The 60,948-nt window shown below is 40.4% G+C and overlaps 2 non-coding genes across 2 annotated transcripts; one reads left to right on the top strand and one right to left on the bottom strand.

Moving 5' to 3' along the window:
• Positions 1 to 32,469: 32,469 nt before the first annotated feature.
• Positions 32,470 to 32,576, bottom strand: LOC112087339. Its single transcript, XR_002900025.1, has one exon. It is a non-coding gene; the product is annotated as a small nucleolar RNA R71 (small nucleolar RNA).
• A 12,673-nt stretch (positions 32,577 to 45,249) lies between these two features.
• Positions 45,250 to 45,356, top strand: LOC112087420. Its single transcript, XR_002900102.1, has one exon. It is a non-coding gene; the product is annotated as a small nucleolar RNA R71 (small nucleolar RNA).
• Positions 45,357 to 60,948: the final 15,592 nt, after the last annotated feature.

The following is a 60,948-nucleotide window of genomic DNA, read 5'->3' on the forward strand; positions in this document are numbered from 1 at the left end:
ATGGTCATCATCTCCAATGTGATCACCTTAATGACGATTTAAAAGATCTTCTTGCTTGGAATTCGGATTGGCCATTTTGAGCGTCCTTCGTCTGAGTTTCCGAAGTTCTCTTTCGTGTTTGTCCATCTCGTCTAGGGGCGGTACAATGTTGGCAGGATTTCTCCTATCTTTCATGCACCTGAGAGCAAAGAAAGCAAAGATGAAAAGAAAAGTTAGAAAATCTCCCGCAGAACTCGAAAGTCTTGTGGTCTAGAACTGAAACTAGATTAAAAAATCAAATAATCAGCGATAAATCCCCGGCAACGGTGCCAAAAACTTGATGTGTGTACATAGGGCAATACAAGTTTTACCCTAGATAAGCTGCAAGTGCACAACAAACGCAGTAGTACTTAGGAATTGAATCCACAGGGATTTGTGTGTTGAGGACTTCTAACTGAAGCTAAAAACAATCGTTGACCCCTAATCGAATAAAAATGGGTTTTGGTTTGTCACTAAATCTAGCTAAGCAGAGAATTAAAAATTTTGAAATAAAAATCGGTTGAAAACAATATTACAAACGGCGCTGGGATTAGGGTTCATCTTTAGGGTTCATGTTCTAAAACACAGGAAATTTAGGTAAGGATATTCTATGACTCTGAAACTAGGATAGACAGTTATAAGATTAGCCAACTCTCGTCACCCTTATCATCTAATCACTTATACATGGCAATTAACTCTCGCTCTCATGCCAGAATAAGATCATGTATTTTAGATCGGAATTCATCTCGGCTTATGTATCTTCTGTCGGTAGATTTCGTCTCCTACGATGGTGATGTCCATAAGATATAGTTCAGACAACCCAGATACAACACTCTTGTGGCTCGGATTTAACCTAGGATCGGACTCTGGGTGATCAATACAGAGTTATCGCTTTGAGATTTAAGAACTAGAAAGTCGAAAAGTAAATAAACAAAAGTTGCAGAAATCTTCTCGTATTGAAGACACTGTATGGCGATGAAAATCTTATACAGATGCAAAAAAATAAAACCTAAAATTACAAATGAGTTCTCTCTCAAAGAAAAGAAAGAGGTTCCTATACAAGAGACCTAAAAATGAGTATTTTTAGTGTTTCTTCAAGTCTGGGCGTCTAGGGCTTGTAAAATGGGTGCAGAAAGTATCTTGGGCCTTAGTTGGGCTCATGAGGTTTGTACATAGGTCCATCAGGGGTGAAACAAGCTGAGCCGCGGTGGAAACAAGCTTGGCCGCGGGTGAAAGCTTTTGTCATTGAGTGGACTGTGTTGATTAGCCTTCAGTGCATTGATGATATCTGGAGATCTAACCGTGGATTGCTTTGGTTCCAAGTGTGTTGGAAAGCTGGTTGTGTCCTATAAAATGTTGGCAAAGTTCGGGATGATCAGATGGTGATAACGTCTTATTTGGTTGCCAAAATTCTGACGGCCTGAATTTATCCAAAAATGTATGTTTGCTCTAAAATGCACTCCAAAACTCTAAGTTTCCTGAAAATTCTTTCAAAACTCCAAAACATAGCAAACACTTATAAAACCTTTAAAACTGAGTGAAAACACCAGCATAAGATATTGAAAGTGATCTATAAATATGGTCAAAATCAGGTGTTATCAGGCAAGAACTTGAATAGATGATATATTTGAAAGTGTTGGTGAGGTGCATCAAAATCGGCAATATGTCTATTGTGGGGCTGTCTTCTCGTAGGATTGGCAAGCTGTATGGGTCGATTGGCTTCTCTACCATTAGGTGGAACAATGTTTTCATCATTCCTTCTTTCTCATGGATCGTCCCGATGTCTTCTCCATTGATCATCTGCGGCTTGAGCAGCATTTCCAGGGATTTGATTTCCCTCTTCATCGAGTTGTGGCTGGCCATCTGCTTCATGAGCAGCCTCTCGGTCATCATCATGAATCGAATCATGGTCATCATCTCCAATGTGATCACCTTAATGACGGTTTAAAAGATCTTCTTGCTTGGAATTCGGATTGGCCATTTTGAGCGTCCTTCGTCTGAGTTTACGAAGTTCTCTTTCGTGTTTGTCCATCTCGTCTAGGGGCGGTACAATGTTGGCAGGATTTCTCCTATCTTTCATGCACCTGAGAGCAAAGAAAGCAAAGATGAAAAGAAAAGTTAGAAAATCTCCCGCAGAACTCGAAAGTCTTGTGGTCTAGAACTGAAACTAGATTAAAAAATCAAATAATCAGCAATAAATCCCCGGCAACGGTGCCAAAAACTTGATGTGTGTACATAGGGCAATACAAGTTTTACCCTAGATAAGCTGCAAGTGCACAACAAACGCAGTAGTACTTAGGAATTGAATCCACAGGGATTTGTGTGTTGAGGACTTCTAACTGAAGCTAAAAACAATCGTTGACCCCTAATCGAATAAAAATGGGTTTTGGTTTGTCACTAAATCTAGCTAAGCAGAGAATTAAAAATTTTGAAATAAAAATCGGTTGAAAACAATATTACAAACGGCGCTGGGATTAGGGTTCATCTTTAGGGTTCATGTTCTAAAACACAGGAAATTTAGGTAAGGATATTCTATGACTCAAGCTGCTGCGGAAGCTGGTCTTGTAAGTGGAAAAGATAACATCATTGATAGGAGTATCTATACATGGCAATTAACTCTCGCTCTCATGCCAGAATAAGATCATGTATTTTAGATCGGAATTCATCTCGGCTTATGTATCTTCTGTAGGTAGATTTCGTCTCCTACGATGGTGATGTCCATAAGATGTAGTTCAGACAACCCAGATACAACACTCTTGTGGCTCGGATTTAACCTAGGATCGGACTCTGGGTGATCAATACAGAGTTATCGCTTTGAGATTTAAGAACTAGAAAGTCGAAAAGTAAATAAACAAAAGTTGCAGAAATCTTCTCGTATTGAAGACACTGTATGGCGATGAAAATCTTATACAGATGCATAAAAATAAAACCTAAAATTACAAATGAGTTCTCTATCAAAGAAAAGAAAGAGGCTCCTTTACAAAAGACCTAAAAATGAGTATTTTTAGTGTTTCTTCAAGTCTGGGCGTCTAGGGCTTGTAAAATGGGTGCAGGAAGTATCTTGGGCCTTAGTTGGGCTCATGAGGTTTGTACATAGGTCCACCAGGGGTGAAACAAGCTGAGCCGCGGTGGGAACAAGCTTGGCCGCGGGTGAAAGCTTTTGTCATTGAGTGGACTGTGTTGATTAGCCTTCAGTGCATTGATGATATCTGGAGATCTAACCGTGGATTGCTTTGGTTCCAAGTGTGTTGGAAAGCTGGTTGTGTCCTATAAAATGTTGGCAAAGTTCGGGATGATCAGATGGTGATAACGTCTTATTTGGTTGCCAAAATTCTGACGGTCTGAATTTATCCAAAAATGTACGTTTGCTCTAAAATGCACTCCAAAACTCTAAGTTTCCTGAAAAGTCTTTCAAAACTCCAAAACATAGCAAACACTTATAAAACCTTTAAAACTGAGTGAAAACACCAGCATAAGATATTGAAAGTGATCTATAAATATGGTCAAAATCAGGTGTTATCAGGCAAGAACTTGAATAGATGATATATTTGAAAGTGTTGGTGAGGTGCATCAAAATCGGCAATATGTCTATTGTGGGGCTGTCTTCTCGTAGGATTGGCAAGCTGTATGGGTCGATTGGCTTCTCTACCATTAGGTGGAACAATGTTTTCATCATTCCTTCTTTCTCATGGATCGTCCCGATGTCTTCTCCATTGATCATCTGCGGCTTGAGCAGCATTTCCAGGGATTTGATTTCCCTCTTCATCGAGTTGTGGCTGGCCATCTGCTTCATGAGCAGCCTCTCGGTCATCATCATGAATCGAATCATGGTCATCATCTCCAATGTGATCACCTTAATGACGGTTTAAAAGATCTTCTTGCTTGGAATTCGGATTGGCCATTTTGAGCGTCCTTCGTCTGAGTTTCCGAAGTTCTCTTTCGTGTTTGTCCATCTCGTCTAGGGGCGGTACAATGTTGGCAGGATTTCTCCTATCTTTCATGCACCTGAGAGCAAAGAAAGCAAAGATGAAAAGAAAAGTTAGAAAATCTCCCGCAGAACTCGAAAGTCTTGTGGTCTAGAACTGAAACTAGATTAAAAAATCAAATAATCAGCGATAAATCCCCGGCAACGGTGCCAAAAACTTGATGTGTGTACATAGGGCAATACAAGTTTTACCCTAGATAAGCTGCAAGTGCACAACAAACGCAGTAGTACTTAGGAATTGATTCCACAGGGATTTGTGTGTTGAGGACTTCTAACTGAAGCTAAAAACAATCGTTGGCCCCTAATCGAATAAAAATGGGTTTTGGTTTGTCACTAAATCTAGCTAAGCAGAGAATTAAAAATTTTGAAATAAAAATCGGTTGAAAACAATATTACAAACGGCGCTGGGATTAGGGTTCATCTTTAGGGTTCATGTTCTAAAACACAGGAAATTTAGGTAAGGATATTCTATGACTCTGAAACTAGGATAGACAGTTATAAGATTAGCCAACTCTCGTCACCCTTATCATCTAATCACTTATACATGGCAATTAACTCTCGCTCTCATGCCAGAATAAGATCATGTATTTTAGATCGGAATTCATCTCGGCTTATGTATCTTCTGTAGGTAGATTTCGTCTCCTACGATGGTGATGTCCATAAGATATAGTTCAGACAATCCAGATACAACACTCTTGTGGCTCGAATTTAACTTAGGATCGGACTCTGGGTGATCAATACAGAGTTATCGCTTTGAGATTTAAGAACTAGAAAGTCGAAAAGTAAATAAACAAAAGTTGCAGAAATCTTCTCGTATTGAAGACACTGTATGGCGATGAAAATCTTATACAGATGCAAAAAAATAAAACCTAAAATTACAAATGAGTTCTTTATCAAAGAAAAGAAAGAGGCTCCTTTACAAAAGACTTAAAAATGAGTATTTTTAGTGTTTCTTCAAGTCTGGGCGTCTAGGGCTTGTAAAATGGGTGCAGGAAGTATCTTGGGCCTTAGTTGGGCTCATGAGGTTTGTACATAGGTCCACCAGGGGTGAAACAAGCTGAGCCGCGGTGGGAACAAGCTTGGCCGCGGGTGAAAGCTTTTGTCATTGAGTGGACTGTGTTGATTAGCCCTCAGTGCATTGATGATATCTGGAGATCTAACCGTGGATTGCTTTGGTTCCAAGTGTGTTGGAAAGCTGGTTGTGTCCTATAAAATGTTGGCAAAGTTCGGGATGATCAGATGGTGATAACGTCTTATTTGGTTGCCAAAATTCTGACGGTCTGAATTTATCCAAAACTGTACGTTTGCTCTAAAATGCACTCCAAAACTCTAAGTTTCCCGAAAAGTCTTTCAAAACTCCAAAACATAGCAAACACTTATAAAACCTTTAAAACTGAGTGAAAACACCAGCATAAGATATTGAAAGTGATCTATAAATATGGTCAAAATCAGGTGTTATCAGGCAAGAACTTGAATAGATGATATATTTGAAAGTGTTGGTGAGGTGCATCAAAATCGGCAATATGTCTATTGTGGGGCTGTCTTCTCGTAGGATTGGCAAGCTGTATGGGTCGATTGGCTTCTCTACCATTAGGTGGAACAATGTTTTCATCATTCCTTCTTTCTCATGGATCGTCCCGATGTCTTCTCCATTGATCATCTGCGGCTTGAGCAGCATTTCCAGGGATTTGATTTCCCTCTTCATCGAGTTGTGGCTGGCCATCTGCTTCATGAGCAGCCTCTCGGTCATCATCATGAATCGAATCATGGTCATCATCTCCAATGTGATCACCTTAATGACGGTTTAAAAGATCTTCTTGCTTGGAATTCGGATTGGCCATTTTGAGCGTCCTTCGTCTGAGTTTCCGAAGTTCTCTTTCGTGTTTGTCCATCTCGCCTAGGGGCGGTACAATGTTGGCAGGATTTCTCCTATCTTTCATGCACCTGAGAGCAAAGAAAGCAAAGATGAAAAGAAAAGTTAGAAAATCTCCCGCAGAACTCGAAAGTCTTGTGGTCTAGAACTGAAACTAGATTAAAAAATCAAATAATCAGCGATAAATCCCCGGCAACGGTGCCAAAAACTTGATGTGTGTACATAGGGCAATACAAGTTTTACCCTAGATAAGCTGCAAGTGCACAACAAACGCAGTAGTACTTAGGAATTGAATCCACAGGGATTTGTGTGTTGAGGACTTCTAACTGAAGCTAAAAACAATCGTTGACCCCTAATCGAATAAAAATGGGTTTTGGTTTGTCACTAAATCTAGCTAAGCAGAGAATTAAAAATTTTGAAATAAAAATCGGTTGAAAACAATATTACAAACGACGCTGGGATTAGGGTTCATCTTTAGGGTTCATGTTCTAAAACACAGGAAATTTAGGTAAGGATATTCTATGACTCTGAAACTAGGATAGACAGTTATAAGATTAGCCAACTCTCGTCACCCTTATCATCTAATCACTTATACATGGCAATTAACTCTCGCTCTCATGCCAGAATAAGATCATGTATTTTAGATCGGAATTCATCTCGGCTTATGTATCTTCTGTCGGTAGATTTCGTCTCCTACGATGGTGATGTCCATAAGATGTAGTTCAGACAACCCAGATACAACACTAGGATCCGACTCTGGGTAATCAATACAGAGTTATCGCTTTGAGATTTAAGAACTAGAAAGTCGAAAAGTAAATAAACAAAAGTTGCAGAAATCTTCTCGTATTGAAGACACTGTATGGCGATGAAAATCTTATACAGACTGTATGGCGATGAAAATCTTATACAGATGCATAAAAATAAAACCTAAAATTACAAATGAGTTCTCTCTCAAAGAAAAGAAAGAGGCTCCTATACAAGAGACCTAAAAATGAGTATTTTTAGTGTTTCTTCAAGTCTGGGCGTCTAGGGCTTGTAAAATGGGTGCAGGAAGTATCTTGGGCCTTAGTTGGGCTCATGAGGTTTGTACATAGGTCCATCAGGGGTGAAACAAGCTGAGCCGCGGTGGGAACAAGCTTGGCCGCGGGTGAAAGCTTTTGTCATTGAGTGGACTGTGTTGATTAGCCTTCAGTGCATTGATGATATCTGGAGATCTAACCGTGGATTGCTTTGGTTCCAAGTGTGTTGGAAAGCTGGTTGTCTCCTATACAATGTTGGCAAAGTTCGGGATGATCAGATGGTGATAACGTCTTATTTGGTTGCCAAAATTCTGACGGCCTGAATTTATCCAAAAATGTACGTTTGCTCTAAAATGCACTCCAAAACTCTAAGTTTCCTGAAAAATCTTTCAAAACTCCAAAACATAGCAAACACTTATAAAACCTTTAAAACTGAGTCCAGCATAAGATATTGAAAGTGATCTATAAATATGGTCAAAATCAGGTGTTATCAGGCAAGAACTTGAATAGATGATAGATGATATATTTGAAAGTGTTGGTGAGGTGCATCAAAATCGGCAATATGTCTATTGTGGGGCTGTCTTCTCGTAGGATTGGCAAGCTGTATGGGTCGATTGGCTTCTCTACCATTAGGTGGAACAATGTTTTCATCATTCCTTCTTTCTCATGGATCGTCCCGATGTCTTCTCCATTGATCATCTGCGGCTTGAGCAGCATTTCCAGGGATTTGATTTCCCTCTTCATCGAGTTGTGGCTGGCCATCTGCTTCATGAGCAGCCTCTCGGTCATCATCATGAATCGAATCATGGTCATCATCTCCAATGTGATCACCTTAATGACGGTTTAAAAGATCTTCTTGCTTGGAATTCGGATTGGCCATTTTGAGCGTCCTTCGTCTGAGTTTCCGAAGTTCTCTTTCGTGTTTGTCCATCTCGTCTAGGGGCGGTACAATGTTGGCAGGATTTCTCCTATCTTTCATGCACCTGAGAGCAAAGAAAGCAAAGATGAAAAGAAAAGTTAGAAAATCTCCCGCAGAACTCGAAAGTCTTGTGGTCTAGAACTGAAACTAGATTAAAAAATCAAATAATCAGCAATAAATCCCCGGCAACGGTGCCAAAAACTTGATGTGTGTACATAGGGCAATACAAGTTTTACCCTAGATTAGCTGCAAGTGCACAACAAACGCAGTAGTACTTAGGAATTGAATCCACAGGGATTTGTGTGTTGAGGACTTCTAACTGAAGCTAAAAACAATCGTTGACCCCTAATCGAATAAAAATAGGTTTTGGTTTGCCACTAAATCTAGCTAAGCAGAGAATTAAAAATTTTGAAATAAAATTCGGTTGAAAACAATATTACAAACGGCGCTGGGATTAGGGTTCATCTTTAGGGTTCATGTTCTAAAACACAGGAAATTTAGGTAAGGATTTTCTATGACTCTGAAACTAGGATAGACAGTTATAAGATTAGCCAACTCTCGTCACCTTAATCATCTAATCACTTATACATGGCAATTAACTCTCGCTCTCATGCCAGAATAAGATCATGTATTTTAGATCGGAATTCATCTTGGCTTATGTATCTTCTGTAGGTAGATTTCGTCTCCTACGATGGTGATGTCCATAAGATATAGTTCAGAAAACCCAGATACAACACTCTTGTGGCTCGGATTTAACCTAGGATCGGACTCTGGGTGATCAATACAGAGTTATCGCTTTGAGATTTAAGAACTAGAAAGTCGAAAAGTAAATAAACAAAAGTTGCAGAAATCTTCTCGTATTGAAGACACTGTATGGCGATGAAAATCTTATACAGATGCATAAAAATAAAACCTAAAACTACAAATGAGTTCTCTCTCAAAGAAAAGAAAGAGGCTCCTTTACAAAAGACCTAATCATGAGTATTTTTAGTGTTTCTTCAAGTCTGGGCGTCTAGGGCTTGTAAAATGGGTGCAGGAAGTATATTGGGCCTTAGTTGGGCTCATGAAGTTTGGACATAGGTCCACCAGGGGTGAAACAAGCTGAGCCGCGGTGGGAACAAGCTTGGCCGCGGGTGAAAGCTTTTGTCATTGAGTGGACTGTGTTGATTAGCCTTCAGTGCATTGATGATATCTGGAGATCTAACCGTGGATTGCTTTGGTTCCAAGTGTGTTGGAAAGCTGGTTGTCTCCTATACAATGTTGGCAAAGTTCGGGATGATCAGATGGTGATAACGTCTTATTTGGTTGCCAAAATTCTGACGGCCTGAATTTATCCAAAAATGTACGTTTGCTCTAAAATGCACTCCAAAACTCTAAGTTTCCTGAAAAATCTTTCAAAACTCCAAAACATAGCAAACACTTATAAAACCTTTAAAACTGAGTGAAAACACCAGCATAAGATATTGAAAGTGATCTATAAATATGGTCAAAATCAGGTGTTATCAGGCAAGAACTTGAATAGATGATATATTTGAAAGTGTTGGTGAGGTGCATCAAAATCGGCAATATGTCTATTGTGGGGCTGTCTTCTCGTAGGATTGGCAAGCTGTATGGGTCGATTGGCTTCTCTACCATTAGGTGGAACAATGTTTTCATCATTCCTTCTTTCTCATGGATCGTCCCGATGTCTTCTCCATTGATCATCTGCGGCTTGAGCAGCATTTCCAGGGATTTGATTTCCCTCTTCATCGAGTTGTGGCTGGCCATCTGCTTCATGAGCAGCCTCTCGGTCATCATCATGAATCGAATCATGGTCATCATCTCCAATGTGATCACCTTAATGACGGTTTAAAAGATCTTCTTGCTTGGAATTCGGATTGGCCATTTTGAGCGTCCTTCGTCTGAGTTTCCGAAGTTCTCTTTCGTGTTTGTCCATCTCGTCTAGGGGCGGTACAATGTTGGCAGGATTTCTCCTATCTTTCATGCACCTGAGAGCAAAGAAAGCAAAGATGAAAAGAAAAGTTAGAAAATCTCCCGCAGAACTCGAAAGTCTTGTGGTCTAGAACTGAAACTAGATTAAAAAATCAAATAATCAGCGATAAATCCCCGGCAACGGTGCCAAAAACTTGATGTGTGTACATAGGGCAATACAAGTTTAACCCTAGATAAGCTGCAAGTGCACAACAAACGCAGTAGTACTTAGGAATTGAATCCACAGGGATTTGTGTGTTGAGGATTTCTAACTGAATCTAAAAACAATCGTTGAACCCTAATCGAATAAAAATGGGTTTTGGTTTGTCACTAAATCTAGCTAAGCAGAGAATTAAAAATTTTGAAATAAAAATCGGTAGAAAACAATATTACAAACGGCGCTGGGATTAGGGTTCATCTTTAGGGTTCATGTTCTAAAACACAGGAAATTTAGGTAAAGATATTCTATGACTCTGAAACTAGGATAGACAGTTATAAGATTAGCCAACTCTCGTCACCCTTATCATCTAATCACTTATACATGGCAATTAACTCTCGCTCTCATGCCAGAATAAGATCATGTATTTTAGATCGGAATTCATCTCGGCTTATGTATCTTCTGTAGGTAGATATCGTCTCCTACGATGGTGATGTTCATAAGATATAGTTCAGACAACCCAGATACAACACTCTTGTGGCTCGGATTTAACCTAGGATCGGACTCTGGGTGATCAATACAGAGTTATCGCTTTGAGATTTAAGAACTAGAAAGTCGAAAAGTAAATAAACAAAAGTTGCAGAAATCTTCTCGTATTGAAGACACTGTATGGCGATGAAAATCTTATACAGATGAATAAAAATAAAATCTAAAATTACAAATGAGTTCTCTCTCAAAGAAAAGAAAGAGGCTCCTTTACAAAAGACCTAAAAATGAGTATTTTTAGTGTTTCTTCAAGTCTTGGCGTCTAGGGCTTGTACAATGGGTGCAGGAAGTATCTTGGGCCTTTGTTGGGCTCATGAGGTTTGTACATAGGTCCACCAGGGGTGAAACAAGCTGAGCCGCGGTGGGAACAAGCTTGGCCGCGGGTGAAAGCTTTTGTCATTGAGTGGACTGTGTTGATTAGCCTTCAGTGCATTGATGATATCTGGAGATCTAACCGTGGATTGCTTTGGTTCCAAGTGTGTTGGAAAGCTGGTTGTCTCCTATACAATGTTGGCAAAGTTCGGGATGATCAGATGGTGATAACGTCTTATTTGGTTGCCAAAATTCTGACGGCCTGAATTTATCCAAAAATGTACGTTTGCTCTAAAATGCACTCCAAAACTCTAAGTTTCCTGAAAAATCTTTCAAAACTCCAAAACATAGCAAACACTTATAAAACCTTTAAAACTGAGTGAAAACACCAGCATAAGATATTGAAAGTGATCTATAAATATGGTCAAAATCAGGTGTTATCAGGCAAGAACTTGAATAGATGATATATTTGAAAGTGTTGGTGAGGTGCATCAAAATCGGCAATATGTCTATTGTGGGGCTGTCTTCTCGTAGGATTGGCAAGCTGTATGGGTCGATTGGCTTCTCTACCATTAGGTGGAACAATGTTTTCATCATTCCTTCTTTCTCATGGATCGTCCCGATGTCTTCTCCATTGATCATCTGCGGCTTGAGCAGCATTTCCAGGGATTTGATTTCCCTCTTCATCGAGTTGTGGCTGGCCATCTGCTTCATGAGCAGCCTCTCGGTCATCATCATGAATCGAATCATGGTCATCATCTCCAATGTGATCACCTTAATGACGGTTTAAAAGATCTTCTTGCTTGGAATTCGGATTGGCCATTTTGAGCGTCCTTCGTCTGAGTTTCCGAAGTTCTCTTTCGTGTTTGTCCATCTCGTCTAGGGGCGGTACAATGTTGGCAGGATTTCTCCTATCTTTCATGCACCTGAGAGCAAAGAAAGCAAAGATGAAAAGAAAAGTTAGAAAATCTCCCGCAGAACTCGAAAGTCTTGTGGTCTAGAACTGAAACTAGATTAAAAAATCAAATAATCAGCGATAAATCCCCGGCAACGGTGCCAAAAACTTGATGTGTGTACATAGGGCAATACAAGTTTTACCCTAGATAAGCTGCAAGTGCACAACAAACGCAGTAGTACTTAGGAATTGAATCCACAGGGATTTGTGTGTTGAGGACTTCTAACTGAAGCTAAAAACAATCGTTGACCCCTAATCGAATAAAAATGGGTTTTGGTTTGTCACTAAATCTAGCTAAGCAGAGAATTAAAAATTTTGAAATAAAAATCGGTTGAAAACAATATTACAAACGGCGCTGGGATTAGGGTTCATCTTTAGGGTTCATGTTCTAAAACACAGGAAATTTAGGTAAGGATATTCTATGACTCTGAAACTAGGATAGACAGTTATAAGATTAGCCAACTCTCGTCACCCTTATCATCTAATCACTTATACATGGCAATTAACTCTCGCTCTCATGCCAGAATAAGATCATGTATTTTAGATCGGAATTCATCTCGGCTTATGTATCTTCTGTAGGTAGATTTCGTCTCCTACGATGGTGATGTTCATAAGATATAGTTCAGACAACCCAGATACAACACTCTTGTGGCTCGGATTTAACCTAGGATCGGACTCTGGGTGATCAATACAGAGTTATCGCTTTGAGATTTAAGAACTAGAAAGTCGAAAAGTAAATAAACAAAAGTTGCAGAAATCTTCTCGTATTGAAGACACTGTATGGCGATGAAAATCTTATACAGATGAATAAAAATAAAACCTAAAATTACAAATGAGTTCTCTCTCAAAGAAAAGAAAGAGGCTCCTTTACAAAAGACCTAAAAATGAGTATTTTTAGTGTTTCTTCAAGTCTGGGCGTCTAGGGCTTGTAAAATGGGTGCAGGAAGTATCTTGGGCCTTAGTTGGGCTCATGAGGTTTGTACATAGGTCCACCAGGGGTGAAACAAGCTTGGCCGCGGGTGAAAGCTTTTGTCATTGAGTGGACTGTGTTGATTAGCCTTCAGTGCATTGATGATATCTGGAGATCTAACCGTGGATTGCTTTGGTTCCAAGTGTGTTGGAAAGCTGGTTGTCTCCTATACAATGTTGGCAAAGTTCGGGATGATCAGATGGTGATAACGTCTTATTTGGTTGCCAAAATTCTGACGGCCTGAATTTATCCAAAAATGTACGTTTGCTCTAAAATGCACTCCAAAACTCTAAGTTTCCTGAAAAGTCTTTCAAAACTCCAAAACATAGCAAACACTTATAAAACCTTTAAAACTGAGTGAAAACACCAGCATAAGATATTGAAAGTGATCTATAAATATGGTCAAAATCAGGTGTTATCAGGCAAGAACTTGAATAGATGATATATTTGAAAGTGTTGGTGAGGTGCATCAAAATCGGCAATATGTCTATTGTGGGGCTGTCTTCTCGTAGGATTGGCAAGCTGTATGGGTCGATTGGCTTCTCTACCATTAGGTGGAACAATGTTTTCATCATTCCTTCTTTCTCATGGATCGTCCCGATGTCTTCTCCATTGATCATCTGCGGCTTGAGCAGCATTTCCAGGGATTTGATTTCCCTCTTCATCGAGTTGTGGCTGGCCATCTGCTTCATGAGCAGCCTCTCGGTCATCATCATGAATCGAATCATGGTCATCATCTCCAATGTGATCACCTTAATGACGGTTTAAAAGATCTTCTTGCTTGGAATTCGGATTGGCCATTTTGAGCGTCCTTCGTCTGAGTTTCCGAAGTTCTCTTTCGTGTTTGTCCATCTCGTCTAGGGGCGGTACAATGTTGGCAGGATTTCTCCTATCTTTCATGCACCTGAGAGCAAAGAAAGCAAAGATGAAAAGAAAAGTTAGAAAATCTCCCGCAGAACTCGAAAGTCTTGTGGTCTAGAACTGAAACTAGATTAAAAAATCAAATAATCAGCGATAAATCCCCGGCAACGGTGCCAAAAACTTGATGTGTATACATAGGGCAATACAAGTTTTACCCTAGATAAGCTGCAAGTGCACAACAAACGCAGTAGTACTTAGGAATTGAATCCACAGGGATTTGTGTGTTGAGGATTTCTAACTGAATCTAAAAACAATCGTTGACCCCTAATCGAATAAAAATGGGTTTTGGTTTGTCACTAAATCTAGCTAAGCAGAGAATTAAAAATTTTGAAATAAAAATCGGTTGAAAACAATATTACAAACGGCGCTGGGATTAGGGTTCATCTTTAGGGTTCATGTTCTAAAACACAGGAAATTTAGGTAAAGATATTCTATGACTCTGAAACTAGGATAGACAGTTATAAGATTAGCCAACTCTCGTCACCCTTATCATCTAATCACTTATACATGGCAATTAACTCTCGCTCTCATGCCAGAATAAGATCATGTATTTTAGATCGGAATTCATCTCGGCTTATGTATCTTCTGTAGGTAGATATCGTCTCCTACGATGGTGATGTTCATAAGATATAGTTCAGACAACCCAGATACAACACTCTTGTGGCTCGAATTTAACTTAGGATCGGACTCTGGGTGATCAATACAGAGTTATCGCTTTGAGATTTAAGAACTAGAAAGTCGAAAAGTAAATAAACAAAAGTTGCAGAAATCTTCTCGTATTGAAGACACTGTATGGCGATGAAAATCTTATACAGATGAATAAAAATAAAATCTAAAATTACAAATGAGTTCTCTCTCAAAGAAAAGAAAGAGGCTCCTTTACAAAAGACCTAAAAATGAGTATTTTTAGTGTTTCTTCAAGTCTTGGCGTCTAGGGCTTGTACAATGGGTGCAGGAAGTATCTTGGGCCTTAGTTGGGCTCATGAGGTTTGTACATAGGTCCACCAGGGGTGAAACAAGCTGAGCCGCGGTGGGAACAAGCTTGGCCGCGGGTGAAAGCTTTTGTCATTGAGTGGACTGTGTTGATTAGCCTTCAGTGCATTGATGATATCTGGAGATCTAACCGTGGATTGCTTTGGTTCCAAGTGTGTTGGAAAGCTGGTTGTCTCCTATACAATGTTGGCAAAGTTCGGGATGATCAGATGGTGATAACGTCTTATTTGGTTGCCAAAATTCTGACGGCCTGAATTTATCCAAAAATGTACGTTTGCTCTAAAATGCACTCCAAAACTCTAAGTTTCCTGAAAAGTCTTTCAAAACTCCAAAACATAGCAAACACTTATAAAACCTTTAAAACTGAGTGAAAACACCAGCATAAGATATTGAAAGTGATCTATAAATATGGTCAAAATCAGGTGTTATCAGGCAAGAACTTGAATAGATGATATATTTGAAAGTGTTGGTGAGGTGCATCAAAATCGGCAATATGTCTATTGTGGGGCTGTCTTCTCGTAGGATTGGCAAGATGTATGGGTCGATTGGCTTCTCTACCATTAGGTGGAACAATGTTTTCATCATTCCTTCTTTCTCATGGATCGTCCCGATGTCTTCTCCATTGATCATCTGCGGCTTGAGCAGCATTTCCAGGGATTTGATTTCCCTCTTCATCGAGTTGTGGCTGGCCATCTGCTTCATGAGCAGCCTCTCGGTCATCATCATGAATCGAATCATGGTCATCATCTCCAATGTGATCACCTTAATGACGGTTTAAAAGATCTTCTTGCTTGGAATTCGGATTGGCCATTTTGAGCGTCCTTCGTCTGAGTTTCCGAAGTTCTCTTTCGTGTTTGTCCATCTCGTCTAGGGGCGGTACAATGTTGGCAGGATTTCTCCTATCTTTCATGCACCTGAGAGCAAAGAAAGCAAAGATGAAAAGAAAAGTTAGAAAATCTCCCGCAGAACTCGAAAGTCTTGTGGTCTAGAACTGAAACTAGATTAAAAAATCAAATAATCAGCGATAAATCCCCGGCAACGGTGCCAAAAACTTGATGTGTATACATAGGGCAATACAAGTTTTACCCTAGATAAGCTGCAAGTGCACAACAAACGCAGTAGTACTTAGGAATTGAATCCACAGGGATTTGTGTGTTGAGGATTTCTAACTGAATCTAAAAACAATCGTTGACCCCTAATCGAATAAAAATGGGTTTTGGTTTGTCACTAAATCTAGCTAAGCAGAGAATTAAAAATTTTGAAATAAAAATCGGTTGAAAACAATATTACAAACGGCGCTGGGATTAGGGTTCATCTTTAGGGTTCATGTTCTAAAACACAGGAAATTTAGGTAAGGATATTCTATGACTCTGAAACTAGGATAGACAGTTATAAGATTAGCCAACTCTCGTCACCCTTATCATCTAATCACTTATACATGGCAATTAACTCTCGCTCTCATGCCAGAATAAGATCATGTATTTTAGATCGGAATTCATCTCGGCTTATGTATCTTCTGTAGGTAGATTTCGTCTCCTACGATGGTGATGTTCATAAGATATAGTTCAGACAACCCAGATACAACACTCTTGTGGCTCGGATTTAACCTAGGATCGGACTCTGGGTGATCAATACAGAGTTATCGCTTTGAGATTTAAGAACTAGAAAGTCGAAAAGTAAATAAACAAAAGTTGCAGAAATCTTCTCGTATTGAAGACCCTGTATGGCGATGAAAATCTTATACAGATGAATAAAAATAAAACCTAAAATTACAAATGAGTTCTCTCTCAAAGAAAAGAAAGAGGCTCCTTTACAAAAGACCTAAAAATAAGTATTTTTAGTGTTTCTTCAAGTCTGGGCGTCTAGGGCTTGTAAAATGGGTGCAGGAAGTATCTTGGGCCTTAGTTGGGCTCATGAGGTTTGTACATAGGTCCACCAGGGGTGAAACAAGCTGAGCCGCGGTGGGAACAAGCTTGGCCGCGGGTGAAAGCTTTTGTCATTGAGTGGACTGTGTTGATTAGCCTTCAGTGCATTGATGATATCTGGAGATCTAACCGTGGATTGCTTTGGTTCCAAGTGTGTTGGAAAGCTGGTTGTCTCCTATACAATGTTGGCAAAGTTCGGGATGATCAGATGGTGATAACGTCTTATTTGGTTGCCAAAATTCTGACGGCCTGAATTTATCCAAAAATGTACGTTTGCTCTAAAATGCACTCCAAAACTCTAAGTTTCCTGAAAAGTCTTTCAAAACTCCAAAACATAGCAAACACTTATAAAACCTTTAAAACTGAGTGAAAACACCAGCATAAGATATTGAAAGTGATCTATAAATATGCTCAAAATCAGGTGTTATCAGGCAAGAACTTGAATAGATGATATATTTGAAAGTGTTGGTGAGGTGCATCAAAATCGGCAATATGTCTATTGTGGGGCTGTCTTCTCGTAGGATTGGCAAGCTGTATGGGTCGATTGGCTTCTCTACCATTAGGTGGAACAATGTTTTCATCATTCCTTCTTTCTCATGGATCGTCCCGATGTCTTCTCCATTGATCATCTGCGGCTTGAGCAGCATTTCCAGGGATTTGATTTCCCTCTTCATCGAGTTGTTGCTGGCCATCTGCTTCATGAGCAGCCTCTCGGTCATCATCATGAATCGAATCATGGTCATAATCTCCAATGTGATCACCTTAATGACGGTTTAAAAGATCTTCTTGCTTGGAATTCGGATTGGCCATTTTGAGCGTCCTTCGTCTGAGTTTCCGAAGTTCTCTTTCGTGTTTGTCCATCTCGTCTAGGGGCGGTACAATGTTGGCAGGATTTCTCCTATCTTTCATGCACCTGAGAGCAAAGAAAGCAAAGATGAAAAGAAAAGTTAGAAAATCTCCCGCAGAACTCGAAAGTCTTGTGGTCTAGAACTGAAACTAGATTAAAAAATCAAATAATCAGCGATAAATCCCCGGCAACGGTGCCAAAAACTTGATGTGTGTACATAGGGCAATACAAGTTTTACCCTAGATAAGCTGCAAGTGCACAACAAACGCAGTAGTACTTAGGAATTGAATCCACAGGGATTTGTGTGTTGAGGACTTCTAACTGAAGCTAAAAACAATCGTTGACCCCTAATCGAATAAAAATGGGTTTTGGTTTGTCACTAAATCTAGCTAAGCAGAGAATTAAAAATTTTGAAATAAAAATTTTCAGGTGTTTCTTATAAAACAAAAAAGCCAAAAAAATCAAAAAACCAGAAAAAACCAAAAAGAAGGATGGTACCTGACTGCTCGGCCCAGCAGGAACCAAGGAGAAGCAGGAAGAGGCCGCGATATAATCCCCCACGGTCGCAGACGTTCTGACCGCGGGAAACTACTCTTCGACCGCGGTTGCGTAGTCCTGACCGCGACCAAGCACTTGTTTGCCGCGGTCGTGCAGCCCCTGACCGCGGCACTTGGTCGTTGACATCCAAACCCGACCCAAACCACCCCTTTCACCCCATTCCACCTCACCAATCACCCTCCACCTCATTCATCACCTTCCACCACCTTGATCACCACCTAATCACCTTCCCAAACCCCTTCGAATGAATCCGGTTCATCTCCACCAGCATCCCGGATCCAGGTAAGTTCTCTTTGTCCTTACCAATTCGATTATCTATGCATTTTTCTCATCCAATCTCGACTTGTTTCACACTGAGGACAGTGTGATTTAAGTCTGGGGGAGGATTTCATCCCTTTCTAACCACTTTTGTTTCATGAGTCTTGCATTATCTACACTTTTTGCATTTTCCTTAAAGTTTTTCAAAATCGGTTTTCAAAACAAAATACGTTTTAAAAGGGAATGGTGAACATGAATCAATGATAGTTGACTATGTGCTTAGACTGTTCCTAGTGACTTGCTCATTCATGATTTAGGACTAGACTAGGCGGTAGCTAAGCACATTTGAAACGAAGTACCCCAGAGGAATTTGAATGATTTCGACTTAGATGAAGGGATACACTAGCTCTGTTTTATTTGGACTTAATTTTCTCATTGAAGCATTTGACCAGGGAAACGAATCATACATTCAGGACTTCTTTATCCTTTTACCACTCTCTGTTGATCCTGAATGGCTAGTTCATCTTTAGCTAGTTCCCCACCTTAACCAATCCTCTTTCAAACCACATGCACTCTTGTTTTCTATTGTCTTATATGCAGATAAATGCAAAAACGTTGGAGAGAAAGAGGAACGACGCAGTTTTCAGTCATAAAGGACAGAGACCTGCGATTTGCCGGAAGAGTTCCCGGAAGGATTCAACACAAGAGGAAGCTCAGTTTGCCTTAGAAAAATCTCAAATTTTGGTACAATCTCGTCCTCTAGTCTCTCTCTCTTTAAAAGGCATTTCCTTTCCAACAAAAAAAAAAATCCGAAAATAAGAAAAGAAAGGAAATAAAAGCCTTAGAGAGTCTAGAGAGGTCGAATTTTAAGTCCCAAGGCAACTGGAGTTCGATTTTATGGAGTTTTGGAGATTGTTTTCTGATTCCCGGAAAGAATCTAAGTCTGGGGGAACAACTGTTTACAACAAAGGAGGAAGGATTATGCAACAACATTTGGCAAGAAGAAATGACTGAAAACTGTGGTCATCAACAGGTCCTTATCTCTCTTGCTGTTTTGCATATTATCTTGCATCCTGATGTAAGAACCGGTGGGAACTAAGACAGGCGGTCGCCCTCTCCTTAGCTCGGTTGATGATCGATGGTGGAATGATCTGACACGCAGGCGGTCGCCCTCTCGTGTGGGATCTAAAAGGGATGTGATGGCGGCGTGAGTTCACGACACAGAGGGATGATGAGTCTCTGATACGGTGAAGGCTCAAAGCTTGCTTGAATCGCACAAACAAACTAAGAACAACAGAAATCACTTCTCGGGCAAACTTTGAAGAAAGTTCGATATTTTATTGATATGGGGAAAAAGTCTGCAGACTACAATGCTGCAAAGGAACCTTATAAACTGGTTCGTCAGCTTGAACCTTCTAGGGTTCGACTCTGGACTCAAAACGACAGGACTAAGTAAATAAAACTCAAAGAAACAAAACCTAGTCTAGGAGACAAAGCTCATCGTTTCATTTATTACAGAAATGGAAAGTTTGAAATAAAAGACTTAAACTACACGACTTGGGTCGCTTAACTCTGACACTTAGTCGCTGGCGATGTAGGTTCCTCCTGCAAGTACAATAAAATAATTGAAACACTTACCTTGGGGTGGCGCGGCCCGCTTGGTGTCGTGTGTGGCCTCGGTGCTTGTTGAAGTGTCCAGCCTTGGCCTTCGTGGCTTGGGTCGCTTGAGGCGTCTTCTAGTCCCGGAGAACCTTGATCTTCATGTGCCTTGAGCTCCATGACCGTTGTTTCTTGTATGGCTACTCGCTCGGCCTCGGTTAGCTCTTTACCGCGTCCACTTGGTATGTTATGAAGCAACTCCCATTCTGTTCGTTCGCCTGCTAGAATTCCACGTGCATTAGTCTTATAATATGCACTTGGTCGAGAGAAATTACCTTCGTTGGTCAGTTCTAGGTCGTCTGGTGGCTCGGCCTGTGTTGCATGGCATTTCTCGGCCAAAACGAGTGTGGCATCGGCCATCTCTTGTTCGGCTCGTCCGAATTCAATTCTGTCTCGTGCGTTGGCTTCAAGGGTTGATTTTGGTCGAGGGATGTCAGCTTCAGTATGGTCGATTTTGTCGTCATGGTGGTCTAGCCGTTGAGGCTTTATTTTCTCGGCTAAAAGTTCTCGCGCATCGGCCAAAAGTTCTCGCGCATCGGCTATTTTTGGGCTATCTCCGGATTCTTCAAGTTTTAAGCCTGTAAACGAAATTCTGTTCGGACTGTTAGCTTTTAAATCAAAAGTTGGTCGAGAGATGTCACATTGGCCGTGTGAGAATCGATGGTCTGGTGTGTCGTCTCCTTGAGTCATGTTCTCGGGTTCGATTTGGCCGCATAGGTCGTTTAAGCCGTGTACGACTTGTAGGTCTGGTAACAGGGGGTCGTTTGGGTCTAGTGAGTTTATAAAGACGTGTAGTGCCTTCTTGTATCTATTCCTCATTTGTTTGATCTTAGACCGAGTCATGGCCCCGTCTAGGACCTCCGGCATGTGTCTCTCGATGCTTGATGGGTCAGTAGGCTCGATGTCCACATCACATCCTCCAGATCTTCAGGTAACCCAAAACACTTAAACTCCACCACTTAAACAGCCCTTTAATGACAAACACCGTCTACTCTGGATGATGTCTTTAATGAGAACTCACTATTGAACTTAATGAATGTAGAGAGCTAGTTGACTGAAATCAAGATTTAAATTGTTTAAGTTTTGCATGACGGAAAAAGTGGACTAGTATCTCTTGTGCATTGGTGAGAATTTTCTAGACTAAGTTGTGGATTGATGCACTATCTTTGGTCCTAGTTTAGAGTTCATGTCTATGAGATTTGTGCATTTCCTATTTTTGTTTTCACTTAACCAGTTTAGGCTTTGTTTTGTTTGAGGACAAACAAAGGTTTAAGTCTGGGGGAGTTGATAACACCGTATTTTGACCACTTTTATGGATCGTTTTGAAATACTTTTTCTATGTTTTTAATTGCTTTTAAGTACTTTTATTATGTTTTTCTAGTATTTGTAGTTCCAAGACTCTTTTCAGGTAACTTAGGGAAAAGTTTAACAAAATGGATAGAAAACCAGATTTCAGCTCAGAGTCAAACCGTCAGAAGTTCACCCCTGATTGAAGGCCTTCTCACCGTCTGATCCAGCTCAAGTTTGGAGACCTTAAAGATGGAAGTATTAGATTTCCAGTGCACTTTACAGCTTGGCAATCCAACGGTTCAATCAAAAGATACGCGAAGAGCAAGATGTCCCGTAAACCAGCCGGCAAGCACTTCCACCCGCGGCCAACAAGCAATTTCCCGCGGTTAGGAGCATCCCGACCGCGGCAAACCACTCATTCCCCGCGGTCACAGCACTCCCGACCGCGGGAAGCCAACTCCGAGCCCAAAAGCCCATTTCTGAAGCCCACAATGATTCCCTCATTTGGAGAAACCCTAAGTGACTTCAGAGCACTATAAATACATGTTTTAGGAGCCCTAATCGAAGAAGAACCTATCACCACCGAAATATTTACTTCATATTTTTATTGTTTTTGCTTTAGCTTTTAGGGAGAGAGAGATTTGTTCTCTTGAACCCTTGTTCTTTCTTTTTCAATTTCGGTTTCTATTCTACTTCTTAATACTATGCTTTTGATTTCGTTCATTATGTCTGAGTAGTTTTATTGTTGGGATTAAGGGATTTTCGATGGGGATTTATATGTTCGATGAGGATTCCATGAGCTTTTGAGCCGAATCTTAGAACTTTTTTTCTTCTGAATTCGTTTTTACTGCATGAGGGTAGCGTCATGAACTACAATCTGATCCAGATGCTTGGTGACACAAAAGTGTTCATCCGGTATCAGATCTAGTTTGGGAGAGCAAAACAAACATAGGAGTGGAAACCTACCTATGGGCGATTTGTGAATTAGGACGAGTCTTAAACATAATGCATCTGTTCTCTTCCAGGGCCAGAGTGGAAACCTACTGGTCAGGGTTGATAGAGATAGTTCTCTATGATCACGACAGTGGCGTATTATTCATACGTCTGTGACTCCAGTTCGAAAAGTTTAAGCTAAGATCTTATCAATTTTACTCTCTAGCAATGTTTTGAATCGTTCGTACCCCTGAGAAAACTTCCCTGAACCCCAACGCTTTCTTTTCTATTGATTTACACCGATTTTCTTTAAAGCTTTAGTTCAATATTGTCTTTCCTTTTTAGTTCATTTTCATTTAAGCATTAGAATATCCGTTTTTATCATTTTTAGTCATTTTCGTTAAGTTTAGTTATTACGTCATTTAATTTCCGTATTCTCTTTTAATATTTTGTTTTTAGATTTTAAACACACTACCAAACCCCCACTAAACCGTTTTGTTCTAGACTTCCTTACTTTAACTTATTTCAAAGGCTTTTTGCAGGAAAAGATCCTCCTTCCCTGTGGATTCGATCCCTAAGTACTACAATCGATCAGCTGTGCACTTGCGGCTATTGATTTCAATTAGGGTAAAACTTGACAACCCTCGACCCCACACTCAACACCACAATCAGATAACGTCTTATTTGGTTGCCAAAATTCTGATGGCCTGAATTTATCCAAAAATGTACTTTTGCTCTAAAATGCACTCCAAAACTCCAAGTTTCCTGAAAAGTCTTTCAAAACTTCAAAATATAGAAAACACTTATAAAACCTTTAAAACTGAGTGAAAACACCTGCATAAGATACTGAAAGTGATCTATAAATATGGTCAAAATCAGGTGTCATCAGGCAGGAACTTGAATAGCTGATCTATTTGAAAGTGTTGGTGAGGTGCATCAAAATCGGCAATATGTCTATTGTGGGGCTGTCTTCTCGTAGGATTGGCAAGCTGTATGGGTTGATTGGCTTCTCTACCATTAGGTGGAACAATGTTTTCATCATTCCATCTTTCTCATGGATCGTCCCGATCTCTTCTCCATTGATCATCTGTGGCTTGAGCAGCATTTCCAGGGATTGTATTTCCCTCTTCATCGAGTTGTGGCTGGCCATCTGCTTCATGAGCAGCCTCTCGGTCATCATCGTGAATGGAATCAAGGTCATCATCTCCTATGTGATCACCTTGATAACGGTTTAAAAGATCTTCCTGATGGGCATTTGGATTGGCCATTTTGAGCGTCCTTCGTCTAAGTTTCCGAAGTTCTCTTTCGTGTTTGTCCATCTCGTCTAGGGGCGGTACAATGTTGGCAGGATTTCTCCTATTTTTCATGCACCTGAGAGCAAAGAAAGAAAAGATGAAAAGAGAAGTTAGAAAATCTCCCGCAGAACTCGAAAATCTTGTGGTTTAGAACAGAAATTAGATTAAGAAATCAAATCAACAGCGATAAATCCCCGGCAACGGTGCCAAAAACTTGATGTGTGTGCTGAGGAAAACACAAGTTTTACCCTAGACAAACTGCAAGCACACAACAAACACAGTAGTACTTAGGGATCGAATCTACAGGGATTTTGTTGAGTACTTCTAACAGATGCTAAAAACAATCGTTGACCCCTAATCGATTAAAAATGGGTTTTTATTTGTCACTAAATCTAACTAAGAAGAGAATTAAAAAGCTTGAAATAAAAATCGGTTGAAAACAATATTAAAAACGGCGATGGGATTAGGGTTCATCTTTAGGGTTCATGTTCTACAACACAGGAAATTTAGGTAAGGATTTTCTATAAATCTGAAACTAGGATAGACAGTTATAAGTTTAGCCAACTCTCGTCACCCTAATCATCTAATCACTTATACATGACAATTAACTCTCGCTCTCATGCCAGAATAAGATCATGTATTTCAGATCGGAATCCATCTCAGCATATGTATCTTCCGTCGGTAGATTTTGTCTCCTACGACAGTGACTTCCGTAAGATCTAGTTCAGGCAACCCAGATACAACACTCTTGTGTCTCGGATTTAACCAAGGATAGTACTCTGGGTGATCAATCCAGAGTCATCGCTTTGATATTTGGATGAATGGGAGAATCATGCAAATATCGAAATCCTTTTTCCTAAAAACCTAGATGTCAGTCGAAAATGGGATCCCTTTGGATTTTCCTTTCACCCAACTCGTTGACAACTCAAACATGGCTGAGTTAGACATCATCATCGGTTAAGGAACTAGAAAGCCGAAAAGTAAATAAACAAAAGTTGCAGAAATCTTCTCTTCTTGAAGACACTGTATGGCTATGAAAGCTTCTACAGATGCATAAAAATAAAACCTAAAACAACAAATGAGTTCTCTCTCAAAGACAAGAAAGAGGCTCCTTTACAAAAGACGTAAAAATGAGTAGTTTTAGTGTTTCTTCAAGTATGGGCGTCTAGGGCTTGTAAAATGGGTGCAGGAAGTATCTTGGGCCTTAGTTGGGCTCATGAGGTTTGGACATAGGTCCACCAGGGGTAAAACAAGCTGAGCCGCGGTGGGAACAAGTTTGGCCGCGGGTGAAAGCTTCTGTCCTTGATTGGACATTGGTTATTAGCCTTCAGTGCATTGATGATATCTGGAGAGCTAACCGTTGAATTGCTTTGGTTCCAAATGTGTTGGAAAGCTGGTTGTCTCCTATAAAATGTTGCCAAAGGTTGGGATGATCAGACGGTGATAACGTCTTATTTGGTTGCCAAAATTCTGATGGCCTGAATTTATCCAAAAATGTACTTTTGCTCTAAAATGCACTCCAAAACTCCAAGTTTCCTGAAAAGTCTTTCAAAACTTCAAGACATAGAAAACACTTATAAAACCTTTAAAACTTAGTGAAAACACCTGCATAAGATACTGAAAGTGATCTATAAATATGGTCAAAATCAGGTGTCATCAGGGAAGAACTTGAATAGCTGATCTATTTGAAAGTGTTGGTGAGGTGCATCAAAATCGGCAATATGTCTATTGTGGGGCTGTCTTCTTGTAGGATTGGCAAGCTGTATGGGTTAAATGGCTTCTCTACCATTAGGTGTAACAATGTTTTCATCATTCCATCTTTCTCATGGATCGTCTCGACATCTTCTCCATTGATCATCTGCGGCTTGAGCAGCATTTCGAGGGATTTGATTTCCCTCTTCATCGAGTTGTGGACGGCCATCTGATTCATGAGCAGCCTCTCGGTCATCATCGTGAATGGAATCATGGTCATCATCTCCTATGTGATCACCTTGATAACGGTTTAAAAGATCTTCTTGATGGGAATTCGGATTGGCCATTTTGAGCATCCTTCGTCTGAGTTTCCGAAGTTCTCTTTCGTGTTTGTCCATATCGTCTAGGGGCGGTACAATGTTGGCAGGATTTCTCCTATTTTTCATACACCTGAGAGCAAAGAAAGCAAAGATGAAAAGACAAGTTAGAAAATCTCCCGCAGAACTCGAAAGTCTTGTGGTATAGAACATAAATTAGATTAAGAAATCATATCAACAGTGACAAATCCCCGGCAACGGTGCCAAAAACTTGATGTGTGTTCATAGGAAAACACAAGTTTTACCCTAGATAAGCTGCAAGTGCACAACAAATGCAGTAGTACTTAGGGATCGAATCTACAAGGATTTAATTAAGTACTTCTAACAGATGCTAAAAACAATCGTTGACCCCTAATCGATTAAAAATGGGTTTTTGTTTGTCACTAAATCTAACTAAGAAGAGAATTAAAAAGCTTGAAATAAAAATCGGTTGAAAACAATATTAAAAACGGCGCTGGGATTAGGGTTCATGTTTAGGGTTCATGTTTTAAAACACAGGGAATTTAGGTAAGGATTTTCTATGACTCTGAAACTAGGATAAACACTTATAAGATTAGCCAACTCTCGTCATCCAAATCATCTAATCACTTATTTATGGCAATTAACTCTCGCTCTCATGCTAGAATAAGATCATGTATTTCAGATCGGAATTCATCTCGGCTTATATATCTTCTGTGGGTAGATTTCTTCTCCTACGATGGTGATGTCCATATTATATAGTTCAGACAACCCAGATACAACACTCTCGTTGCTCGGATTTTAACCTAGGATCGGACTCTGGGTGATCAATACAGAGTCATCGCTTTGAGATTTAAGAACTAGAAAGTCGAAAAGTAAATAAACAAAAGTTGCAGAAATCTTCTCGTATTGAAGACACTGTATGGCGATGAAAATCTTCTACAGATGCATAAAAATAAAAATAAAACTACAAATGAGTTCTCTCTCAAAGAGAAGAAAGAGGCTCCTTTACAAAAGACGTAAAAATGAGTAGTTTTAGTGTTTCTTCAAGACTGGGCGTCTAGGGCTTGTAAAATGGGTGCAGGAAGTATCTTGGGCCTTAGTTGGGCTCATGAGGTTTGGACATAGGTCCACCAGGGGTGAAACAAGCTGAGCCGCGGTGGGAACAAGTTTGGCCGCGGGTGAAAGCTTCTGTCCTTGAGTGGACAGTGTTGATTAGCCTTCAGTGCATTGATGATATCTGGAGAGCTAACCGTTGGATTGCTTTGGTTCCAAGTGTGTTGGAAAGCTGGTTGTCTCCTATAAATTGTTGCCAAAGTTGGGGATGATCAGACGGTGATAACGTCTTACTTGGTTACAAAAATTCTGATGACCTGAATTTATCCAAAAATGTACTTTTGCGCTAAAATGCACTCCAAAACTCCAAGTTTCCTGAAAAGTCTTTCAAAACTTCAAAACATAGAAAACACTTATAAAACCTTTAAAACTGAGTGAAAACACCTTCATAAGATACTGAAAGTGATCTATAAATATGGTCAAAATCAGGTGTCATCAGGCAAGAACTTGAATAGCTGATCTATTTGAAAGTGTTGGTGAGGTGCATCAAAATCGGCAATATGTCTATTGTGGGGCTGTCTTCTCGTAGGATTGGCAAGCTGTATGGGTTGATTGGCTTCTCTACCATTAGGTGGAACAATGTTTTCATCATTCCTTCTTTCTCATGGATCGTCCCGATCTCTTCTCCATTGATCATCTACGGCTTGAGCAGCATTTCCAGGGATTTGATTTCCCTCTTCATCGAGTTGTGGCTGGCCATCTGCTTCATGAGCAGCCTCTCGGTCATCATCGTGAATGGAATCATGGTCATCATCTCCTATGTGATCACCTTGATAACAGTTTAAAAGATCTTCTTGATGGGAATTCGGATTGGCCATTTTGAGCATCCTTCGTCTGAGTTTCCGAAGTTCTCTTTCGTGTTTGTCCATCTCGTCTAGGGGCGGTACAATGTTGGCAGGATTTCTCCTATTTTTCATACACCTGAGAGCAAAGAAAGCAAAGATGAAAAGACAAGTTAGAAAATCTCCCGCAGAACTCGAAAGTCTTGTGGTATAGAACATAAATTAGATTAAGAAATCATATCAACAGTGACAAATCCCCGGCAACGGTGCCAAAAACTTGATGTGTGTTCATAGGAAAACACAAGTTTTACCCTAGATAAGCTGCAAGTGCACAACAAATGCAGTAGTACTTAGGGATCGAATCTACAAGGATTTAATTAAGTACTTCTAACAGATGCTAAAAACAATCGTTGACCCCTAATCGATTAAAAATGGGTTTTTGTTTGTCACTAAATCTAACTAAGAAGATAATTAAAAAGCTTGAAATAAAAATCGGTTGAAAACGATATTAAAAACGGCGCTGGGATTAGGGTTCATCTTTAGGGTTCATGTTCTAAAACACAGGGAATTTAGGTAAGGATTTTCTATGACTCTGAAACTAGGATAAACACTTATAAGATTAGCCAACTCTCGTCATCCAAATCATCTAATCACTTATTCATGGCAATTTAACTCTCGCTCTCATGCTAGAATAAGATCATGTATTTCAGATCGGAATTCATCTCGGCTTATTTATCTTCTGTAGGTAGATTTCGTCTCCTATGATGGTGATGTCCATATTATATAATTCAGACAACCCAGATACAACACTCTCGTGGCTCGGATTTAACCTAGGATCGGACTCTGGGTGATCAATACAGAGTTATCGCTTTGAGATTTAAGAACTAGAAATTCGAAAAGTAAACAAACAAAAGTTGCAGAAATCTTCTCGTATTGAAGACACTGTATGGCGATGAAAATCTTCTACAGATGCATAAAAATAAAACCTAAAACTACAAATGAGTTCTCTCTCAAAGAGAAGAAAGAGGCTTCTTTACAAAAGACGTAAAATGAGTAGTTTTAGTGTTTCTTCAAGTTTGGGCGTCTAGGGATTGTAAAATGGGTGCAGGAAGTATCTTGGGCCTTAATTGGGCTCATGAGGTTTAGACATAGGTCCACCAGGGGTGAAACAAGCTGAGCCGCGGTGGGAACAAGTTTGGCCGCGGGTGAAAGCTTCTGTCCTTGAGTGGACAGTGTTGATTAGCCTTCAGTGCATTGATGATATCTGGAGAGCTAACCGTGGAATTGCTTTGGTTCCAAGTGTGTTGGAAAGCTGGTTGTCTCCTATAAAATGTTGCCAAAGTTGGGGATGATCAGACGGTGATGACGTCTTATTTGGTTGCCAAAATTCTGATGGCCTGAATTTATCCAAAAATGTACTTTTGCTCTAAAATGCACTCTAAAACTCCAAGTTTCCTGAAAAGTCTTTCAAAACTTCAAAACATAGAAAACACTTATAAAACTTTTAAAACTGAGTGAAAACACCAGCATAAGATACTGAAAGTGATATATAAATATGGTCAAAATCAGGTGTCATCAGGCAGGAACTTGAATAGCTGATGTATTTGAAAGAGTTGGTGAGGTGCATCAAAATCGGCAATATGTCTATTGTGGGGCTGTCTTCTCGTAGGATTGGCAAGCTGTATGGGTTGATTGGCTTCTCTACCATTAGGTGGAACAATGTTTTCATCATTCCATCTTTCTCATGGATCGTTCCGATCTCTTCTCCATTGATCATCTGCGGCTTGAGCAGCATTTCCAGGGATTTGATTTCTGATATGTCTATATTTTACATCATTTAGATTGCATTATAGAGTCCTCATCATGTGTTTTCGCATGTAAATTGAGTCTCTAGGCGTCAAAATAGGACTTAGGGCTTGCATTAGGTCCCAAAGAGTTTTGCATGTTTTGAAGTCCTTATCAGGAGCTTTGGAGACCAATTGGAGCCTAAGAAGAGGAACAGGAAAGAAAACCGTGATGAAAAGGGTCAAAAATGGTGAAAACCGCTTGGAGGAATTTCTCGGCCAAATCTCGTACCGGCTGGTCGGAAACCTCGACCAAAATGTTTACCGGATGCTCATTATCGGCCAAAAACCTTACCGATCGGCCAGAATCGAGTATCGAGTGCAAAAATTCCACGGGACAAGTTTTTGACCGAGGCAAGGATTTTTACGACCAAAAAGCTTACCGCGGTACACAGCCCTCGGCCATTTCCTTACCGCGGGAAGGTTTTTACGACCAAAAGTTGCCCTTGCCCGCGCAATTCAGAAATCAGCAATCCGGGGAACCTTCCGGTCCGAATCAGTTGGCGGGGTCTTCACCAAAGTTGGAGATAATCAAGCCAAGATTCCAGAACAGTTGGAATAATCCAATTCGGACCAGTGGAGAGAAAGATATGGCTTCCGGAGCGTTCACCAGCCTTGCACGTACCCGAGAACTGAACGGCGAACTTCAAAGATCATGGCGGACGGAGCCTTTCCTGTCCGAACCAGCTTACCCGGTCTTCATAAAAGTTCGAGACCCATGGAAGATCTTCTCAGAGCATTTCGAATCGCTCAATTCAGAGCAAAGGTTTGGAAGATAGGGTCTCCGGAGTTCACATCGGTCTAAAAGTCTATTTTCCTGTAATTTCAATGCGGCGCAAAGATGTGAAATCCAGGAAGCCTTCCCCTCCCCAAGCTCCGATGGTTTCTTCACTAAAGTTCGAGCTTATTTAGTCATCTTTACTGTGGAAATGGTCCCAGAGCGATTGGAGTCGTGTGCTGAAAGTTATCGCTTCCGGAAGGTGACATGGTCGATAGAAGCCTAAAATGAGTTGCGATACGCGCTAAGTGTCTTCACAAGCCTCGGTATCTTTACCTTGGCATCACTCAAGTCGAGGCTCATACCTTGGAAGTATTTTGGACCAGACCTCGTCCCAAAGCCTTGGCATGATTAGATCGAGGCATGCATACGTAAAAACTGAAGCTGGAAACGACTAAGTGTTGAGAGTACACCTCGGTGTAATGACCTCGGCGTGCATGCCGGACTGTGTTCTCCCAAGCACCTCGACATCATGACCCCTCGACATTTTATCCCGAGGTCCCTTGTCACGAACCCAGAATCAAGAACAGAGTAGCTCAAGAACACACACGTGAGGATGGATCAAAGACTAGGGTTCATGCATGTTCTTGACGTGTTCTTCACGAGATCTTCATCCGGATCCTGACACACGTGAACACCTCGGCATGAAGACCTCGGCTTCACTTTCCGACACACCGTGGCACTCACCCATCAACCCAAGAGGGCGGTTCAGTACCCGGTTTGTTCTGGGCTGACCCGCGACACTTTCCCTTTGCTATAAATACATTTTGAGACTAAAAACCTAGTTATCTTATCTCTTACCTGTTTTTAGCTTTAAGAACTTGCCTCTTTTGTGAAAACCAGATTAATCTAATCCGATATCTCGTTTTTACATCTGAATCTTGTTCTTTCTTTACTCTTCTTTTATTATCAGCATTAAACTCCTAATCATGACCAGCTACACGTCTTGCAAAGGACTTAGTGAGCTCGTTATGATCAGTGAGTAGTCGTTTAAGCGACTTTAGATAAGTAGATTAGGGTGCTTTCAAGGTGGATTAATGGGTTTAGGTGTCTAGTCTTGCATGTTTCATTCCTTAACCGACGAGATCTCTAGGCTGGATCCAAGCACATCACTTGAAGTTCAGATCTGAGACATATCTCGCATCAAAATTGTTTGTAGAAATGTCTGAACCACTCGGTTAAGGGTTTAAGAGTCTTTCATCGCGAGAGTGATAGTTTGTTCTCTTAAATGACATATTTGAACTGAATCTTATTGCTGATTGATTCGTGCTTCTCAAAAGATATTTTGGTATGAAGGAGGATCAGTTTAGATGTTTAATACTTTCATGAGAAGATTAACATGCCTTGAGTTCAAAGTTAAAATGAAACCGCTTGATAAAATGATTCATTAGCCCATTAGTTTAGCTTGGAAGCACTCGAGTCGATTATCTTGTCTAAAGTCTCTTCCTTTATTGCTTATTATCATCATCTGAATCACCTGTTTGTTGTTTGCATCTTGCTTAGTTTAAATCTCTACTTTTTATTTACTTTTATTGCTTATTTGCCTGATTATCATCGTCACCAAACTTTTACCTTCTTGTTTTGACTTAAGTGAACAAATGACATAGGCTAGTGTCTCGTTTACAAGCTTGGTTTGACACCCCTTATACTACTTTGACAAAGGGGATTGATAACCCTTTTAAGAGCCTGAAAACTCTTAGTTATCAATTGGCGCCGTTGCCAACTTGTAGGAGCATTAGTCTCTTGTTTGTTCTTGAGTTCAAGCTTTTCTTTCCTTTGTTTTACTAACTTCTTTCCAAGTTCTTGTTTTGTTTTCAGGTGCATGAATACCAGGTCTCGGAGCACAGGATCGCTTTTCCCATACGACGATAACATCGACAGATTAGAAAGGCGAGCTCGCAAGAGAGAACGGCACTTTGACAGACTTGGAATGGCAGAACAACAGAGAATGGAGCAACAAGCTCAGGCAGCCGAGCACCAGGCTCAGGCTAATCAGGCGCAGGCAGGAAGAAATGAACAACAAGCCTATGTTAATCAGCAACAGGCTCAAAGAAACGAACGGCTTGCTCAGCAAAACCAACACCAAGCGAATAGAAATGAACAACAAGCCCATCATGTTCATCCACCACCGCCCCAAGTTCAGAGACAACATCCTCCAATCTGTGTTGGAGAGAAGGACCGAGCTAATGCGCACCACCGAGCTGGAATTCAAGCTCCACCAGTTCAAAACAACAACTTTGAAGTTAAAGCTTCCCTGCTCAATATGGTGCAAAACTCAAAGTTCCACGGTCTGGCTGGAGAAGACCCTCTCGAGCATCTAGATCAATTTGATCGGGTTTGCGACTTAACCAAGATAAATGGCGTCTCCGAAGATAGCTTCAAGCTACGCTTGTTCCCTTTCAGCCTTGGTGATAAAGCACACCAGTGGGAAAAGAATATACCGAGGGGTTCTATACAAACCTGGGAGCATTGTAAACTGGCGTTCTTATCAAAGTTCTTTTCCACATCACGCACGGCTAAGCTCAGGAATCAGATCTCAAGTTTCACGCAGCACAATAACGAGATCTTTAGTGAAGCTTGGGAACGGTTTAGAAGCTACACTAACCAATGCCCACACCACGGCTTCTCAGAGGCATCACTCTTGAGTACTTTATACCGAGGTGCACTCCCCAAGATCAGAAACCAACTCGATACAGCTTCAAATGGAAATTTTCTTGGGAAAGAGATCAATGCGGCAATGGAACTAGTCGAGAACCTACCCATGTCTAATGACACGTATGGAGAGGACTTTGATAGAGCAAACCGTACAGAGGGATCTAGTGATGAACAGCGCATTAAAAAGGATATAAGAGAGCTTCAGAGTAAGCTTGACAAATGATGGCGACTCAAAAGCCAATACACTTTGTAGGCGAGTTTGATGAGCAAGGGCCAAGTTTTGACAATGTTAATGAAGATGGTCTAACACTAGAGGAGCTGAATTACATAGGGAATCAGCAGAGGTATCAGCGGTTTAACAACTACAACAGTAACCCAAACCTCTCATACAGAAACCCGAATGTCGCTAACCCTCAAGACCAAGTGTACCCTGCTCAACAACAACAACAAAGCTATGCCCAAAAGGCTCCTTTTCATAATACCTTCCAGCCCAAGCAACAGTTCAGTGGGCAACAGCACGGCTACACTCAGCAGAATCAAGCGGCTCAGAGTAACAACTTCAACAACCAACCCCAGCAACACAAGTTTCCACCAGGGTTCCATCCGCAACCGATGGGTAATCAACAACAGATTCCGGGAACGGGTCAGAATCAAATGGGGAACGACGTCTGTGGGATACTACAGCAACTGTTACAGGGCCAGCAAAGGGTTGAGAGCCAGCACGCGACAATGCAGCAAGTTATCAGAGAGCTTAAGCAGAATCAAGCTTCTACATCATCAAGAGGCCCGGCTTTACCAGGTAAACCGGAGCCGAACCCTAAAGAGTATGTGAACGCCATCACATTGAGGAGTGGTAAGGAATTAAAAACTCCAACACCTAAGACAAAGCTCATTGAGGCCAATGAGCATTTCGAGGGGGAGTCAGCCTCAGATGATGCGCATAAAGACGATGTCTTAGAGAAGGAACCGATCAAGGACAAAGGAAAAGAGGTGGAAAAGACAACCGAGCTTGAAAAGCCCTATGTTCCACCATCATCTTATCAACCCAAGATACCGTTCCCAGGGCGTTTCAAAAAGAAAATCCTAGACAAGGCCAAGGCAGTCTTTGAGAAACACTTGGAGAACACGCAACTCACCTTACCCATTATAGATGCTTTCTTAGCTATACCCCAGCTTGGGAAGTTTCTAAAGGACGCGATCCTCAACAAGACAAAGGAGCTCCAGGGTATGGTGATACTGAGCCATGAGTGCAGTGCCATAATACAAAGAAGATCTATACCAAGGAAGCTATCCGATCCGGGCAGCTTTACTCTGCCGTGTGCTTTAGGTCACCTGAAGTTCTCAAACTGTTTATGTGACCTTGGAGCTTCTGTGAGCTTAATGCCTTACACGGTGGCCAAGAGATTGGGATACAAAAGCTACAAGCCAGCCAAGATCTCTCTTGTATTAGCTGATAGATCGGTTAGATTACCGGTGGGGTTGCTTGAGGATCTATCTTTGAGGATCGGTGAGATAGAAATCCCCACGAACTTCATAGTTCTTGAGATGGACGAGGAACCATTAGACCCTATCATCTTGGGCCGACCATTCTTAGAAACCACAGGAGCCATAATAGATGTGAGAGGAGGAATGATTGAACTACACATCGGTTCCGAGACTATGAAGTTCAACGTGAAGGAAATGATGAAGAAACCGACCATTGGAAGTCAGGTCTTCTATGTGGAAGTAATTGAGGAGCTCGCTGATGAGCTCCTTGAAGTTGAACGCAGAGGATCCGTTACAAGTGGTCTTAACGCGGGAACAAAGCGAGCACAGGTACTTGAACGAAGAAAGCGAGGTGTACAAGCGTCTTTTGAACCAACCGAGGGAACTTGGAGCTGAGGCGAGGTTTTTGGAGCTCCACACGAGCAGCCTCGACATCCTAGACAGCGAGGGATCCACGGAAACAGAAGAGACACCTCGGGATATCATGGCCGTGACCGAATCGTCAAACATATCTCGCATCAAAAGTGTTTGTAGAAATGTCTGAACCACTCGGTTAAGGGTTTAAGAGTCTTTCATCGCGAGAGTGATAGTTTGTTCTCTTAAATGACATATTTGAACTGAATCTTATTGCTGACTGATTCATGCTTCTCAAAAGATATTTTGGTATGAAGGAGGATCAGTTTAGATGTTTAATACTTTCATGAGAAGATTAGCATGCCTTGAGTTCAAAGTTAAATGAAACCGCTTGATAAAATGATTCATTAGCCCATTAGTTTAGCTTGGAAGCACCCGAGTCGATTATCTTGTCTAAAGTCTCTTTCTTTATTGCATATTATCATCATCTGAATCACCTGTTTGTTGTTTGCATCTTGCTTAGTTTAAATCTCTACTTTTTATTTACTTTTATTGCTTATTTGCCTGATTATCATCGTCACCAAACTTTTACCTTCTTGTTTTGACTTAAGTGAACAAATGACATAGGCTAGTGTCTCGTTTACAAGCTTGGTTTGACACCCCTTATACTACTTTGACAAAGGGGATTGATAACCATTCTAAGAGCCTGAAAACTCTTAGTTATCAATTTCCCTCTTCATCGAGTTGTGGCTGGCCATCTGCTTCATGAGCAGCCTCGCGGTCATCAACGCGAATGGAATCAAGGTCATCATCTCCTATGTGATCACCTTGATCACGGTTTAAAATATCTTCCTGATGGGAATTTGGATTGGCCATTTTGAGCGCCCTTCGTCTGAGTTTCCGAAGTTCTCTTTCGTGTTTGTCCATCTCGTCTAGGGGTAGTACAATAATGGCAGGATTTCTCCAAGTTTTCATGCACCTGAGAGCAAAGAAAGTAAAGATGAAAAGAAAAGCTAGAAAATCTCCCGCAGAACTCGAAAGTCTTGTGGTTTAGAACAGAAATTAGATTAAAAAATCAAATCAACAGCGACAAATCCCCGGCAATGGTGCCAAAAACTTGATGTGTGTGCTGAGGAAAACACAAGTTTTACCCTAGACAAACTGCAAGCACACAACAAACGCAGTAGTACTTAGGGATCGAATCTACAGGGATTTTGTTGAGTACTTCTAACTGATGCTAAAAACAATTGTTGACCCCTATCGATTAAAAATGGATTTTTTTTTGTCACTAAATCTAACTAAGAAGAGAATTAAAAAGCTTGAAATAAAAATCGGTTGATAACAATATTAAAAACGGCGATGGGATTAGGGTTCATCTTTAGGGTTCATGTTCTACAACACAGGAAATTTAGGTAAGGATTTTCTATGACTCTGAAACTAGGATAGACAGTTATAAGTTTAGCCAACTCTCCTCACCTGAATCATCTAATCACTTATACATGACAATTAACTCTCGCTCTCATGCCAGAATAAGATCATGGATTTCAGATCGGAATCCATCTCAGCATATGTATCTTCCGTCGGTAGATTTCGTCTCGTACGACAGTGACTTCCGTAAGATCTAGTTCAGGCAACCCAGATACAACACTCTCGTGGCTCGGATTTAACCTAGGATAGTACTCTGGGTGATCAATCCAGAGTTATCGCTTTGAGATTTAAGAACTAGAAAGTCGAAAAGTAAATAAACAAAAGTTGCAGAAATCTTCTCGTATTGAAGACACTGTATGGCGATGAAACTCTTATACAGATGCATAAAAATAAAACCTAAAACTACAAATGAGTTCTCTCTCAAAGAGAAGAAAGAGGCTCATTTACAAAAGACCTAAAAATGAGTATTTTTAGTGTTTCTTCAAGTCTGGGCGTCTAGGGCTTGTAAAATGGGTGCAGGAAGTATCTTGGGCCTTAGTTGGGCTCATGAGGTTTGGACATAGGTCCACCAGGGGTGAAACAAGCTGAGCCGCAGTGGGAACAAGCTTGCCCCCGGGTGAAAGCTTTTGTCATTGAGTGGACTGTGTTAATTAGCCTTCAGTACATTGATGATATCTGGAGATCTAACCGTGGATTGCTTTAGTTCCAAGTGTGTTGGAAAGCAGGTTGTCTCCTATACAAAGTTGGCAAAGTTCGGGATGATCAGACTGTGATAACGTCTTATTTGGTTGCCAAAATTCTGACGGCCTGAATTTATCAAAAAATGTACTTTTGCTCTAAAATGCACTCCAAAACTCTAAGTTTCCTGAAAAAGTCTTTCAAAACTCCAAAACTTAGCAAACACTTATAAAACCTTTAAAACTGAGTGAAAACACCTGCATAAGATACTGAAAGTGATCTATAAATATGGTCAAAATCAGGTGTTATCAGGCAAGAACTTGAATAGATGATATATTTGAAAGTGTTGGTGACGTGCATCAATATCGGCAATATGTCTATTGTGGGGCTGTCTTCTCGTAGGATTGGCAAGCTGTATGGGTCGATTGGCTTCTCTACCATTAGGTGGAACAATGTTTTCATCATTCCTTCTTTCTCATGGATCGTCCCGATCTGTTCTCCATTGATCATCTGCGGCTTGAGCAGCATTTCCAGGGATTTGATTTCCCTCTTCATCGAGTTGTGGCTGGCCATCTGCTTCATGAGCAGCCTCTCGGTCATCATCGTGAATGGAATCATGGTCATCATCTCCAATGTAATCACCTTAATGACGTTTTAAAAGATCTTCTCGTTGGGAATTCGGATTGGCCATTTTGAGCGTCCTTCGTCTGAATATCCGAAGTTCTCTTTCGTGTTTGTCCATCTCGTCTAGGGGCGGTACAATGTTGGCAGGATTTCTCCTATTTTTCATGCACCTGAGAGCAAAGAAAGCAAAGATGAAAAGATAAGTTAGAAAATCTCCCGCAGAACTCGAAAGTCTTGTGGTCTAGAACTGAAACTAGATAAAAAATCAAATAATCAGCAACAAATCCCCGGCAACGGTGCCAAAAACTTGATGTGTGTACAGAGGGCAATACAAGTTTTATCCTAGATAAGCTACAAGTGCACAACAAACGCAGTAGTACTTAGGAATTGAATCTACAGGGATTTGTGTGTTGAGGACTTCTAACTGAAGTTAAAAACAATCGTTGACCCATAATCGAATAAAAATGGGTTTTGGTTTGTCACTAAATCTAGCTAAGCAGAGAATTAAAAATCTTGAAATAAAAATCGGTTGAAAACAATCTTAAAAATGGCGCTGGGATTAGGGTTCATCTTTAGGGTTCATGTTCTAAAACACAGGAAAATTAGGTAAGGATTTCCTATGACTCTGAAAGTAGGATAGACAGTTATAAGATTAGCCAACTCTCGTCACCCTAATCATCTAATCACTTATACATGGCAATTAACTCTAGCTCTCATGCCAGAATAAGATCATGTATTTCAGATCGGAATCCATCTCAGCTTATGTATCCTCTGTCGCTAGATTTCTGATGGGGTGGTGTGTGTGTGTCAACTACGTGAGGGAACAAGTTTTACCCTTAACAAAACAAAAGAAAGCCGCAAGTGCACAGCTAATCTCTTGTAGTATTTAGGGATCGAATCCACAGAGATTTGTGTGCCTGGTATTCTTCTACGGTTTTTAACTTTATGTCTAGACTAAATTGGTTTTAAAGGTTGGTTGTTTTTCTTGAATTAAACTAAAGGAAAATAAAGCAAATAAATCTATCCTAAAAGGCAAGTAAAGAAATCGAATGAAAGGCAGTAGAACAAGTAAAATGTCGAACTAAACAAAGATAAGGCAAGTAAAATATCGCAGGAAAGGTAAATAAAGCAAGTAAATAACGAACTAAGGAAATTAAAATGCAGGTCTAAAAGAGCAAGTAAAAATCGATGGAAATTGTAAACTATGGCTAAAAACGCTGAGCTTTTGGGAACTCTAAGGGATCATAATCGGTTTTAACATTAAGGTAGATAGATTGGGATTGACGTATAACAATATATGGGTTCTAGAGCTAGAGTACGGCGGTATGACTACGTCACTGTCGTGATCATAACCAACTGTTTCTCGCAACCCTGACCAGTAGGTTTCCACTCTGGCCCTAGAAGGGAGAGAACGCAAGAGCTGCATAAGACTCGTCAATACTCACGATCTCGCCGCAGGTAGGTTTCCACTCCTACGGAAAAATCGCCTGTTTCATTCTAGGGCTGATACTTATTGAAAACTTTCGCAACACTAACTATCTAGATCAGATACTAGGTGATCAATCAAGCATACATGCAATAAGAACAAGAATAAACAAAGAACAGGTCGAAATCCCAGATCTATAAACCTAGATGTCTTAATCGATTATGAGAGCCCCTTTCGGGAACCCTAAGCCCAACTCGGGATCGACTCAGACATGTCTGAGTTCGACATCATCATTGGTTTTAATAAAAGTAATGAAAAACAGTAAAGAAAAGAGTTAAAGAAAGCTTCTCTATTGAAGAACTCGGACTTGAACAATCTTCTACAAAAATCTCATAAAAACGGCTAAAGGAAAAGGGCTTCAGATAAGTGGGCTTTAAGTCGGAGCTTGAATGCCGCGGTCGGGAGTGCTGTGACCGCAGCAATTGGCTTGTTTCCCGCGGTCGGGAAGCTTCTGACCGCGGCAAATAGCTTGTTGGCCATGGTCGCGTGAGCTGCTGGCCGACTCCGCGTGGCTTCGGGGCTAATAGAATATCTTGAGATCCAACCGTTGGAATGTCTCCAAACCAAGTGCATTTGAAAGCTGGTTGTTTCTTCTATAAGTTATCCAATTTTGAGGGTGATCAGACGGTGAGAAGGTCTTCGTCTCTCCAAGAGAGTTCTGACAGTCTGCATTTATCCAAAAGAGTCTTTTTGTTCCATTTTATGCCTCTTTATCCCAAATTACCTGAAAAGTCTTTTAAAATCCGGAAACATAGAAATCCTTTGAAAACCTTTGAAAATGGAGTAAAAACACCTGTAAAAGATATTAAAATGATCCATAAAAATGGTCAAAATCCGGTGTTATCAACTCCCCCAGACTTAGTCTTTTGTTTGTCCTCAAACAAAACAAAGGCTAAATCTCGGCGAGAGGTTTGAAAACGCAGGAACTAAACAAAATCTCAGAGACCAAACTTCTAGACCAATATCAATCAGTATGCATCAATCGGGAATAGCCTAGAAAATTCTCACTAGCAATACAGGCATAACTAGTCCGTTAATCCGTCATGCAGAAATCTATGCACTAAGATCTAACTTCCAGTCAGCTAGCTCTTAACATTCATTAAAAATCTCGGTGGTTCTCATCATAGAAAATCTAGGCAAGGCAATCTAGGCTAGGTGTTAAGAAGGATTATTTTGGGGGTATGGCTTAAAGTGTTTAAGGGTTACCTGAAGATCTGGAGGGTGCAGGACATTATGCAAAACCGCAAGAGAGAGTGAAGCTGTTGGTATCCACAGTTTTCAGTCACTTTTTCTTGACATAGATTCATGGTCTTTTTCCTCAGGTTCTCTCCAAACTCCCCCAGACTTAGATTTTTGTAAATCTTTCAAAACAATAGCTCCTTAAACGAATAGTGGTTGCTCATTGCTCCATAAACGTCGACAATCTAAGACTCATTAGGCTTTTTGTTTCCCTTTCTCTTTTCACGTTTTTTTTTTTTTTTTTTTTTTTTTTTTTAGATAAAAGGGAACACCTTTAGATATAGAGTCTTAGAGAGCACGAATTTACCAGTTAATATCTGTCTTGTAAAGCTTTATTATGTTTCTGATACTCTTCCTTCCCAATTCCATTCAGTCTCTTTTGCGAGTGACTGAAAACTGCGTCGCTCCTCTTCTCTCCGACGTTTTTGCACATATCTGCTGATATAAACTAAAGAGAGAATGCATGAGGATTGAAAACAAAGGTTTTGGGTTTAGGGTAAGGTACCAGATAAAGATAAACTGGTCATCTAGGACGACAAAGAATGGTAAAAGTGATGGTAAAAGACGTCCTAGATGTGTATGTCGATGTCTGCCTAAAATCAATGATGAGAAAATTAGATATCAATATTAAGTCCAAATATATTGAGCTAGTATATCCTGTCAGAAAGAATCTCCATGAATAGAAGTCCTCTGGTGGGAGTTCGTGGTGCAAGTACTCTAGCTACCGCCTAGTCTAGTGCTAACCACAAATGAGCTATCATGCATAGTGTAGAAGTGTGCAGGTCTAACTCATCATAGTTTTGCGTCAAACATTCCTGAAAAATACTTACTGTCGAATAGGTTACATATTAAAATTTAAAAAGTACTTGAAATTTAAAAGCAAAAGCAGGAAAATAATCAGTACGGATAGACGTCCTCCCCCAGACTTAAATCACACTGTCCCCAGTGTGAAAAAGTTGGTGAGAAGATGGTGAATAAAAGCAAAATAAGATAAAATAAGATAAAAGAAAAGAAAATGATGATAGAACCGTGATGGTAGTGAAGTGCTGATCAATCACTCATCCTCCGAAGTGTCGTCTGTGAACTGGTGCTGCTCCTGTAGGAAGGTGACAACGCGCTCAAAGCGTCGTCCCTGTCTCTCAACTCTGCGCTCCAGATCGGAATGAGTGTGAGATGATGTAGATGATGAGGTGTGGCCGGTCGGAATGGATGGTTGAAAATGAGCACGGGCCGCAGCTGCATCACGCCTCGCCTTGACCACTATGTATTGGCCGATGGTGAATGGTAGACGAGGTACGGATGGCAGAAAATCATCAGAGTCCGGAGTCCATCGAGGGCGTCCTCCGGTACTCAATCTCGGGATAGATGCTGAAGGTAAGCGGACTCGGTGCTCCTCAGTGCCTGTGCAATACTTGTAACCAAACCTGTCTGGATCGAAAGCGGCACGAGAGATAGTGTGATCGCGAGAGAGATAAAGTAGATCATACCAGATATCGGGAAGTGGATCATCAGATGAGAAATCAAATCCTACAGCATGTAGTATCGCTGTAATAGTACTCCTGAAGGCTGGAGTAGCATCGTCGCAACCATGTAAATCATGCTTCACCTTTACCATATTCTGCGCTATGATCCAGGCAAAGCAAGCAAGTCGTGGATCATCCATAAACGGAATCTGAAGTGTAATGAGCTCAGTCTTCAAAACACCTCCCATGTTGGCTCTAGAGAAAATCGTGTGTGGTAAGAGTTTGTGCACAACTCTCACTGCTGGGTGGCTAAGAAGGGCTGACTTAGATCTCCCACTATCATAGGCTCCATGACCCATCTCTCTCCACAGGTTAAGATCAGGTTCATCTTCAAGGTAAATGCCATCAGTGTATGGAAGCTTAAGGGCTTCACAAACCTCGGAAATGGTGAGAGAATAAGGCTGTCCGCGGATAGAGAATGACAAGATGCCATCTGATGCTCTGGGGTTCCTCCTCTTTGTGTGGTGGAGTGTAACGGTCGCTAAGAACTCTCGGACTAGCTCAGGATAAGTCGGAAGTTTCAGCTCCAAGTAGGGTCTCAGCTTAAGTGCATCGATGTACCAGATCACATCCTCTCTGATTCCAAGCATCTCGAGTGTATGATAATCAATGCAAGGCATGGGTTTGATGTTCAGCTTCTTGAAACGCCTTGCATAGTCCACTCTCGGGTTTGTCTCCCTCCCAATGTATCGAATCTGTGGTGGTTCGGGAGGTGCTCGTGTTTCCCTTGAGTGCTGGAGCAGTCTCATTACATAGCTTCTTCTTCTCGGTCTGGCTTGGTTCAGCATGTACTCTCCTAGAGTAGCATCGTCGGGAATGTCATCGGAGCTGCCACCAGTTCGACGGCTCCTTCGGGATCTGGTTTCATCCATTTTCTGCAAAATGAAATGATTCTTGGAAAAAGAGTGAATTTGGGATGCTAATTTTAACACATTAAGATATGTTATACTAATGCTAGTATAAAGAGATTAATTAAAACTAGTAGCAAACAAAATTGATATTAAATCAGAGAAATCAAGTAGTTTATGACTAAATTCGGATTTTTGATGTCCTCAACATAGAAATCTTCTAAAAATCAGTTTTTATGAGCAATTTCCATGTGAATTCTAAAGATTACCCAATACTAATCACTAATCACACAAGACTAAATCAAATTCATCAATTTTGCTGTTCCAGATTCGATTTTGATGAAGCATGAAGGATCCAACTTTCAAAAATCTCAATTCCTCTAAAGCTAGGTGCTAAAATCGATTTTTAGATAACCTAAATGGATAATCTATCATCCTTAAGCTATTTCCACCATCAATAGACCAAGATTTTGGGTTTTTAAAGAAAACCCTAAGTTCAAAATCGAGTAAGAATGGTGAGTTTGAGGTTCATACCTTGCTGGAAAGAGAGAATTGATGGCAGAATTGAAATCAGCATCCAAAAAGAGTGAGGTTTGAGCCAAATATCTCTTAAAAAGCTTAAGAATTGGAAAATGTGTTCTTTCTCCTAAATCTCTAAGTTTTTTTTGGAGAAGAAGAGAAGAAAGAGTTTTGATCCAAAAATTTTGTTTCTTTTCTTTAAAAAGCGTTTTTGAAACAAAAACGGAAAATTTCTGGATATTTTTAAGTTTACCGGAACTTACATTTTTTTGTTTACACATTAGGAATGTTTAAAACTTACGAAGGATCTTTTCGGGTTTTACCGGGAACATTTCCGGAAACACCGGGAATCACCGAAAAACGTCACAAATCTGCGACACAACCTCAACGACCAACGGCCGCGGTCAGGAGACGCGCGACCGCGGTGGATGAAGGCTCGGCCGCGGTCGCATTCACGGTGCCGCGGTCGATGCACCGTTTGCCGCGGTCCCGTCAGTTGCGACCGCGGGTCTTCCTCCTGCGGCCTATTGTCCAATCTTCTCGTCTTTGCCGGGCCGAGCAGCTAAAGACCTACCTTTTTCTTCTTGGTTTTTCTAATATTCTGATTTTTTTTTTTTTTTTTATAAAATACCTAAAACTTAAAAAGAAAAAAAAAGCATAAATTCTAAAATGGAAAAAGAAAATTAAAAGAAAGAGTACATAAATGGGTTGCCTCCCATTAAGCGCTTTTGGTTTAAGTCGTTTAGCTCGACGTAAGCATTATGAATCAGGCTGATTTGAATGGCACTCCACTTGATGTGCCTTTATCACTTCCGGTTGGTGGAGGTTTTACTTCTTCCCCTTGAAGAGAAATCTTATTACCTTTAATCTTCTTTCGGACCTTAATGTTGTTCAGAACCCTTTTTATGTTTTCGATCAGCTCCTGGATTTGGTCCTCACTAGTTTCTGTTGCATCTGGTGGAATGATGATTTTGATCTTTGCAAAAGCTTTCAGCTTCTCCTTTTCTTTCTCTTTTGGCCTGTTTCCTTTGCTTGGAAATTCATCTAAGATAGTAGGATAGTACCTTTTTCTGTCCACATTGAGGAAAACAGCACGCCGGTTTGCGTGATCGATTATTGCTCCTACTGTAGCTAGGAATGGCCTCCCGAAAATGAGTGGCCTCTCCTTGTCTTTATCCATCTCCATGATTTGGAAATCTGCTGGAACAATCTTATCTCCCACTAGAATTTGTAGATCATGAATCGCCCCTTCAGTATCTTTTTGAGATGAATCTCCAAAGATAACCTTAACCGTCGATGTCCTTAAGGTTTTTATGCCCAATTTTTCGGCAAATGTCTTAGACATGATGTTGACATTGGCTCTGGAATCGCATAAGCAGTCTGTAAACTTGATTCCTGAAATGAAACACTGGAAAACAAAACGTCCCGGATCATCGGCTTTGGTAAGCCTTTGAAACGGTGATCGTTCGGGTACCTTAAACGGTGGCTGCTTGGGATCGATATCCTTGTACAGAGGTACAAAGATTGGGTTTCTTCTTTCTTTCCATCGGTTCCGGACTCTTCTTCGGGCAATGTGGTTATGGCGTTGCAAAACTTCTTAGGGTTATCTTCAACTCTTCCCGGAAGAACTCCACTTTGCCTCTTCATAGAGTCGGCTGTTTGGGCGACTTGCACATATCACTTTTTTACATGCGAAGATAAGGATTCAAACTTACCATTCAGATCATTGTACATGCAGTCCACTTTCACGTTCACGTCTTTAGATGCCTTTTCGTTTGTCATAACGAGTTGTTGGATTGACTGTTCAAGTCTACCGATTTGTGAAGCTAGCTGGTTCGTCGTGACTCCCTGCTGTTGTACAAATTGATTATTAAAATTCGTACCTTGGTAGTTATAAGGCTGTCGCGGTTGATATGGTACTATTCCTCCAAAGTTTCCGCCTTGAAACTTGTTTTGGAATGATTTTTGCTGAGGTGGATAGTACTGATCTTGAGGATTCTCCACATTAGGATTGCGGTAAGAGAGATTGTTGTAATTTGCATTCCGGAAGTTGTTGTTGAAGTTGTTGTTGGAGCGATTTTGGTATGGCACCAGTGCTCCTACGTAGTTCACATCTTCTTCTTGAAATGCTTGATTAATGTGATCGATATAACTAGGTACTTCATCTTCTGCGCCATTGTTGGTTTCACAGGCATGGATCGGGCGATTGTGGCTCTTCAGAAGCTGGCTCACCATGTTTTTACAACTCGGTTATCTCCTTGTTGTCTGTTCCGGCTTGCTTCATTGATCGATCATATTCAGGACAGTCATTGCTATTGGCTTGAGCCAAATTTTCAATGAGAGCTCTTCCTTGGGTTATCGTCTTTTGCCCAAAATCTCCATTGCTAGCTGTATCAAGTGAAAGTTTGTATTTTGGTTGCAAACCTCGATAAAATGTGCTCAGCAGGCTTGATCCATGAAATCCATGATGAGGGCAATCACGTTCATACTCCTTAAAACGTTCCCAAGCTTCATAGAAAGATTCAGTTGGCCCTTGTTGAAAGGTTGAGATCTTCGTTCTCAGATTGTTCGACCTTGACTTAGTGTAGAAGTGGTACAGGAAAGCAGTTCTACATTCTTCCCAATTAGTAATCGATCCTGCAGGCAAAGACTTCAACCAACGGTGAGCTTTATCTGCTAATGAAAAAGGGAACAACTTACACTTTAAATAGTCAGGTGGAACTTGGTTTGTTCTCATCATGCTGCAAATTTCTTCAAAAAGCTCGATATGGTCCATTGGGTGCTCAGAAGGAACTCCATGGAACTGGTTTTGCTTCACCAATGAGATGATTTGAGGCTTGACTTCAAACTCATTCCGGTTTGGAAATGGTACTTGAATCGCAGATTGATTCTGAAAATTTTGAGTAGGTGCATCAAAATCAGCTATGCGATGGTTCCTGGGTTGTCTTCGGTGTTGATTTGCTGGCGGAATGGGGCGGTGAATGCGTTCATTCGGCTGCATTGCTGGGTGGTCACCATCGGCTACATTGATGGGTGAATCAAGGTCTTCACGTCCTTCTCTCACTCGGTTCTGGTGGTTTCTTGGAAGAACCTCATCCTCCTCTCCATCTTGTCGAGCATGATCACCTTCTATGTGATCATTCTCTTCGTTTTCACCATGTTCGGACCCGTCTTGGTCCATATTTAAATTTCGATTAATAGGATCTCCAGGCTGGTCGTTGTTGGCCATTCCTTGCGTTCGTCTAAGTCTTCGAAGTTCTCTTTCGTGTCTGTCTATCTCGTCTAGAATTGGAATGTCTCCTGCAGGTCTACGCCTGGTATTCATGCAATTCAGAGAAAGACAAAAGAAGGGAAAGATAGTTCAGAAAAACTTTAAGAAAGAACTAGAGATCAGGTGTCTAGAACAGAAGTTAAAACAAGAAAAATAGCAAAAGGCAGCGAAACAAATCCCCGGCAACGGCGCCAAAAACTTGATGGGGTGGTGTGTGTGTGTCAACTACGTGAGGAAACAAGTTTTACCCTTAACAAAACAAAAGAAAGCCGCAAGTGCACAGCTAATCTGTTGTAGTATTTAGGGATCGAATCCACATAGATTTGTGTGCCTGGTATTCTTCTACGGTTTTTAACTTTATGTCTAGACTAAATTGGTTTTAAAGGTTGGTTTTTTTTCTTGAATTAAACTAAAGGAAAATAAAGCAAATAAATATATCCTAAAAGGCAAGTAAAGAAATCGAATGAAAGGCAGTAGAACAAGTAAAATATCGAACTAAACAAAGATAAGGCAAGTAAAATATCGCAGGAAAGGTAAATAAAGCAAGTAAATAACGAACTAAGGAAATTAAAATGCAGGTCTAAAAGAGCAAGTAAAAATCGATGGAAATTGTAAACTATGGCTAAAAACGCTGAGCTTTTGGGAATTCTAAGGGATCATAATCGGTTTTAACATTAAGGTAGATAGATTGGGATTGACGGATAACAATATATGGGTTCTAGAGCTAGAGTACGGCGGTATGACTACGTCACTGTCGTGATTATAACCAACTGTTTCTCGCAACCCTGACCAGTAGGTTTCCACTATGGCCCTGGAAGGGAGAGAACGCAAGAGCTGCATAAGACTCGTCAATACTCACGATCTCGCCGCAGGTAGGTTTCCACTCCTACGGAAAAATCGCCTGTTTCATTCTAGGGCTGATACTTAATGAAAACTTTCGCAACACTAACTATCTAGATCAGATACTAGGTGATCAATCAAGCATACATGCAATAAGAACAAGAATAAACAGAGAACAGGTCGAAATCCCAGATCTATAAACCTAGATGTCTTAATCGATTATGAGAGCCCTTTTCGGGAACCCTAAGCCCAACTCGGGATCTACTCAGACATGGCTGAGTTCGACATCATCATTGGTTTTAATAAAAGTAATGAAAAACAGTAAACAAAAAAGATAAAGAAAGTTTCTCTATTGAAGAACTCGGACTTGAACAATCTTCTACAAAAATCTCATAAAAACGGTTAAAGGAAAAGGGTTTCTGTAAAGTATCAAAAAGCTCTCCTAAAAACGACCTAAATGACATGTATTTATAGTCTCCAATACTCCATGGTCTCTAGGGTTCCGGAATTGAGGCTGGGAATGACTTTGGGCTTCAGATAAGTGGACTTTAAGTCGGAGCTTGAATGCCGCGGTCGGGACTGCTGTGACCGCGACAATTGGCTTGTTTCCCGCAGTCGGGAAGCTTCTGACCGCGGCAAATAGCTTGTTGGCTGTGGTCGCGTGAGCTGTTGGCCGACTCCGCGTGGCTTCAGGGCTAATGGAATATCTTGAGATCCAACCGTTCGAATGTCTCCAAACCAAGTGCATTTGAAAGCTGGTTGATTCTTCTATAAGTTGTCCAATTTTGAGGGTGATCAGACGGTGAGAAGGTCTTCGTCTCTCCATGAGAGTTATGACGGTCTGTATTTATCCAAAAGAGTCTTTTTGTTCCATTTTATGCCTCTTTATCCCAAATTACCTGAAAATTCTTTTAAAATCCAGAAACATAGAAATCCTTTAAAAACCTTTGAAAATGGAGTAAAAACACCTGTAAAAGATATTAAAATGATCCATAAAAATGGTCAAAATCCGGTGTTATCAATTTCGTCTCCTATGATGGTGATGTCCATAAGATATAGTTCAGACAACCCAGATACAACACTCTCGTGGCTCGGATTTAACCTAGGATCGAACTCTGGGTGATCAATACAGAGTTATCGTTTTGAGATTTAAGAACTAGAAAGTCGAAAAGTAAATAAACAAAAGTTGCTGAAATCTTCTCGTACTGAAGACACTGTATGGCGATGAAAATCTTATACAGATGCATAAAAATAAAACCAAAAACTACAAATGAGTTCTCTCTCAAAGAGAAGAAAGAGGCTCCTTTACAAAAGACCTAAAAATTAGTATTTTTAGTGTTTCTTCAAGTCTGGGCGTCTAGGGCTTGTAAAATGGGTGCAGGAAGTATCTTAGACCTTAGTTGGGCTCATGAGGTTTGGACATAGGTCCACCAGGGGTGAAACAAGCTGAGCCGCGGTGGGAACAAGCTTGGCCACGGGTGAAAGCTTCTGTCCTTGAGTGGCCTGTGTTGATTAGCCTTCAGTGCATTGATGATATCTGGAGATCTAATCGTTGGATTGCTTTGGTTCCAAGTGTGTTGGAAATCTGGTTGTCTCCTATAAAATGTTGCCAAAGTTGGGGATGATCAGACGGTGATGACCTCTTATTTGGTTGCCAAAATTCTGATGGCCTGAATTTATCCAAAAATGTACTTTTGCTCTAGAATGCACTCCAAAACTCCAAGTTTCCTGAAAAGTCTTTCAAAACTTCAAAACATAGAAAACACTTATAAAACCTTTAAAACTGAGTGAAAACACCTGCATAAGATACTGAAAGTGATCTATAAATATGGTCAAAATCAGGTGTCATCAGGCAGGAACTTGAATAGCTGATCTATTTGAAAGTGTTGGTGAGGTGCATCAAAATCGGCAATATGTCTATTGTGGGGCTGTCTTCTCATAGGATTGGCAAGCTGTATGGGTTGATTGGCTTCTCTACCATTAGGTGGAACAATGTTTTCATCATTCCATCTTCCTCATGGATCATCCCGATCTCTTCTCCATTGATCATCTGCGGCTTGAGCAGCATTTCCAGGGATTTGATTTCCCTCTTCATCGAGTTGTTGCTGGCCATCTGCTTCATGAGCAGCCTCTCGGTCATCATCGTGAATGGAATCATGGTCATCATCTCCTATGTGATCACCTTGATAACGGTTTAAAAGATCTTCTTGATGGGAATTCGGATTGGCCATTTTGAGCATCCTTCACCTGAGTTTCCGAAGTTCTCTTTCGTGTTTGTCCATCTCGTCTAGGGGCGGTACAATGTTGGCAGGATTTCTCCTATTTTTCATGAACCTGAGAGCAAAGAAAGCAAAGATGAAAAGAGAAGTTAGAAAATCTCCCGCAGAACTCGAAAGTCTTGTGGTCTAGAACTGAAATTAGATTAAAAAATGAAATAATCAGCGACAAATCCCCAGAAATGGTGCCAAAAACTTGATGTGTGTGCAGAGGAAAACACAAGTTTTACCCTAGATAAGCTGCAAGTGCACAACAAACGCAGTAGTACTTAGGGATCCAATCTACAGGGATTTTGTTGAGTACTTCTAAATGATGCTAAAAACAATCATTGACCCCTAATCGATTAAAAATGGGTTTTTGTTTGTCACTAAATCTAACTAAGAAGAGAATTAAAAAGCTTGAAATAAAAATCGGTTGAAAACGATATTAAAAACGGCGCTGGGATTATGGTTCATCTTTAGGGTTCATGTTCTAAAACACAGGAAATTTAGTATGACTCTGAAACTAGGATAAACACTTATAAGATTAGCCAACTCTCGTCACCCTAATCATCTAATCACTTATTCATGGCAATTAACTCTCGCTCTCATGCCAGAATAAGATCATTATTTCAGATCAGAATTCATCTCGGCTTATGTATCTTCTTGATGTGGTGTGTGTTGTGGGTGTCAAGTTTTACCCTAATTTAAATCAATAGCCGCAAGTGCACAGCTGATCGATTGTAGTACTTAGGGATCGAATCCACAGGGAAGGAGGATCTTTTCCTGCAAAAAGCCTTTGAAATAAGTAAAAGTAAGGAAGTCTAGAACAAAAACGGTTTAGTGGGGGTTTGGTAGTGTGTTTAAAATCTAAAAACGAAATCAGGGGTGAACTTCTGACGTTTTGACTCTGAGCTGAAATCTGGTTTTCTATCCATTTTGTTAAGCTTTTCCCTAAGTTACCTGAAAAGAGTCTTGGAATCTACAAATACTAGAAAAACATAGTAAAAGTACTTAAAAGCAATTAAAAACATAGAAAAAGTATTTTAAAACGATCCATAAAAGTGGTCAAAATACGGTGTTATCACTTCTGTAGGTAGATTTCGTCTCCTACGATGGTGATGTCCATAAGATATAGTTCAGACAACCCAGATACAACACTCTTGTGGCTCGGATTTAACCTAGGATCGGACTCTGGGTGATCAATACAAAGTTATCGCTTTGAGATTTAAGAACTAGAAAGTCGAAAAGTAAACAAACAAAAGTTGCAGAAATCTTCTCGTATTGAAGACACTGTATGGCGATGAAAATCTTATACAGATGCATAAAAATAAAACCTAAAACTACAAATGAGTTCTCTCTGAAAGAGAAGAAAGAGGCTCCTTTACAAAAGACCTAAAAATGAGTATTTTTAGTGTTTCTTCAAGTCTAGGCGTCTAGGGCTTGTAAAATGGGTGCAGGAAGTATCTTGGGCCTTAGTTGGGCTCATGAGGTTTGGACATAGGTCCACCAGGGGTGAAACAAGCTGAGCCGCAGTGGGAACAAGCTTGCCCCCGGGTGAAAGCTTTTGTCATTGAGTGGACTGTGTTAATTAGCCTTCAGTACATTGATGATATCTGGAGATCTAACCGTGGATTGCTTTAGTTCCAAGTGTGTTGGAAAGCAGGTTGTCTCCTATACAAAGTTGGCAAAGTTCGGGATGATCAGACTGTGATAACGTCTTATTTGGTTGCCAAAATTCTGACGGCCTGAATTTATCAAAAAATGTACTTTTGCTCTAAAATGCACTCCAAAACTCTAAGTTTCCTGAAAAGTCTTTCAAAACTCCAAAACATAGCAAATACTTATAAAACCTTTAAAAATGAGTGAAAACACCTGCATAAGATACTGAAAGTGATCTATAAATATGGTCAAAATCAGGTGTTATCAGGCAGGAACTTGAATAGATGATATATTTGAAAGTGTTGGTGAGGTGCATCAAAATCGGCAATATGTCTATTGTGGGGCTGTCTTCTCGTAGGATTGGAAAGCTGTATGGGTCGATTGGCTTCTCTACCATTAGGTGGAACTATGTTTTCATCATTCCTTCTTTCTCATGGATCGTCCCGATCTCTTCTCCATTGATCATCTGCGGCTTGAGCAGCATTTCCAGGGATTTGATTTCCCTCTTCATCGAGTTGTGGCTGGCCATCTGCTTCATGAGCAGCCTCTCGGTCATCATCGTGAATGGAATCATGATCATCATCTTCAATGTGATCACCATAATGACGGTTTAAAAGATCTTCTTGATGTGAATTCAGATTGGTCATTTTGAACGTCCTTCGTCTGAGTTTCCGAAGTTCTCTTTCGTGTTTGTCCATCTCGTCTAGGGGCGGTACAATGTTGGCAAGATTTCTCCTATTTTTCATGCACCTGAGAGCAAAGAAAGCAAAGATGAAAAGATAAGTTAGAAAATCTCCCGCAGAACTCGAAAGTCTTGTGGTCTAGAACTGAAACTAGATAAAAAATCAAATAATCAGCGACAAATCCCCAGCAACGGTGCCAAAAACTTGATGTGTGTACAGAGGGCAATACAAGTTTTATCCTAGATAAGCTACAAGTGCACAACAAACACAGTAGTACTTAGGAATTGAATCTACATGGATTTGTGTGTTGAGGACTTCTAACTGAAGTTAAAAACAATCGTTGACCCATAATCGAATAAAAATGGGTTTTGGTTTGTCACTAAATCTAGCTAAGCAGAGAATTAAAAATCTTGAAATAAAAATCGGTTGAAACCAATCTTAAAAATTGCGCTGGGTTTAGGGTTCATCTTTAGGGTTCATGTTCTAAAACACAGGAAATTTAGGTAAGGAATTTTCTATGACTCTGAAAGTAGGATAGACAGTTATAAGATTAGCCAACTCTCTTCACCCTAATCATCTAATCACTTATACATGGCAATTAACTCTCGCCCTCATGCTAGAATAAGATCATGTATTTCAGATCGGAATCCATCCCAGCTTATGTATCCTCTGTCGCTAGATTTCGTCTCCTACGATGGTGATGTCCATAAGATATAGTTCAGACAACCCAGATACAACACTCTCGTGGCTCGGATTTAACCTAGGATCGGACTCTGGGTGACCAATACAGAGTTATCGCTTTGAGATTTAAGAACTAGAAAGTCAAAAAGTAAATAAATAAAAGTTGCAGAAATCTTCTCGTATTGAAGACACTGTATGGCGATGAAAATCTTATACAGATGCATAAAAATAAAACCTAAAACTACAAATGAGTTCTCTCTGAAAGAGAAGAAAGAGGCTCCTTTACAAAAGACCTAAAAATGAGTATTTTTAGTGTTTCTTCAAGTCTGGGCGTCTAGGGCTTGTAAAATGGGTGCAGGAAGTATATTGGGACTTAGTTGGGCTCATGAGGTTTGGACATAGGTCCACCAGGGGTGAAACAAGCTGAGCCGCGGTGGGAACAAGCTTGCCCCCGGGTGAAAGCTTTTGTCAATGAGTGGACTGTGTTGATTAGCCTTCAGTACATTGATGATATCTGGAGATCTAATCGTTGGATTTCTTTGGTTCCAAGTGTGTTGGAAATTTGGTTGTCTCCTATAAAATGTTGCCAAATTTGGGGATGATCAGACGGTGATGACGTCTTATTTGGTTGCCAAAATTTTGATGGCCAGAATTTATCCAAAAATGTACTTTTGCTCTAAAATGCACTCCAAAACTCCAAGTTTCCTGAAAAGTCTTTCAAAACTTCAAAACATAGAAAACACTTATAAAACCTTTAAAACTGAGTGAAAACACCTGCATAAGATAGTGAAAGTGATCTATAAATATGGTCAAAATCAGGTGTCATCAGGCAGGAACTTGAATAGCTGATCTATTTGAAAGTGTTGGTGAGGTTCATCAAAATCGGCAATATGTCTATTGTGGGGCTGTCTTCTCGTAGGATTGGCAAGCTGTATGGGTTGATTGGATTCTCTACCATTAGGTGGAACAATGTTTTCATCATTCCATCTTTCTCATGGATCGTCCCGATCTCTTCTCCATTGATCATCTGCGGCTTGAGCAGCATTTCCAGGGATTTGATTTCCCTCTTCATCGAGTTGTGGCTGGCCATCTGCTTCATGAGCAGCATCTCGGTCATCATCGTGAATGGAATCATGGTCATCATCTCCTATGTGATCACCTCGTTAACGGTTTAAAAGATCTTCTTGATGGGAATTCGGATTGGCCATTTTGAGCATCCTTCGCCTGAGTTTCCGAAGTTCTCTTTCGTGTTTGTCCATCTTGTCTAGGGGCGGTACAATGTTGGCAGGATTTCTCCTATTTTTCATGAACCTGAGAGCAAAAGAAAGCAAAGATGAAAAGAGAAGTTAGAAAATCTCTCGCAGAACTCGAAAGTCTTGTGGTCTATAACTGAAATTAGATTAAAAAATCAAATAATCAGCGACAAATCCCCGGCAATGGTGCCAAAAACTTGATGTGTGGGCAGAGGAAAACACAAGTTTTACCCTAGATAAGCTGCAAGTGCACAACAAACGCAGTAGTACTTAGGGATCCAATCTACAGGGATTTTGTTGAGTACTTCTAACTGATGCTAAAAACAATCGTTGACCCCTAATCGATTAAAAATGGGTTTTTGTTTGTCACTAAATCTAACTAAGAAGATAATTAAAAAGCTTGAAATAAAAATCGGTTGAAAACGATATTAAAAACGGCGCTGGGATTAGGGTTCATCTTTAGGGTTCATGTTCTAAAACACAGGGAATTTAGGTAAGGATTTTCTATGACTCTGAAAATAGGATAAACACTTATAAGATTAGCCAACTCTCGTCACCCTAATCATCTAATCACTTATACATGGCAATTAACTCTCGCTCTCATGCAAGAATAAGATCATGTATTTCAGATCGGAATCCATCTCAGCTTATGTATCCTCTGTCGCTAGATTTCGTCTCCTACGATGGTGATGTCCATAAGATATAGTTCAGACAACCCAGATACAACACTCTCGTGGCTCGGATTTAACCTAGGATCGGACTCTGGGTGATCAATACAGAGTTATCGTTTTGAGATTTAAGAACTAGAAAGTCGAAAAGTAAATAAACAAAAGTTGCTGAAATCTTCTCGTACTGAAGACACTGTATGGCGATGAAAATCTTATACAGATGCATAAAAATAAAACCAAAAACTACAAATGAGTTCTCTCTCAAAGAGAAGAAAGAGGCTCCTTTACAAAAGACCTAAAAATTAGTATTTTTAGTGTTTCTTCAAGTCTGGGCGTCTAGGGCTTGTAAAATGGGTGCAGGAAGTATCTTGGGCCTTAGTTGGGCTCATGAGGTTTGGACATAGGTCCACCAGACAGCCCCACAAGCTGAGCCGCTGTGGGAACAAGCTTGCCCCCGGGTGAAAGCTTTTGTCATTGAGTGGACTGTGTTGATTAGCCTTGAGTACATTGATGATATCTGGAGATCTAACCGTGGATTGCTTTAGTTCCAAGTGTGTTGGAAAGCAGGTTGTCTCCTATACAAAGTTGGCAAAGTTCGGGATGATCAGACGGTGATAACGTCTTATTTGGTTGCCAAAATTCTGACGACCTGAATTTATCCAAAAATGTACTTTTGCTCTAAAATGCACTCCAAAACTCTAAGTTTCCTGAAAAGTCTTTCAAAACTCCAAAACATAGCAAATAATTATAAAACCTTTAAAAATGAGTGAAAACACCTGCATAAGATACTGAAAGTGATCTATAAATATGGTCAAAATCAGGTGTTATCAGGCAGGAACTTGAATAGATGATATATTTGAAAGTGTTGGTGAGGTGCATCAAAATCGGCAATATGTCTATTGTGGTGCTGTCTTCTCGTAGGATTGGAAAGCTGTATGGGTCGATTGGCTTCTCTACCATTAGGTGGAACTATGTTTTCATCATTCCTTCTTTCTCATGGATCGTCCTGATCTCTTCTCCATTGATCATCTGCGGCTTGAGCAGCATTTCCAGGGATTTGATTGCCCTCTTCATCGAGTTGTGGCTGGCCATCTGCTTCATGAGCAGCCTCTCGGTCATCATCATGAATGGAATCATGGTCATCATCTCCAATGTTATTACCTTAATGACGGTTTAAAAGATCTTCTTGATGGGAATTCGGATTGGTCATTTTGAACGTCCTTCGTCTGAGTTTCCGAAGTTCTCTTTCGTGTTTGTCCATCTCGTCTAGGGGCAGTACAATGTTGGCAGGATTTCTCCTATTTTTCATGCACCTGAGAGCAAAGAAAGCAAAGATGAAAAGATAAGTTAGAAAATCTCCCGCAGAACTCGAAAGTCTTGTGGTCTAGAACTGAAACTAGATAAAAAATCAAATAATCAGCGACAAATCCCCGGCAACGGTGCCAAAAACTTGATGTGTGTACAGAGGGCAATACAAGTTTTATCCTAGATAAGCTACAAGTGCACAACAAGCGCAGTAGTACTTAGGAATTGAATCTACAGGGATTTGTGTGTTGAGGACTTCTAACTGAAGTTAAAAACAATCATTGACCCATAATCGAATAAAAATGGGTTTTGGTTTGTCACTAAATCTAGCTAAGCAGAGAATTAAAAATCTTGAAATAAAAATCGGTTGAAAACAATCTTAAAAATGGCGCTGGGATTAGGGTTCATCTTTCGGGTTCATGTTCTAAAACACAGGAAAGTTAGGTAAGGATTTTCTATGATTCTGAAAGTAGGATACACAGTTATAAGATTAGCCAACTCTCGTCACCCTAATCATCTAATCACTTATACATGGCAATTAACTCTCGCTCTCATGCCAAAATAAGATCATGTATTTCAGATCGGAATCCATCTCAGCTTATGTATCCTCTGTCGCTAGATTTCGTCTCCTACGACGGTGACTTCCATAAGATCTAGTTCAGGCAACCCAGATACAACACTCTCGTGGTCACTCCAGAGTTATTGCTTTGAGATTTGGATGAATGGGAGAATCATGCAAATATCGAAATTCTTTTTCCTAAAAACCTCGGTGTCAGTCGAACATGGGATCCCTTTGGATTATCCTTTCACCCATCTCGTTGACAACTCAGACATGGCTGAGTTAGACATCATCAACGGTTTGAGAACTAGAAAGCCGAAAAGTAAATAAACAAAAGTTGCAGAAATCTTCTCGTATTGAAGACACTGTATGGCGATGAAAATCTTCTACAGATGCATAAAAATAAAACCTAAAACTACAAATGATTTCTCTCTCAAAGAGAAGAAAGAGGCTCCTTTACAAAAGACCTAAAAATGAGTATTTTTAGTGTTTCTTCAAGTCTGGGCGTCTAGGGCTTGTAAAATGGGTGCAGGAAGTATCTTAGACCTTAGTTGGGCTCATGAGGTTTGGAGATAGGTCCACCAGGGGTGAAACAAGCTGAGCCGCAGTGGGAACAAGCTTGGCCGCGGTGGAAAGCTTCTGTCGTTGAGTGGATCTAACCGTTGGATTAGGCTTCAGTGCATTGATGATATAAAGAGATCTAACCGTTGAATTGCTTTGGTTCCAAGTGTGTTGGTAAGCTGGTTGTCTCCTATAAACTTTATACAAAGTTGGAGATGATCAGACGATGAGAACGTCTTATTTGGTTGCCAAAATTCTGACAGCCTGAATTTATCCAGAAATGTAGTTTTGGTCTAAAACGCACTCCAAAACTCCAAGTTTCCTGAAAATTCTTTCTAAACTCCAAAACATGGAAAACACTTATAAAACCTTTAAGACTGAGTGAAAACACCTGCATAAGATACTGAAAGTGATCTATAAATATGGTCAAAATCAGGTATTATAAGGCAGAAACTTGAATAGCTGATCTATTTGAAAGTGTTGGTGAGGTGCATCAAAATCGGCAATATGTCTATTGTAGGGCTGACTTCTCGTAGGATTGGCAAGCTGTATGGGTCGATTGGCTTCTCTACCATTAGGTGGAACTATGTTTTCATCATTCCTTCTTTCTCATGGATCGTCCTGCTCTCTTCTCCATTGATCATCTACAACTTGAGCAGCATTTCCAGGGATTTGATTTCCCTCTTCATCGAGTTGTGGCTGGCCATCTGCTTCATGAGCAGCCTCTCGGTCATCATCGTGAATGGAATCATGGTCATCATCTCCTATGTGATCACCTTGATAACGGTTTAAAAGATCTTCTTGATGGGAATTCGGATTGGCCATTTTGAGCATCCTTCATCTGAGTTTCCGAAGTTCTCTTTCGTGTTTGTCCATCTCATCTAGGGGCGATACAATGTAGGCAGGATTTCTGCTATTTTTCATGCACCTGAGAGCAAAGAAAGCAAAGATGAAAAGACAAGTTAGAAAATCTCCCGCAGAACTCGAAAGTCTTGTGGTCTAGAACTGAAATTAGATTAAAAAATCTAATAATCAGCGAGAAATCCCCGACAACGGTGCCAAAAACTTAAAGTGTGTAAAGAGGGCAATACAAGCTTTACCCTAGATAAGCTGCAAGTGCACAACAAACGCAGTAGTACTTAGGGATCGAATCCCAAGGAATGTGTTGAGTACTTCTAACTGATGCTAAAAACAATCGTTGACCCCTTATCCAATAAAATGGGTTTTGGTTTGTCGCTAAATCTAACTAAGCAGAGAATTAAAAAGCTTGAAATAAAAATCGGTTGAAAACAATATTAAAAACGGCGCTGGGATTAGGGTTCATCTTTAGGGTTCATGTTAGGTAAGGATTTTCTATGACTCTGAAACTAGGATAGACAGTTATAAGTTTAGCCAACTCTCGCCACCCTAATCATCTAATCACTTATACATGGCGATTAACTCTCGCTCTCATGCCAGAATAAGATCATGTATTTCAGATCGGAATCCATCTCAGCTTATGTATCTTCCGTCGTTAGATTTCGTCTTCTACGACAGTGATTTTGTAAGATCTAGTTCAGGTAACCCAGATACAACACTCTCGTGGATCGGATTTAACCTAGGATAGTACTCTGGGTGATCAATCCAGAGCTATCGCTTTGCGATTTGGATGCATGGGAGAATCATGCAAATATCGAAATCCTTTTTCCTAAAAACCTAGATGTCAGTCGACATGGGATCCCTTTGTATTGTCCTTTCACCCAACTCGTTGACAACTCAGACATGGCTTAGTTAGACATCATCATCGGTTTAAGAACGATAAAGCCGAAAAGTAAATAAACAAAAGTTGCAGAAATCTTCTCTTCTTGAAGACACTGTATGGCGATGAAAGCTTCTACAGATGCATAAAAATAAAACCTAAAACTACAAATGAGTTCTCTCAAAGAGAAGAAAGAGGCTCCCTTACAAAAGACCTAGAAATGAGTATTTATAGTGTTTCTTCAAGTATGGGCGTCTGGAGCTTGTAAAATAGGTGCAGGATGTGTCTTGGGCCTTAATTGGGCTCATGAGGTGTGCACATAGGTCCACTGGGGGTGAAACAAGATGTGCCGCGGTGGGAACAAGCTTGGCAGCGGGTGAAAGCTTCTGTCCTTGGCTGGACTGTATTGATTGGCCTTCAGTGCATTGATGATATAGGGAGATCTAACCGTTCGATTGCTTTGATTCCAAGTGTGTTGGAAAGCTGGTTGTCTCCTATATAATGAGCCAAATTTGGGGATGATCAAACGGTTAGAAGGTCTTATTTGGTTGCCGAAATTCTGACGGCCTGAATTTATCCAAAAATGTACTTTTGCTCTAGAATGCACTCCAAAACTCCATGTTTCCTGAAAAGCCTTTTAAAACTCCAAAACATGAAAAAAATTATAAGTACATGAAAAACACTTATAAGTACTTGAAAGCAATAAAAAAACATAGAAAATTATTTCAAAACGATCCACAAAAGTGGTCAAAATACGGTGTTATCACATGCTGAGGAAGCATGGCTTAAAATGTCTAAGTGTTGAGCTGAGTATCTAAGCGGTTTGTTCTAAGTTTGGAACTGGACCTCGGCATTGCCCATTGGACCATCTCTTCCTTGTCCCCTCGACCAAAGCCCCACAGTTTGTACACAACAAGGTGACTTCTTGCCGAAACAAAATGATCAAAGCCTCGAGCAAAGTCCTCGGCTTGTATATACCAAGGCGCAAGATTTCCGAATGAAATGCACATGGCCTCAACCTGAGTCCTCGACGTGTCTACACCGAGGTCCCTTGTCACGAACCCAGATCAAGAACAAAGATGTTTCAACGAGTGCACGTGAAGATGGATCAAATACTAGGTTTCATGCATGTTCTTGGTGAGTTCTTCATTTCTTCTCAAGTTCACATTCACCCCTCGACATCAGCACCTCGGCATTGGACTCTCAAACACCGAGGACCAGCCCCAGCTGACCAAGAAGAACGGTTCAGTACCCGGTTAGTTCCGGGCTGACCAGCATCAGTTAGCTTCACTATAAATAGTTTTAGGGACTAAAACCCTACTTATCCTTCATCTTATCCTTTATTATCTGATAAAACTTGCCTCTTTTATGTAAAAATTTCTGCTTTAATCAGATATCTCGTTTTGCAATATTAAAGTCTTGTTCTCTTCATTTCTTTTCATCAAATCATGTTTATAATCATGTCTAGCATCACTTCTTGGAAAAGATCAAGTGTGATTCTCATGATTAGTGAGTAGTTTCATTATAAGGTCTTAGCTAGGTAGATTAGGGTGCTGAAATGCTAGATTAGCGAGTTTAGGGGTTAGATCTTGCATCATTCATTCTCTAACAAACCGTTCTCTATGCTAGATCCGTGCACATCACTTGTGGTCTAGATCTTGAGGTACTTTCATGCACCAAAAGTGTTTGGTGAAATACCTGAACCAAGTTTGTTAGAGGTTTAAGAGTCTTTCATCATGATAATGATAGTTTGTTCTCTTAAATGACTTATTCAACTGATTCTTAATGCTTGCTGATTCATGCTTCTCAAAAAGGATTTTGGTATGAAAGAGGATTATCATAGAAGATTAATGCCTTCATGAGAGGATTATCTTGCTTGATGAGTTTATGTTAAATGGATCTGCTTGATTATTTGTTCATTAACTTGCTAGTTTAGTGTGGAAAGCACCCTAGTTCATTATCCTGTCTAAGACCTTTGCATAATCATAATCATTTCATAACCGCTTATCTATCTTGCTTTATTTGTCTTGTTTGCATCTTGTCTTTGTTTAAATCTTGTTCTTAGATCATTTTCTTATCTTGTCATTAGTTTAGAAACCAACCAAAACCATTACTTGACTTGCTTGACTTAAGAATCCTAGCTCATAAACTAGTGTCTAATACCACAAGAATGGATTGATACCCTTTATTTTACATTGACAAGGGATTGATAACCCTCTTTAAGATCTAAAAACCTTAAGTTATCACCCTCGGCAATGAGGAACTCGGGTCTAACACCTCGGTAAGCAAAAACTGGCCCAAGATAAACACCTCTGCAGCAAAGCCTAACTCTTCCTCATAAACGACCAGTCTATCCAAAGGTTATAAGTATATCACTTGCTCGAAAAATGCTTTGGCGCTAATCGAAGATCCTTTCTCAAAAATAATTTAACAGCTCGGCTCAATAAGAGCTTTTTCTCAAGAACTGTTCGGAGCAGATAATTCCCATAAAATCACTAAGGCAAAACCACAATTCCAAAAAGATATAAAAAAATCAACCATAAACTTCAGTTCGATAGTCAAGTGGATAAAGCCATCCAGGCACTTTGTTCAAAAAAGAAAGTACATACTTAATCGTAAAAAGAAAAGAAAAAAGAGAAAGTAAAGCGTGATAAAAGTCAAGCCTCGGCGCACGATTCCTTC

This window comes from Eutrema salsugineum, unplaced genomic scaffold, assembly GCF_000478725.1.
Source record: "Eutrema salsugineum unplaced genomic scaffold, Eutsalg1_0 scaffold_18, whole genome shotgun sequence".
Classification (NCBI taxonomy): Eukaryota; Viridiplantae; Streptophyta; class Magnoliopsida; order Brassicales; family Brassicaceae; genus Eutrema; species Eutrema salsugineum.